Below are 55069 nucleotides of genomic sequence, written 5' to 3' on the forward strand. Positions count from 1 at the left end.
GTGAGGGAGGGAGGGAGGGAGGGAGGAGAGAAGGAGGGAAGGAAGGAGGGAGGGAGTGAGGGAGGGAGGGAGGGAGGGAGGAGAGAAGGAGGGAAGGAAGGAGGGAGGGAGGGAGGGAGGGAGGGAGGGAGGAAAGAAGGAGGGAGAGAGGGAGGGAGAGAGGAAGGAGGGAGGGAGGGAAGGAGGGAAGGAGGGAGGGAGTGAGGGAGGGAGGAGAGAAGGAGGGAAGGAAGGAGGGAGGGAGGAAAGAAGGAGGGAGGGAGGGAGAGAGGAAGGAGGGAGGGAAGGAAGGAAGGAGGGAGGGAGGGGAGGAGGAAGGAGGGAGGGAGGAAGGAAGGTAGGAAGGAGGGCGGGAGGAGAGAAAGGGAGAGAGGGAGGGAGGGAGGGGAGGAGCAGCCCACCTGCAGAGAGGCAGCCAGCCGGCAGGGTGGGAGCACGGGCTGCGCCGGGGCGGGGGTGACGCGGTGCGGCCCCTCATCCTTCTCCCTCCCGCGCCCCCTTCACACCCTGCACCTTCCTCGGGGAGGAGCGACGCACCGGCCGGGACGAGCCGAGCGCGGGTGACGCGGCGGGGCCCGGGGCAGGTGGCTCTGGCGGCAGGTGCCCCGAGCGGCCACACCGCGGCGACAGCTCCGCGGCCACCCAGGCCCGGGGGACCCGCGCCGCCCAGGTCACTCGGCCTTCGTCCCGGCGGCGCGGGGACACCTGCACAGCGAGGTCGGAGCGACCGCGGCCTGGAGGAGCGGCGGGGAGGAGCGCGCGGGCGCGGCTCGACTCAGGTGCGGGCGCCCCCCCCCCCCCCCCGGGGCCGCGGAGTCGGGTCTCTGCGCGGGGGCGCGGGGGCGCGGCGGCCGCTTCCAGGGGTGGGGGTGGGGGGTGGGGATGCTGAGTCACGGATCTGTCACCGCCGCTCACCTCTCCCCGGCCCTCCGGGGGCTAAAGCAAAAGCGAAAGCGAATGCGCCTCGCGGGGCGGCCGGTCCCGGGAGCGGCGCCCGCCACCGCGTCCGCGGCGCTCGGGCATCTGCGCGGGGCCGACGGGGCCGACGGGGCGGATGGCGCGGACGGGGCGGACGGGGCCGCCGCTCCGGGGCCGCCGGCTCCCCGCGCTCCCCGCGCTCCCCGCGCTGCTGCTGCTGCTGCTGCCGCTCCGGCCCGCGACGCCGGGTAGGGAGAGGCGGCGCCCCCCGGCGGGAGGGGAGGGCGGGAGGGCGCGGGCGCGGGGACACGTGCAGGCGGGCGCGGGAGGGCAGCGCCCTGAGCCGACCCGCCCCGCTCGCGGCCGCCCGGGGCCGGGCTCTGAACGCGCAGGCTTCCCACATCCCCGAGGCGGAGGTTAGCAGCGGGGTCTGCAGGGGGAGGGGGCGCAGGACGGGGTGGCCGCGTGTTGGGCAGCTGGCCCCCCGGAGCGACCTGCAAACAGCCCCGAGGTCTTCAGCGGCAGGAAACCCGGGAAGGGCGCGGGCGCGGGCGCGGTGGGGCGGCCTGCAGCGCGGGCACTCGGGCGAGGGGAAGAAATAGTCGGTGATGGCTTGGAGTACCCCACACGGACGTAGGGCGCGGAGGTGTAATCTCGGCAGGAAGAACCCAGTGAGTGACGCATAGGTTTTCATCCCGGGGAGCTGGAGAGGAGGGAGGAGAAAGAATAGATCCGGCTTTAACAGGGAGCCAGCCCTCTGAGGCTCTGCAGAAAGCTAGGAACCCTCTCCCCAGAAAAATGCATGAATGCACATGCATATAAGCCAGGGCCCCATGAAAGGCCATCCATAGAGTCTCCAAGAGTTAGTTTACTCAGTGATTTCTGTGTGTCTGTGTCTGTGTGTGTTAAGGCAAGACTCCCAATAATTTGCATTCAGTCCCGTGGATCTATCCACCTAATACCTAGCACTTGATCAGACCCATCCATCCACATCTGCCACCAGCTGGCTTGGTGTGAATCCTGCAGCCCTGCAGGGTTTCATGAAGTTTTATTTTCTCGAGACTATGGATTTTCTCCCACAACTGAGAAAACTCAGCAGAGGGTGAGTTCTAGTTCCTCCACATCTTCGTCAGCACTTGGGTAGAATCAGTCTTTTTTTTTTTCCCTGACTGCTGTTGGTGACCTGGTCACCATCTCATCTCCCTACAGTTCCTTTTTTTTTTTTTTTTTTTTTCCCTACGGTTCCTAGGGAGATCTCTCATCCTTTCATCTCCCTAGCCAGTGTGCAGAATAGCCAGGAGACTGGGGCAGTGCTCCCAGCACAGTGAGAAAGTGAGATGCAGCGTTAGTCAGGGCCCCACAAGTGCAGAGGGCACTGCAGGTAAGAGCTCCAAAGTTCATTGACATACCCTCATGTTTGACCTCACAATGGTACTGCTGCCTTTCTGCAGCTCCCGCTGTTTCTCGGTGTTTCTGGGGCAGGTTTGGTGACATAGAATAGATAATAAACTTCATACATTTAATTACATGATAAGTTTAGAGATAAATGTATACACTCAGGAACCATCGTGATCAAGAAGGTAAATATAAACATCACCACCAAATGTCTCCTCTTGTCTTCCATAACCTTTGCCTCCCACCCAACGCCCAACGCTTTCCCCCCCAGGCCACCACCACGGGCTTTTAGTCACTTTGACTTGTTGCCATTTCTAGAATGTTATATAAATGAAGCCATACAATATGTACTCTTTTATTGTCTGGCTACTTTTATGCACAGTTACTGTTCTGAGAATTCCCCCTTCATCTTCTAATTTGTGTCAATAGCTTGTTCTTTATTATTGCTGAGAAGTATTTCATTCCATGGGTACCATACTGTTGGTTTATCCACTCGGTTGTTACTAGACATCTGGGTTGTTTCTGGTTTGGGCTGTTACATCGAAAGCTGTTATGAACATTCACTAATCGGTTTTGTGTGGACACAGGCTTTCATGTCTTTTGGGTAGAGAAAATGGGAGCAGGATGGCTGAATCATATGACATGTATGTGTTTAATTTTTACATTCCCACCAGCAGGGGGTGAGTTCTAGTTTCTCCACATCTTTATCAGCACTTGGTAGGATCAGTCTTTTTTTTATCCTTGAAAAAAGTTTTCCACCTTTTTGAGATATAATTGACATATAAGCTTAAGATGTACAATATGTACAACATGAGGATTTGATATATGTACATCTTGTGACATGATTACCACATTCATCGCCTCACACATTTACCAAAGTGTGTGTGTGTGTGTGTGTGTGTGTGTGTGTGGTTGGTCAGTCTCTTCAGTTGTACCCATTCTAATAGGTGTGTAGTGGACTGTCATATTTTTTTCTCATAGTTTTTAACTTGCATTTCTCTAATAACCAATGATGTTGAGCATCTTTTCATGTGCTTATTTGCCATCAGTATTCTTTGGTAAAGTGCGTGGTTAAAACTTTTGCCCTTTAAAAATTGAGTTGTTGAATTATTATTGAGTTTGGAGAGTTCTTTATGTATTTTATATACAAGACCTTTATCAGATATAATTTGGAAACATTTTCTCAGAGTCTGTGGCTTGTCTTTTCATTCTCTTAACAGTGTCTGATGAACAGAAAGTTTTAATTTTGATGAAGTTCAGTTTATTTCTCTTAGGTATTATGTTTTCAGTGTCATCTTTAAGAAATCTTTGCCTAACTTAAGGTCGCAAAGGTTTTCTTGTAGAGTTTTCATAGCGCTAAGGCTTTACGTTTATGTCTGATTCATTTTGAGTTAATTTTTTATATAATGTAAAGTATGGATTGAAAGTTCCATATTTGCTTGGTTTCAGGTTTTTTTTGCGTAGGGATATCCAATTGTTCCATCACTATTTGTTGAAAAGATGATCTTAACCAAATTGCTCTTACACCTACTTTGAACATCAAATGTTCATAGAAGTGTTGGTTGCTGTAGCCAAAATATCATCAGTCTGATTATATTTCTCTACATTAGCAATAAGCAATTGGAAATTGAAATTTAAAAATATATACATCACTTGCAATAGCATCAAAAAGTATGAACCGCTTATGGATAAACTGACAAAAGATGAGAAAGACCGATGCACTCAAAACCACAAACCACTGCTGAGAGAAATTAAAGCAGACCTAAACAAATGGAGACACATACCTCACGGACTGGACAAATCAATTAGGTAACGATTCCAACCCCCAAGTCAAAATTTCAGTAGGCTTTCATGCAAAAATTTAAAAAATGATTCCAAAATTTGCTTGGAAATGCATTAAGACCTGGTATAGCCCAAACAACTTTGAAAAACAACGTTCTCTAAGTTGGAGAAATAACACTTCTGATTTTGAGACTTATCATAAGGTTACAGTACTCAAGACAATGTAGTATTAGGGTAAAGAGGAACAGAGGGCTAACAGAATAGTCTGTGCCTAATGTTTTTAAATGAGCTTGGAAGGGAAGTGGATACAAATTATCCAATTTGCTACCTGGTACTATGATCCTGATCAGAAATTATAGAGAGAAGCCCCTTCCTTATCACCAGTGGAACAAAGAATATATAGTCTCAGATATGTTCCTGCTAGTTTACAGTGCTAACAGACACAGAAAATTGCTGTTATTTGTTCTTAGTAAAAAGGCATTATTTGGAGGGGAAACCAATCATTTTAGGCAAGAAGTAATTTACTGCTTAAAGATCCTCACACCCTGAAAGGCTGCAGATGATTTTCCAAAAGCAGCTGGAGTGGATGAGGATTTGTTTGAAGATAAGTATACCTTACCAACTTGGATTTCGTTATACAGGGTGTTTAGTACAGTTGGGGTGGCTTTACAATTTTTGGGTCTTTAAACATTTTAAAAGCCATTTTTCAGAATTCTGGGGAGTTTTGCTCAAACTCTTCATTTTTTATTTCAGATCAGTTTTATCTAGTTATTATTGTTTTATGCTGCTACTTATAGCAACAAAAATAAAAACTTAAATGCACAAAATATGGCATTTATGGAAATCAACCTAAATGTTCAATAGTGGAGGACTGCATAAATAAATGCAGTTGCTTTCAAATAATATGCATCATATTACTCAGTTTTTACTAGAAGATCTAGAAGTAGCTATCATTCAGTAGGGAGATACTATGGTGTGTGTGTGTGTGTGTCTGTGTGTGTGTGTGTGTGTAGTTGTCAACCTTTTCTTATTTTTCTGTCATAATTGAAATTGCCTGTGTAAAAAGCAAATAAAACTATAAAAGAAGTAGCTCAAAAAAGATATAGAATTTGGGTTTTTTTTTTTCAGATTCATTTTTAACTAATTAGAGCTGATCTTGTTTGGCAATGTTTACATGATTTTATAAATTTTGCAAATTGGAATTTTTAGGACTATAGAGTCACCATATATAATATTTGTGCATACCATTTTACATTTTATAATATTTTATAAATACATTTTACAATATTTACAACTTGTTTAAAAGTTCCTTATTGCTAGAACTGTGTCATCTGGATAGTTAGGTTGTTTCAAAATGTCTGATGTTCTAAAAAGTAGGAACAACTGGATAAAAATAAACTAAATAGAGCAAAAAGGGCAAGGGAAAACTTCTCAGAGTCTAAAAAAATTGGTATAAATGCTTCTGGGGATATTCTTTATCAATCAAATCATTACTTTGACTAACTTCTTAATTTCTTTTGGGCTAAGTCACTTTTGCCAAATTGATTTTACCAAATAGTGTGTAACTGTGTAAATAAATGTATAAAATTCCCTAGTATATACGCTTGAATTAATATCCCTGTTACTTATTACACATGGTTGATGTTATTTGAATGTTTTTTACTAAGAAAGACTTGATTTTCTTCGGAGCAGTAGGGAGCCACTGAGGGTCTCTGGGCCAGAGGGACACTACTGGACCTGCATGGTGGAAAGATTACTCTTCTAAATAATGTGAAGAATAAACCGTAGTCAAGACGGTCTAGAGGCAGGAAGCTAAGTTAGAGACTTCTGCAACAGTTCCAGTAAATGGTGATGAAATCCTGAACCGAGACACTCTCATTAAGGAAGAGAGGAGGGGGCAGATTTCCTTTTGAGTCTTACAAGCATAGAGTGTATTTCATTCTTTCCCTTTTATTTGCTCTTCAGCCTATAGCTGAACTCAACTGTTCAAAGCCCTGATAAATCAATATTTAAGGACCCCACTATGATGAATTCATCTACCACATGAAAGGTGGATTAGGAATCTCAGTTAAGGAGCCTGAGACAGAAAGAACAGAATTTTGAGTTAAAGAAAATGATCTGGGTAGAGTGTGTACTTATAGTGAGTGGCAAAAGGAAGTGAACATGTTGACTTGGTTGGCATTTCAGCTAGAAAAATAATGAAAGAAAATGGATTAATGTGACTACAGAGGCTTTATACTTTTGATGCATCAGTGTCACAGTGAGCCGCTTGACAGGAGCAATGACATCTCATACTTCTTTGTGTCCTACTACTCTTTGCATGCTGTAGACATACATATAAATGGTAGAACAATAGGGAAAAAAAATTGGAATGGATTCTGACTCTCCTGAAACAATGAGAGGGGCATGCTAACACAATACCTTTTCAACTCTGGATATGAGACTAGGCCAAGAATACTTACCATATTAGACTGTAAGCCAACTTGTTAAAGAAGTATGATTTACAAGTTCTGCAACATAGAGAAAGGCGTGGCCCTAAACACAATTTGGGTGACTTCATTTATGATCACTGGGACTTGTATATGGGGTTTTGTTGGGGGTTTTTTTTGGGTACTTAAGAGTTTTTAAAATCCCAGAACCTTAAATTTATGACTATTTACATTATTTCATCCATTCCTCTCTGTATATTCATAAGCCACTAACCCCAGAAGGCACCTATCACATACCAGGCTTAGCATTGTGAGAGTACCAGAGAACTTTGAAATACATTTACCACCTCTGAGGAGCTTACAGTATTGTAGGCAAGACTTGCTTATGTGGAATGTCTAAGGAATAATATTATAAAAAAACATATAGGGAAATTATAACTGAAGTATCAAAAGATATAATTGGGGTCTCTAGAAAGAAAGGTTATTGATACAGTCAAATGTATTATCCCCAGTGTACTTATGAAAGAGTCTAGCTTTGTAGGGTAAATAACTGGCCATTGTGCGGCTAACAGGGCTGGTTTCAGCATATTGATATCCTTGTGCCTTCATATATCAATTAGTATCTTTCTTCGAGGCCTGTTCACAATCTACTAGTGGTCTAGTAGAATGGCAGAGTAGATAGTCTGAAAAATCTCCTGCTACAAAACACCCAGAAATGATGAATAATACAGAGCAAATACCTATTAAAATCCAGAGCTAATAAAATATGTATTCAACTATATAAAGCAAAAAAAATCTATGGTGGTGTTTATAATATATGTAGAAGCAAAATGTATGACAACAATAACACAAAGCCTGGGAGAAGAGAAATGGAAGGATATTGCTGACAGTTTTTACACTGTATCTGTGAAGCAGTAGAATGTCACTTGAAGGTGAACTGTGAAGTGTTAAAGACATACCATAAACCCTAAGGCAACCACCAAAATCATACGACAAATAATTACAGTTAGTAAGCCAACAAAGTGGATAAAATGAAATCATGAAATATACTCAGATTATCTCATGACATGATCATCTCCATAGAAAATCTATGGAATCCACAAAAATACTCTTAGAATAAGTGAGTATAGAAATGTTGCAGACTGGGATCCCTGGGTGGCGCAGCAGTTTAGCGCCTGCCTTTGGCCCAGGGCACGATCCTGGAGACCCGGGATCGAATCCCACGTCGGGCTCCCGGTGCATGGAGCCTGCTTCTCCCTCTGCCTGTGTCTCTGCCTGTGTCTCTGCCTCTCTCTCTCTCTCTCTCTCTGTGACTATCATAAATAAATAAAAATTAAAAAAAAAAGAAATGTTGCAGACTACACAATTAACTTATCAATATATAAAATACTAGCGACAAGCAATTAGAAATTGAAAAAAATGAAAAAAAGACCATTTGTGTTGACGTAAAAAATAAGAAATATTTAAGAACACAGTTGACAAAAAATGTACAAAATCAGTACCCAAAAACCTATAAAGCATTTCTGAGATAAAATACTTAAGATTTAAATAAACTGAGAGAGCTGCTATATTTATAGATATTGAGAAGATTCAATATTATTAAGAGGTCATTTCTTCGCCAACTTGATCTATAAATGTAATGCAATTCCAATCAAACTTTCAACAGGATTTCTTTTTTTTAAGATTTTATTTATTCATGAGAGACACAGAGAGAGAAAGGCAGAGACATAGGCAGAGGGAGAAGTAAGCTCCCTGTGGGGAGCCCAATGTGGGACTGGATGCCGGGACTCTGGGATCACAACCTGAGTGGAAGGCAGATGCTTCAACCACTGAGACCTCTTTTTTTCTTTTTCTTTTTTTTGGTTAGTAGAAAATGATATACTGGTTGGAAAACTCAGTAAGGGACCAAACTCAACTTAAAAATGATTAACAAAGTTGCAGAATTTACACTATCTGACTTCAAGATTTATTATAATGCTATAATAATCAAGACAGTGTGGTATTGGTGTCAAGATTAACAAATAGACAGATATATCGATGGAACAGGATAGCAAGTCCAGAAATAAACCCACTCATACTTGGTCCTGGCTCAGGATCCTAAACCAATACCACCAGAGGTCCACTACTGTGAGAAAAGGGCAAGGAAGCTTTTTTCTACACAAACCCTGTAAGGATCCAAGGGAGAAGTGACTACAAGATGTTAAGAAGCAATATAACTGAAAGCTCCAACCCCAAGAGCCAGACACACAGCCTGCCTAAGATTGAGGCAAGACTAGGACAACAGAAAACTTCTCTTGACCCCACCACCACCAGGCAAGTAAGCACCAAGTAACGTTCATAGCAGTTAACCACCAAAGGTGTGGTGGGCAAGAGTGTGGAGGTATCCTCTTGGGGTTTAGATACATAGAGAAGGATGAAAAATACGGGTGGATTAGGAACACAGAGAAACACTCTGGCCCTCCACCCTAAGCACACAAGAACAATAGAGGAATTTGAAGCCAGTGGTGTTCTGAAGGCAACAAAATCGAAACCCAATTCAACAACTGACTAGATGGACTCCATCCCCCTACATTGTCAGTTTAGCCAAAGAAGTTTTCCCATTTTCAGACATAAATACTATTTTACCTCAGTCCTACACAAATCGTCCAGCATTCAATCAAAAATTATATGACACACTAAAAAGCAACAACAATACAATCCCACTATCAAGGGACAAAGCATAAAAAACAAGATTCAGAGATGACCCAAAAATTGGAACTATGAGACTGGAAGTTAAAATAAATATCACTAACCTGTTAAAGGCTCTAGTGGAAAGGATGGATAGTATTTCTGAACAAATGAGTAATTTCAGCTGAGAGGTGGAAACCGTAACATAGTGTCAAATGGAAATGTTAGAAATTAAAACAAAACAAAACAGTAATCAAGATGAAGAAAGTTTTCAACAGACTTATCAGAACATTTGATGCAGCCAAGGAAAGAATCATAAACTTGAATAGGTCGGTAGAAATTACTCTAACAGAAACACAGAAAAAAAAAAAAAGTGAGACAAAGTATGCAAGAGCTATAGGACAACAGAAAATAGTTTAATACATGTGTAACCAGAATTCCAGAAACAAAGGAGAATGGGGCAGAAGAAATATTTGAAGAGGTAACAGTTTAGAATGTGCCCAAATTCATAAAAGATATTAAGTCATAGATCCAGGAAGCTCAGAGAACACCAAGCAGGATAAATGCCTCCCCCTCCCATCCAAAACACCCTCACATCTAAACACAGCATACTTAAACCACTGAAAAGCAATGATGAAGCAAAACTGTGATAAAGCAGATAAAGATACATTACTCAGAAGAATGAAGATAAGAATTAGGGCAGACTTATCAGAGATTATTCAAGCCATTAAAAATGGTTTTTAAAATGCTAAAATAAAATAAATAAAACCTGTCAAGCCAGAATTCTATAACCAAGATAACTAGTTATTAAAAAACTGAAAGCAAAATACTCTTCTCTGACAAACAAAAAGTGAAAGGATTCATCACCAGCAGACTCATACTTTAAGAAACACTTAAAAAAAAGTTCTTTAGGCAAAAGGAATATAATCCTAAACAGAAACTTGGATCTATAAAAAGAAAAGCTCCGGAAATGGTTAAAATGGAAGTAAATAAAATATATTTGTCCTTTTAAATCACTCTAAAAAATATCTGACTATCCAAAGCAAAAATGGCAAAGTATTGCATTTATAGAATATATAAAAGTAAAATGTACAACAGCAAAAAAAGGGGGAGGAGGGAGAAATTTTAGGTATGCATTGGTAGAGTTCTTTTTTTTTTAAGATTTTGTTTATTTATCATGAGAGACACAGAGAGAGGGGCAGAGACACAGGCAGAGGGAGAAGCAGGCTCTTCACAGGGAGCCCGATGCAGGACTTGATCCCAGGACCCTGGAATCACGCCCTGAGCCAAAGGCAGACTCTCAACTGCTGAGCCACCCAGGCATCCCTAGAGTTCTTAACTATATGTGAGGTGCTGTAGCTGTAATACTGTTTGAAGGTAGCCTTTGATAAAGTAAAGATATATATTGTTTACCTTAGTGAAACCACTAAAAATAATTTAGAGTGGTACATATAATAAGCCAATAGTGAAGATAAAGTGGGATAATAAATAAGTCAATCCAAAAGCAGGCAGAATAGTGGAAAAATGAACAATGATCAGATGGAACAAATAACTAGCAAAATGGTAGTCTTAAATCCAGCCACATTAATAATTACATTAAATACAAGTGATCTAACCATATCAATCAAAAAACAGAGAATCTTCAATTAAATTAAAAAAACAACACTCCACTATATGCTGCATATAAAATAGCCACTTTGAATATACAAGCAAAGACAGATTAGAAGAAAAAGAATGGAAAAAGATATACCATGCAAACAATAATCAGAAGAAATCCGGAATATTTTATTATAGCAAACAAAGTAAATATCAGAAGAAGGGATATTACCAGGACATTAATTCACCAAGGAATATTACCAGGAATATTAATTCACCAAGAAGACATAGAAATCCTAGTTGTGTTTGCACTTACACAATGGAGCTTCAAAATTCATAAAGCAAATCTAATAAAACTGAAAGAAGTAAAATACAAACCAAGATTATAGTTAGAGACTTTAACACTATTCTTTCAGTAATAAAAAACAAAACAAAACAAAAAACTGGGATGCCTGGGTGGCTCAGTAGTTGAGCATCTGCCTTTTCAGGGTGTGATCCCAGAGTCCCACATCAGGCTCCCCACAGGGAGCCTGCTTCTCCTTCTGCCTGTGTCTCTGCCTCTCTCTCTATGTGTCTCTCGTGAATAAATAAAAATCTAAAAAAAAAAACCTAATAGAAAAAAACAATAAGTATATAGAAGATCAAAACTTTAATCTAACTGGCATTTACAGAAGACTCCAGTCCAACAACCAGATAACACATTCCTTTCAAATATATCTGGAACACTCACCAAGAGAGACCATACTGTGGGCCATAAAGCAAACCTCAAAAAATTCCAAATCATTGAATTTACACAAAATATGTCCTGTAACCACAAAGGAATTAAATTAGAATGCCTTAACAGAAAAATATCTGGAAAATCCTCAAATGTGTCAAAATTCAACAAAACCTTTATAAATAATCTATGGGCCAAAGAAGAAATTATAAGGGAAAATAGAAAATATTTTAGTTGAATGATAATGAAAATACATTTAAATAAGCTATAATTTGTGGAACTCAGTTAAAAGAGATCTGAGAAAGAAATTAATCATACTAAGTGTTTATATTAGAAAAGAAGAAAAGTCTCAAATCAGTGATCTAAGCTTTCACCTGAAGAAACCAGACAACAATGAGCAAATAAACCTTAAGCAAAAGGAAGAAAATGGTAATTATAAAGAGCAGAATCAATGACATTGAAGCAGAAAACAATAAAGAATATATCAATTAAACTAAAGGCTGGTCATTTCAATAGATCAATAAAAGTGTAAGTCTCTAGCCACACTGATCAAGAAGAAAAGTCAATAAACATGAACTACCAACCCTGGGAATGAAAAGGAGCATCACTGCAGATCCTACAGATATCTGATGGCTCAGAAAGTCTTATTATAAATAACTTTATGGCTGGAAATATGACAACTTAGGTAAAATGGACAAATTCATTGAAACACAAATACAAAAGCCCATTTGGGAATAACCTGAGTTGTCTTATAGCTTAGAGAGTTAAAGTTGTAGTTTAAAACAACTCCAACAAAAACTTACAGACCCAGATGGCTTCACTGGCTAATTCAAAAAAAATAAAATAAAATAAAAATAAACATAAAAATAAATCAAAGGCATGCAAATTTGAGAGATGGCTAAATCCTCAACAGCAGTGGAATATGGAAGGTAGGTGATGATAACTACCTGACAATGCAGAATTCTATGCTGCATAAAATTGTCACTTAAGAAAGATAGTGAAATAAAGACTCAAACAAAAAGAAAATAATAACAGGTAATGGCATTAAAGCATCTCTAAGGTTCTTATATTGCTGGGGAGGAGGCTGTGGATATCAATTAATTTCTTCACATTATTAAGGATGCATGTTAAAGAGGTTAGTATAATCACTACATGGAGACAGGTCACTTAACATGGAACAGTAACAATTCTAAACTTGTATACCTATAAAGCATAGGCTCAAAATACACGAGGCAAAAATGGTCAGAACTATTTTAAAAATTAACAAATAGGGACTCTTCGGTTGCTCAGCAGTTGAGCCACCTGTGTGTGGCTCAGGGATCCTGAGGACCTGGGATCAAGTCTCACATTGGGACCCATGGGGAGCTTGCTTCTCTCTCTGCCTATGTCTCTGCCTCTCTCTGTGTGTGTCTCATGAATAAATAAATACAATCTTTAAAAAAATAAAAATAAAAATAAAAAATTAACAAATACACAATAATAATGGAGACTTTTAACATACCCCTCTAAATATTTGATGGATCAAATGTGACAATAAATCAGTGAGAATACAAAGGTTGTGAAAACAATTAACAAGCTTGATCAAATATGGAACAATTTGTCTAAGAACTGAATAATACAAATTCTTTTCAAATACTCAGAGAACATTTCTAAAAACTGGGGCCCCTGGGTGGCTCAGTGGTTGAACATCTGCCTTTGGTTCAGGTCATGATCCTGGGATCCTGGGATCAAGTCCCATATCAGGTTCCCCACAGGGAGCCTGCTTCTCCCCCTGCCTGTGTCTCTGCCTCTCTCTCTGTGTCTCTCATGAATGAATAAATTAAAATCTTAATTAAAAAAAACTGACTCTCTGTTACCAGGCTATAAAATCAGCCTTAATACATTTCAAATGATAGGTATTATATAGACTAACTTCTCTGACCACAAGGAATATAAGTCAGGAAAAAAATAACCAAAAAATTACCTAGGATAAAACAAAACAAAAGCACCAAACACCACTTTCTGGAAACTTAGAGCCCTAAGTACTTATGTTAGAAAATAAGGAAAGCCTCACATTATGAGCTAAGCATCCAACTACAGACCTTATAGAAAAGCAGAATAGGTCCAATAGGAGTAGAAGAACAAAACAATAAGGATAAAAACAGATATCAATAATATTGAAAACAGATGTACATTAGAGAGATGAACAAATCCAATAGTTGGTTCCTTGAAAAATCTACTAAAATGAACAAACCTCTAGCAGAATTAATCAAGAATAAAAGAGAACACATAAATAATCTTAGACATGTAAAAGAGTGCATAAATGAAACATTTAAAATACCTTCATGCTAGTAAATTTGAAAGTGTAGGTGACAAGTCCTTGTTTAAAAAACAACAACAACAATTTACTGAGATGTCTGAGTGGTGAAGCATCCAACTCTTGATTCTGGCTGGCTCAGGCCATGATCGAGCCCACACTGGGCACCACGCTGGGTGTGGAACCTGCTTAAGATTCTTTCTCTCCCTCTCCTTTTGCCCCTCCCCCTTCTAAAAAAAAGCAAACATAAAAACACAAGCCAAAAGAAAAAAAATGATTACCAAAACTAAGTCAAGAAGAAATAGAATAAACCTGAAAATTCCCTTTCAAAACAGGAACAAGACAAAGTTTCACACTATAATCCCTCCTTTTCAACTTTATACAAGAAATCCTAACTAATATAGTTAGACAAGAAAACAGACATACAGATTGGAAAAGAACTTTTCAAGCTCTTATTTTCAGATATATGATTGTTATGCTCTCACAATAATTTGCAGATAATTATTAAGGATTGAGCTAGATTGTTGAATTAAAATTCAATATTCAAGAATCAATATTCTTTCTGTGTACCTGCAAAAAGCATTTTGAAAATACACTTTTTAAAAAGATGACATTTACAAAGCACACCTCCCCACCCAAAATTAAGTACCTACTAATAAATCAACAAAAGATACATCACTCCTGGGGACCTAGGTGGCTTAGTAGGTTAAGTGGCTCAGGTCATGATCTCAGGGTCCTGGGATCAAGCTACATCAGGCTCCCTGCTCAGCCGGAAGTCTGCTTCTCCCTCTCCCTCTCTGTCTCTACTCTCTTTCTCAAACAAAAATCTTTTCAAAAAAATCTATATCACTCCCTTATATAGAAAATCATAAAACTTTCTGAAAGAAAACTAAATAAGTAGAGATAGACATTGTTTTTGGATAAAAAAGACTGAATATCTTAAAAGATGTCAATTCTCCCCAAATCTATTCTTCAATTTAATTTCAATAAAAATGCTAACAAGATTATTTGTGGAAATTGATAAAGTGATTCTAAAATTCATATCAAAAAGCCAAGAATAGCCAAGAAAATATATTAGAAGAACACAAGGAAGGAAGGTATTCTTGCTCTATAAAATATCAGGACTGGGATCCCTGGCTGGCACAGCAGTTTGGCGCCTGCCTTTGGCCCAGGGCGCGGTCCTGGATATCCGGGATCGAGTCCCACGTTGGGCTCCCGGTGCATGGAGCCTGCTTCTCCCTCTGCCTGTGTCTCTGCCTCTCTCTCTCTACACTGTGTGCCTATCCTAAATAAATAAAAGTTAAAAAAAAATTTTTTTTTAAAATATCAGGACTTACTATCTAAATTATGGTATGGAGATAGAAAAAAAAAATCAATGAAATAGAATAGCCTAACTAGAGACAAAATATAGATCGTTAATTTACGATAGAGCTGAAAAGATGAATATTTATAATAAATCAGTGAAATAAGTGGCTATCTTTGTTTTAGAAAATGAAATTGAGGGGCGCCTAGATGCACCAGTCAATTGAGCATCCAACTCTTGCTCTCAGCTCAGGTCTCGATCTCAGAGTTGTGAGTTCAAGTCCCGCACTGGGCTCCATGCTTGGCATGGAGCCTTCCAAAAAAGAGAGAGAGAGAGAGAGAGAGAGAAATTGAATTCTTATCTCACATCGTACACAAAAATCAATTGCATAATGACTTAAATTTGAAAGGCAAAAATATAAAACTCCTAGAGGAAAAACTAGGAGAATCTCTTTATAACTTAGAGTTAGGGAAAACCTCTTGAGAAAGACACCAAAATTCCAATCTTAAATGTAAAACACTGATAAATTTCACTACATTCAAATTAAAAAATTCTATTTATCCAAATGCACCAAAAAGAAAATAATGATAAGCCATTATCTGGGAGAAAGTATTTGTAACATCCAAATAACAAAAAGTTAGTATCAAAAATACACAAAAAATACAATAAAAAGCAAAAGACACCTAATAGAAAAACTGGCAAAAACATACAGGCATGCTATTGATTTAAAAACACACGGTTTAGGGGATCCCTGGGTGGCGCAGCGGTTTGGCGCCTGCCTTTGGCCCAGGGCGCGATCCTGGAGACCCGGGATCGAGTCCCACGTCGGACTCCTGGTGCGTGGAGCCTGCTTCTCCCTCTCCCTGTGTCTGTGCCTCTCTCTCTCTCTCTCTCTCTCTCTCTCTCTCTCTCTCCCCCTCTGTCTGCCTCTCATGCATAAATAAGTGAAATCTTAAAAAAAAATACACAGTTTATAAACACATGAAAAGCTGATCAACCTCACTGATAACAGGGAAACGCAAATTAAGTCCCATGAGCTACCAAATCATATATACCAGTTTGACAAAAATTAAGATGGACAAATGTTAGTGAGGTTGTGGAAAAATAACTCACCTATAGCTGGTTGAAGTGTAAATGGGTACAGTCACTTTGGAAAACAATTTGGTATTATCCAGCAAAATTGATATTGTGCATGTGCTATATCCCAGCAATGCCATTGCTAAGAAAATACCATACAGAAACTCTTTCTCATGTGCACCAAGAGACAGATATAAGAATAGTCTTAGTATTATTATTTGTAATAGCAAAGACACTGGAAACAATCCAAATGTTAAAACAGAAAAAAATGGATAAACTGTGGCATATTAATACAATACTTTACTACCAAAAGTGAACTCCAGCTATATGCATCAACATAAATAAAAACATAACACTGTGTCAAAGGCATAGTAGAGAAGAATATATGTCGTATGATTCAACTTATAAAAATTCAAAAACATAAAAAGTAGATACTATATTATTGGGAATGCACATTTATATAGTAAAACCATAAATGAAAGCAAAGAAATGATTATTACAAACATCAGCATAGTGTTCATTTCTTGGGGAGATAAAGGGGGAGGCATGCAGTTGGGTAAGGCACTCAAGTGGCCTTTAAGCTACTAGTAATATTCTTTCTTAAACTGATTGGACTATGAATGAGTCTTCATTTTATGATTAATCCTTAAGCTATATATAAGCATTTTATATACTTTTGTATGTGTGATTTTCACAGTAAGAGTATTTTAGGCACGTACAGAAGAGGAAGAGGATGCTGAGCAGAGGGTACTCTGAGACAGCCATCCCTCTCAAATACAAATTATGTAGCTGATTTTTGACTCACTGTGGTAAAACACTTGTCAACAATAAATGGATTTAATCAACTGCAAATTATCAACATTCAAACATCTATTCAAAAAAATAAATGGAGAAACTAAAGGTCAAATTATAGCCTGCTAAAGAGAAATGAGTGAACTAAAAGATAAGTCTGAAAATATTATTCAGAGTATAACAAGAGAAACAGATGGTAAATCAGAATTTAAAGATAGGAAGGACAGAGCTATCAAATGAATATTTGTATCCCTCCAAATTCATATGCTGAAGCCCTAATCCTGAATATGATGGTATTAGGAGGTAGGGCCTTTGGAAGGTAATTCAGTTTAGATGAGGTCATCAAGGTGAAGCCATGATAGGATTAGTATCCTTATAAGAATAAGAAAAGCCCAGAGCTCTCTCTTTCTTCACCATGTGACAATGGACAAGAAGGCAGTGGTCCGTAAACCATGAAGTGGGCTCCCGCTAGAACCCAACCATGCTAACACCTTATCTTGGACTTCCAATCTCTGGAACTATGAGAAATAAATGTTATCATCCAATCTATTTGTTATAGCGGCGTGAACTAAGAAAACTAGAATAAGGATCATGATTAGAGTTCCATAAGACGGTAATATGAATGATGATGAAGAGGACATAGGAGGTAACGGTTGAGTATTTTCCAGAAATGTCAAAGATATCAAAGACACCAAAGGTCAAATTTGGGAAACACCACCAAGCAAGCTAAACAAAAAGACACCCATACCAAGAACAATTGTGATGAATCTGCAGAGCACGCAAACAAAGAGAAGATCTTAAGTATCTGGAAAGGACAGACTGCTGACAAAGAAACAATAATTAGACACATGGTGGGCTTTTTAGTAGAACAAAACATTAAAAGCTAGAAGGATTCAAAGTGCTGGGGAGAAAAACCATCTGCATAGAATTGTATACCTGGGGAAACGTTTATTCATAACAGTAGGGTGAAACAGGATTCTGGGAAGATGGTAGAGGAGGAAATATCAGGAATCTATTTACTCTCCTGGACAATAGTTACACTGGCAGAATGTCTGATAGAACTATTTTGGAACTCTGGAATCTGTTGAAAGCTTGAAACTTGCAGGAAAAACCTGGAAGATAAAGTGTGGTCAGTTTCAGCACTTTCCAAAGGAACAGCTACCCAGCCCCCAGCCCCAGCCACAAGGCAGGCAGATGTGGATGCCTGGAGCAGCCTGCACACAGCTTGCAGGATCCAGGGTAGGGCAAAAAGGACCCTGTTCTATAAATATCAGGGATCCTTGCTGTGATTGCTGATTGGTGCTTCTGATCACAGATGTGCTGCCAAGGATGTGGGAAGCCATTGCTGCTGTACCTCTCTCTCTATTGTTGCAAGCCCCTCTCAAAGCAGTTGAAGTGACTCCAGGGGGTTTAGACAGCCAGCACCCTTCTCTTCCCCTGTTCTTTTTTCCCATTTCCTCCTTTTGTAAGCCAGATATTAAAGACTAGGACATTCATAAACAACTGCATATATAGGGAAAAACAGAAGGTGACCAGGTAAACTCAGAGAAAAGTTTAGAAAAGACCTGAGAAGACCGTAAGGTTATACCTCAGGCTGACCTCTGGCACAGTGATGGCCTGCAACAATCAAAAGAATGAATGAATGAATGAATAGATAGATAGATAGATAGATAGATAGATAGATAGATAGATAAATAAATGCAAGCAAATCCCGAGATATGGGCAAAACTGGCTTCCAGAGTTACCACATTATTAGATTCACATGTTCAGTTTTCAATTAAAAAAAATCAAAGATCATATAAAGAAACAGGAAGTTATGACCCAGTCAAAAGAAAAAAATAAATCAAGAGAAATTGTCTCTGAAAAAGACTATATGGTAGATATATTAGACAAAGACTTAAAATACCTGTCTTAAAGATGCCCAAAGAACTGAAGGAAGATGTAGCAAAAGTCAAAGAAAACAATGTATGAACAAAATGGGAATACCAATAAAGAGAGAGAAAACCTAAAAAGAAACCAAAAACAAATTTGGAGCTTAAAAGTACAATAACTCAAAGGACAACTTCACTAGAGAGATTCAAAGGCAGATTTGAACAGGTACAAGGAAGAATTAACAAATTTGAAGACAGGAATAACAGAAATGATCAAGTCTGAGAAACAGAAAGAAAAAAGACTGAAGAAAGGTAAACAGAGCCTAAGGGGCATATGAGACATCATCAAGAGACCAACGTTGTGTGAGTCTTAAGAAGTAAGAGAGAAAGGAGCCAAGAGAATATTTGATGAAATAATAGCTGAAAATTTCCCATACTTGATGAAAGACATGAATACAAACCTCCAAGAAACTCAATTAACTTCAAGTAAGATAAACTCAGTGACCTTCACAATAGAATCAAAGTTTCAAAAGCCGGAGTTAAAGAGAGAATCTTGAAAGCAGTGAGAGAGAACCAAATCATCATATACAAGGGATTCTCCAATAAGATTATCAGTATATTTCTCATCAAAAACTCTGGAGGCCAGAAGGCAGTGGGCCAATATATTCAGAATGCTAAAAGAATATAACTGCCTACCGAGAATCCCATATCCAGAAAAACTGTCCTTCAAAAGTCAGAGAGGAATGAAGACATTCTCAGATAAGCAAAAGCTGAGGGAGTTCACTACTACTGGACCTGACCTACCATATATGCTCAAAGAGTCCTACAGGGCAAAACAGAAGGACACTTGACCATAGTTTGAAGCATGGAGAAATAAAGATCTCAATACAGGTAAGTTACCTCAAAAAAGGTACTAAACAATGGTTTCTAACTGTACTTTTTGTTTTTTACATGACTTAAGAGACTAATATATTTCAAGAAAAAAATTAGTGTAAAAGGTAATATTAGTGTAACTTTGGTTTGTAACTCCAAATCTTGTTCTCTACATAATTTAAGAGACTAATGCATTTTGAGAATTATTAGCTTATGTTTTGGGGCACACAAGGTATAAAGAGGTAATTTTGTAAAAAAAAAAAAAAAAAAAAAAAAAAGAAAAGATGTAATTTTGTGACATCAGCAACAGTGCCAGAGCAGTTTTTATATGTCATTGAAGCTAAGTTGGTGTGAATTCAAATTAGAGTGTTGTAACTTTAGGATATTAAATGTAATCCCCATGGTAACCACAAATAAAATAGCTATAGAATATACACAAAATAAATTAAGAAATTTAAACATTTCATGACATCAAATTGACTAAACATAAAAAAATACAGAAATGCAGAAAGTGAGGGGCAAAAAAGCTATAAGGCATGTAGAAAGCAAAGAGCAAAATGACAGAACTAAGTCCCTCCTTATCAGTAATTCAAATGTAAATGGATTTAAACACTTTAATGGAGAAACATAGTGGTAAAACAACAACAAAAACATTTGATCTGATTATATGCTATCTACAAGAGACAAACTTAAGATCCTGAGACACAAATAGATTAAAAGTGAAAAGTTGGGGGCACCTGGGTGGCTCAGTTGGTTAAGCATCTGCCTTTGGCTTGGGTCATGATCCTAGGGTCCCCCATACGGGGCTCCCTACTCAGTGGAGAGCCTGCTTCTCCTTCTTCCTCTGCTGCTCCCCCTGCTTGTTCTCTCTGTGTCTCACTTGCTGATTAATAAATAAAATATTTTTTAAAAAGTGAAAAGATGTAAAAAGATATTCCATGCAAATAGTAAATAGTAACCGAAAGAGAACAGGGATGGCTACGCTCACTAGTATCAGACAAAATACACTTTAAATCAAAAAAGGTTAGAGACCAAAAAAGGATATTATATATTAATAAAAAGTTCAATATAGCAAGATAAAACAGTTATAGACATTTATTGTACCTAATAACCAAAATATACATTGGTTACATTTTGACCACCAAAATATACATTGTTCTCAATCCACATGGGACATTTTCCACGATGGACTATGGATAGGCCACAAAATAAGTCTCAATAGATTTAAAAAGACAGCTATCATACAAAGTATCTAATCTGATCACAGCAAGATCAAGTTAGAAATCAATAACAGAAAGAAAACTAGAGAATTCACGAAATTGTGGAAATTAGGCAACACATTTTTAAACAACCAAAAGATCAAAGAAGAGATCATAAGGGAAGTTAAAAAATATTTCAAGATGAATGAAAATGAAAAGACACATACCAAAACTTACAGAACACAGTAAAAGTGGAGCTAAGAAGGAACTTTATAGCTATCCATGCTTACATGAAAAAAGAAAGATCTAAAGTCAACAACCTAACTTTATACCTCAGGGAACTAGAAAAAGAACAAACTAAACCCAAAGTTAGCAAAAGGAAGGAAATAATAAAGATTAGAGCAGAGATAAATGAAGTAGAGAATAGAAAAACAGGAAAATCAATGAAACCAAAAGTCAATTCTTCAAAAAAGATCAACCAAATGACCAACTTTTAGCTAGATGAACTGAGAAAAAAAGAGAGATGACTTAAATGACTAAAATCAGAAATGAACATGGGGACATTACTACCAATTCTATAGAAATGAAAAGGATTATGAGAGACTACTATGGTAATTGTATACAAATAATTCAGACAACCTAGGTGATATGGACAAATCCCTAGCAACACAAAACCTACCTAGAAGGTAGAAAAACTTAAAGAGGAGGGAACATTTCCTAATCCAGTCTGTGAGGCCAGCATTACCCTGATCCCAAGGCCAGATACGGAAACAGTAAGAACAAAAAATTATAGACCAATATCCTTTATGAATATTGATGCAAAAATCCTTAACAAAATACTAGCAACCTGAATTCAGCAGCATATTAAAAGGATTCATATACCATCACCAAGTGGGATTTACTCCTGGAATGCAAAGATGATTCAACCTATGAAAATTGATCAGTATAACATACCCATTAACAGAATGAAAAAGGAAAAACACATGTGCATCTCAACTGACGTAGAAAAAGCATTTGACAAAATTCAACACTTTTTCATGATTAAAAAAAGAAAGCACTCAAAATACTAGGAATAGAAGGAAACTTCATCAACATAATAAAAACCATACAAAAAACCTCACAGTCAACATTATATTCAATGGTGAGAGACTGAAAACTTCTCCTCTAAGATCAGGAACAAGAAGGATGCCTACTTTCACCATGTCCACTCAACATAGTTCTGAAAGTTCTACCATAGCAGTTAGGCAAGAAAAAGAGATAAAAGGCACACAGATCAGAAAGGAAGAAATAAAATTACCTTTGTTTGCAGATGGTATTATCTTATATGTGAGAGACTTTAAAATTCCACACACAAAAAAAGTGAGAATACATGAATTCAGCAAAATAGCAAGATACAAAGTCAACATACAGAAATCACTTGCAATTCTATTCACTAACAGTGAACAATAAAATGCTTAGGAATACATTTAAGCAAGGAGCTGAAAGACCTGTACAATGAAAACTACCATGCATTGCTGAAAGAAGTGAAAGAAGACACAAATAAATGGGAAAAAAATCCCATGGTCATGGATTGAAAGATTTAATATTGTTAATGTGTCAATACTACCCAAAGTTATTTACAGAATGAATGCAATTCCTATCAAAATCCCAATGACATCTTTTGTAGAAATAGAAAAACCCATCCTAAAATTTATATGGAATTTCAAGGTACCCAAATTGCCAAAACAATCTTGAAAAAACAAAACTGGAGGACTCCTATACCCTGATTTCAAAACTTACTACAAAGCTGTAGTAATCACAACAGTATAGTATGTGCATTAAGACAGACACACAAATGAATGAAATAGTCTAGAAATAAACCACCACCTATAGGGCAAAATGATTTTTGACAAGGGGGCCAAGACCATTCAAAGAGGAAAGGACAGTCTTTTAACAAATGGTGCTGGGGAAACTGGACATGCAAAATAATGACATTGGAACTTTACTATAATACCATATATCAAAATTAACACAAAATGGACAAAAGACCTAAGTATAAGACCTAAAACAATAAAACTTTTAGAACAAAACATAGGACTAAAGCTTCATGACATTTGATTTGCAATGATGTCCTGGAAATGACACCAAAGGCACAGGAAACAAAAGAAAAAATAGACAAATTGGACTTCGTGAAAATTTTTAAATTTTGTGCATCACAAGACCCTGTCCAGAGAGTAAAGATCAAGCCACAGAATGGGAGAAAATATCTGCAAATCGTATATCTGATAAAGGATTAACATCCAGAATATATAGAGAACTCCTAAAACTCAACAGCAAAAATACAAACAAACAAAACAAAACAAAACAAAAAACAGCCCAATTCAAAAATGGGCAAGAAACTTGAATAGGTATTTCCCCAAGGAAGATATAAAAATGGCAGTTAAATCCATGAAAATATTCTAATCACTAGGGCGATGCAAATAAAAACTTCAATGAGGTACATCTCATACCCATTTTTTTTTAAAGATTTTATTTATTTATTCATGAGAGACACAGAGAGAGAGAGAGAGAGAGGCAGAGACACAGGCAGAGGGAGAAGCAGGCTCCATGCAGGAAGTCTGACATGGGACTCGATCCTGGGTCTCCAGGATCATGCCCTGGGCTGAAGGCGGCACTAAACCGCTGAGCCACCTGGGCTGCCCATCTCATACCCATTTAGATGAATACTGTCAGGAACAACAAAAACAAGAGGATGTAGTGAAAAGGAGGACTCGTGCACTGTTGGTGGGGATGCAAAATGGTGCAGCCACTGTGGAAGACAGTATGGCAGTTCTTCAAAAAGTTAAAAACAGAATTACTATATGATCTAGCAAGTCCACCTCCAGGAATACACCAGAAAGATTTGAAAGTAGGGTTTCAGGGAGGTATTTGTACATCCATGTTCATAGCAGATTTATTCATAAGAGCTAGAACATGTTATCAATCCAAGTGTCCATCAACAAATGAATGATGGATAATCAAAATGTGGCATATACATAACAGTGGAATATTATTCAGCCTTTAAAAGAAACTGTGTAATATTGTAGCATATGTGGATTGAACTAAGGACAATATGCTAAGGGAAAACAGGTATAAAAAGACAAATACAGTTTTGTGCAAGCTGTCTTTGCAATCCCCCCCAAAATGGACTGGTCTTGGAAGTAACTATGTATGGTGTTTGGGGGTGAGGTATGGGTTCTTAGAGTCTCCTTCCCTTCCAAAGTTTCAGAATAATGCATGGTAGGGGCCATCAGTCCTACAGAGGCTGATAGCGTGGCTCTGTGATCTCACAAGTTCCTCCAAGCCTAAGACAATTGTGCTGTCAGCATTAAAGAGCAAACCTGGCATAAGGAAGGAAAGGGGTAGGTAAGGAAAAAACCAGTTAAATACACTCCTACCAGTGACATCCAGTCTTTGCCTAGCCTTTCCCTCTGGGGACTTCTTGTCTTTCGTGTCCTCTGGCGTCACGGTTTTGTGTGTGAAAGGAGACTGTCCAGTTACCAATGATGTAATATTACTCGAGAGGTCCAAAGGTGATCATCCATCAGGGCTTCCTCGGAAGGAAGGAACATTTTATCATAGAGCAGAGTCTAGTATTTTTATGGGACTATGCATTCTGGTCTACTGTTAAATATTTCTAGAGTAGAGTGTTTTATGATCATTCCTCCCTGTTCCACCCCACCCTCCATTTCTAAGTATTTTCCCATCTATGTTAACATACAGCAGAGCACCGCAGATGCAGAGTTAAGATTTTGGTAGCGTGGAGCTAAACCCACAGAACTACCAAGCTAAACACACATACACATTCACATGCAGACACGTATATGCATGGTGGATGGGTACATTTTTTATATAGAGATTGGGGAATTGGGTTGGGTTAGAAACTATTAGAATAGAAATTCAGAAGAGCACATCATGAGGAACCCTGTAAAAGAAATCTTCACTGACGATATCAATAGCAGGGAAAGGTATGAACAAGCAGTTATTAACATCTTCAAGAGAAACTGAAAATCCACACAAGAAAGCAACTTGATGTGATGCTGAGAGATTCTGCATCTGTAAATGCCATATAGCATGGTTCCATATGGCATGGTGCAAGCTTCCAGTGGCATTACCGTCACCTGGAACTTGTTAGAAATGCAGATTCTCAGGCTCTGCCCCGGACCTATTGACTCAGGAGCTCTGGGAGGAGAGCCCATCACTCTGTTTTGTTGTTGTTTTTAAGATTTTAATCATCTATTTGAGAAAGAGAGAGAGAGTGAGTTAGAGTGAGCACACAAGTGGGGGCGGAGAACCAGAGGGAAAGAGAAGTAAACTCCCCGCTAAGCAGAGAGCCTGATGTGGGGCTCCATCCCAGGACCCTCGGATCATGACCTGGGCCAAAGGCAGAAACCCAACCATCTGAGCCACCCAGGCACCCCCCCACCCAACACACACTCTGTGTTTTAACAAGCCCTCCAGGTGGTTCTACTGCACACTCACATTTAGGAATCACTGACGGGCCCCATGATGAAGATGAAGGTAGTAAGGAGCAGAGCTGATGTAGCAGAATGAGGACTCAAATATGACAATGATGAACCTGCACACCAAAACAAAGCTGCAGTCAAAATACCGAATGTAGAAAGAGTGCAAACACTACTTTTAGACCCTGGAAATGGAAGAAGGAACTCTAAAAGGTGTGAATAGAGGGCAAGAAAAGAGGGAAAGACCGCAATCTGAAAGCCACGAGCAGGGAAATAATTAAAGAACATTTCCTAACTAATTATAATCTTGGCCTGAGTTGTCAAAGGCTCTTAGAGTTTCCTTCAAGAGCAGTCCTCAAAGAAAGGGACCCAAGCACCATTCAACGAGTGGTTTTTGTTTGGTTACTTACTTTGCTTATTTTTTAACTTATTTATTCTGATGCAACCTCAAATTTACAGTAAAACTGCAAAAACAGAAAAGAGACCTCTGAATACCCTTTACCCAGATTCACCAACTGTTTACATTTTGCCCCATTGCTTTTCACCCCCCATCTCTAACTACATAAATTTATTACACATGTGCATTTTCCTCTAAAGCATTTGAAACTAAGCTGGAGACATTATGCCCCTTTATGACTAAATACTCAGGATTATTTCCCAAGAATACGTTTTCTTACGTGCCTTCCTAAAACACAACACTCTCACATGATTATAGAACAATTATCAAAAATTTACACTTGACACAATACTATTATCTAATATGCAGGCCATACTCAAATTTTGTCAGTTGTCCCAATAATGCCCTTGTTCACCATTTTCTCCCTAATTCTGGATCTAATCCAGGAACACATGGTGCCTTTTGTGTTGCCATGTCTCTTTTAGCCTCTTTCAGTCTGGAATATTTCCTCTCTGCCTGTCTTTCTTCCTTCCTTCCTTCCTTCCTTCCTTCCTTCCTTCCTTCCTTCCTTCCTTTCTTTCTTTCTTTCTTTCTCTCTCTCTCTCTCTTCCTTCTTTCCTTCTTTCCCTTTTTTCTTTCTTCTTTCTTTCTTTGAGAGAGACAGAGAGAGAGGGAGGGCACACATGAGCTGGCATGCCCACAGTGGGGGAGGGGAAGGGCAGAAAGTGAGAGAGATTCCAAGCAGATTCCACACCCAGCGTGGAGCCCCATTTGGGGCTCAATCCCACAACCCTGAGATTATGACTCAAGACAAAACCAAGAATCAGACACTTGGGGCACCTAGGTGTCTCACCTTGGTGAGAGGTGAGCACCTCAGGTCATGACCTCAGCGTCCTGAGATCAAGCCCCGCGTCAGGCTCTGTGTTCAGGAGGAGGCTGCTTGTCCCTCCCCCTCTGCTCCTCTCCCCACTTGCTCAATCTCTCTCTATCCCCCCCCGCATAAATAAATAAAATCTTTAAAAAAAAAAAAGAGTTGAACACAACCAACTGAGCCACTCAGGTGCTCCCCTTATCTTTCTTGACCTCAAATACAGGCTATTTTTCAGAATGTCCCTCATTTTATGTTCATCTAGTGTTTCCTCATGATCAGATTCAGATTATGGATCCGGGAGAGAAATACCACAGGTGTGATGTTATCTCCTTCTCAGTGAATTGTGTCAGGCAGCACAAGATTGGTGACTGTGTCACAGGTTAACTGGGCACCATCAGGAAAGGGGATTCAGGGAATGTGTGTCCAGCTTAGCTGAACTGACCCAGTGCAATCCACCACCTATATGAATATCCTGTCCCTGATCAAACTGCAATCTGCTCATCCTAGCATCCATTGTTTCTTCTCTTACTCCATTCTTCTTTTTTTTAATAATAAATTTATTTTTTATTGGTGTTCAATTTGCCAACATACAGAATAACACCCAGTGCTCACCCCGTCAGGTGCCCCCCTCAGTGCCCACCACCCAGTAACCCCCACCCCTGCCCTCCTCCCTTTCCACCACCCCTAGTTCGTTTATTACTCCATTATTCTTTCTAAATTAGTTCGTTTTATACTGTAAGGAGGGCTCTCTCTCTCTTTTCCCCTGTTATTTATTTATTTATTTATTTATTTATTTATTTATATTAGCACAGACTTAGGGAGTTTTGTTTTATTTTGTTCCTTTAATACTCAAAAGGTCCTGGATGTGGCTAGTGAGAGCCAGTTCAGCATTTGAACAATATATTTTTGACATTGTTGCCATCTTTCCTTGAGTATTTCTTTACTTTCTGGTACAACAATATTCCAGGCTTATCTTTTGATCTTTTAAAAGATCAAAATGTGGGGTGCCTGGGTGGCTTAGTTGGTTAATCTTCTGACTTTTGATTTCAGATCAGGTCATGACCTCAGGGCCATGAGATTGAGCCCCATGTTGGTCTCCATACTCGGCATGAGGCCTGCTTAAATTCTCTCTCTCCATCTCTTTGTGCCCCTCCCCATGTGCTCTCTCTCTCTCTCTCTCTCTCTCTCAATAAATAAAATATTTTTAAGATAAGTAAAACAGCATGTTGATCTTTTATTGAGATCAAGTATCAGCCTTTTCTCCAAGTAGCCATTGTTTCTTCTAGTGGAGACCAAGATCTGGGCACCAAGTATGCTCACTGTTAATATGTCAGTGCTTCTAGGCATCATAAAAGGACAGTGCTAAATCATGCACACACAAACACACCTGCACATACACACTGCCATGTACAGACATATGTACACATGCAGGTGAACACACACAATGATTACATACAACATCTCCGACCCCAATTCTCTTCTAACATCATGGGTACATTCCAGTCATCCTTTCCCTTGTTCCATAGTTACAACTTCTTCCTCCAATGGTGAGAAACCTGGACTGCATCTGTCTTTCTCATTGATGACAACTGGTTCCTATAGACTATCAAGGAGAAAAGAAGCGTTGACAGTGATTCTAGATCTTGGCCCTCAGATTTAACAGCAGAGATGGGCTTCAGAAGAGAATCTATAGGGACCATAAGACCGTCACTGTTTACTCAGTGTCTGTCCCAGCTTGCTTTTCCTTCTAAAACAGTGGTTCTCAACCGTGCATATAACTTGCTTCCTGTGACCTCTTCCCTTCTTGATGTGTCACATTCACTGCTGCTAAAGTGAATATGACAAGGACAACAATGTTTGGCAATAGGGGTGTTGAGCTGAGAGGGGCACTATCTGCTATGAATCTAAGGTAAGGGGAATAAGTCAAGCTACCACAAAGAAGATTACATATTTATTGAACTCTGTAAGAACTCTGAGTTCTCATATACTCAATAAACTGTCCCACACACACAGCCACCAGCTCCAAAGGACAACTGGATGAGTCACATGTTAGCACTGATGCCCTCCTACTGTAGCTGTGAGTCTTTATAACTCTTGCTGATATGGTCACCACTGCCTTGGCTTTTTAAAGTCATCTTGAGGGACAGGTCACAAATGTTTTATTTCAAAGTGTGTCAGAAATGCTGAAAGTTGAAAACCACCATTCTAAGTGGAGGAGAATATATCAACACTTAGAAGATGCAGAATGGTTTTTGCGGACAAAAATCCCGAATCTGGGAAAAATGCAGAAAACAACACAGACTGAAAAAAGTTGAGAGAGGGAAGATCAGTAGATCCAGAACATTATTTGAAATTAAAATGGAACTTGAGGGCTACCTGGTGAATAAAAATATCTTGGCAGGGATACGGGCAAACAGGATATATCCCAAAGACAAGATGGGGGGGGGGGGGGAGAGAGAGAGAGAGGAGATGGTAAAGGAAGTCAATCTAAGCAGATAGATTTCTTCTCTCTTCTATTAACTTTATTTATAGAAATAGTAAGGAAATAATAGAGGACTAGTAAGTTAAAGTGAAGACTATCTTATGACCTTACTCAAAAGGAAAGGGGAATGTTTGCATCCGTTCTAGCAGCCATGTGAAGGAAGAGAGAACATTGAGATCATCATGCTGATAGTCTGATATTGGTGATAAACAGCACAGATGTATATTATACAAAAATCTAAGATTAGATGTTGATGGGATTTTAAAAGAAAGTCAGTGGTTAGATTAAGAACGAAAGTCAAATAATCCATTTCCTTTCTTGAGACTAGGAAGACCAAAGTAAGGCCTGGGCTTTCCTGACCCATGGGGCTGTCATAGCCCAGGTGGACTCAGGCATGAGACATGCTGGAACCCCAGCCAGGAGAGCCCACATGGGAGGCCTTTGTGAAGTAGTGGAGGAGAATCTGACAGCTGACCCACCAACGGGCTGGTCTATCTGCAGGCTGCCAGGTACTTAGAGAAGGTTGTTCTGACCACATTCTGAATTTGGAGGTGGAATCCTCCTATTCTAATACCTACAGAGGCCCACCTGGCCAGTGGGAAGTGGCATAAGGGATCCAGGCGATAAGTGTCCTGGTGATTCTGGCAGTTGTTCTTGGACATCCAAACCTAAGCCAGCAACTAGGTAGTGTAGCAATCCAGGGATTGCTCTCTGGAGGAAAAGATGAGCAAGACCTGGGCAGAGGGGTCAGGGCCCTAGTCCCAAAAGCTAGGGTTTCTAGGCAGAAACAAGCCAACCTACAGGAAGTAGGTAGGAAGGAAGGAGAAAGTGCCATTTGGGGGCCCATGGCTAGTCAAAGCTGACTCCAGATCCTGCCCAACCAAAAGAAGGCTCAGATTGCTGGAAAGCAGACACAGATACTATTTGGGTAAATCAAACAAGAGGGGCTTATTTGAAGGATGCAGAAGGAAACCAAGCCTTCTTAGAACATCCAGGTTAAGATCAGAGACATTACATTTTTCCAGGATGGATGGGGATTCTTGTTCCAGAAGCCAGAATCCTCACTATAATATGCAGAGCTGCAGAAGACAGTTGCATCTTCCAGAATCTGTCCCCCTCGGACCTAGCACCAAAGTCTAATCTGGGTAGGTGACTGAGCTCACCTCATCCACTTGGGAATTGGGCTGTTTACCGTCCTTTCAGACTCAGCTAGCTAACTTGTCAGACTTTCAGACTAGAGCTGTCTGTTCCTGGTACATTCCAAAACCCAGACATGAGGACAGAGAACTTCCCTAGGTGTCATGCCCACAAGCCATCAGACTGGTTGTAGGGCTTATCCTGAGGATCTACTGAGCACCTATCTGTAGAAATGCCACAAAAATGAAACACCCACACTTGGCATCATTTATCCCTCTCTTGCCCTAGGCTCAACCAAGATTTCTGAGTTCCTGCAGCGGGGTACTTTAAAATCTCCCCTCCCCTACCTACCTTTCTATTATGATATATTTCATATACTTAAAACAGTGAATGAGTATAGGGCACAACTAATATTCTGCTAGGCCTGTCATCAGTGTGGCCAGTGGTAACCACCCCCACTCCTACCCCACCCCTGTCCCAATTACTGCCAGCAGCTGTCCTGATTGGTCAGAATATCTGAGTGGCACTGCTTGTTAATTTTAATTTTCACCCTGGCATATATTAATAGATGAAAAGGAAAAGGGAATAATAAACATCCATGTAGAGAGCAGCTAAAGACACAGGGCATTGCAAAAACTTTCAAAAGCATTTTTAGCAGGTAAAACATTTGCAGGACTAAAAATTCAAAAAGTATGAAAAGGCAAAAAACAAAACAAAACAAACAAACAAACAAACAAAGTATAAAAAGGCATTCAGGAAAAAAATCTCTGTCTCTCCCTGTGCGTTTCTCAGCTGCTTCGTCTCCAGGGTTAATAGTCCCTCAAATACTTTCAGAGGTTTTATGTCCAGACAAAAAGTTGTGTATAGGTACCATTTCTTCCTTTTGCACTGATGGTGGCACGTAACGCACAGAGTTCTGTTCCTCTCCTTCCTAACCAACAGTGTGTCTTGGAGACCTTTCCACTTCAGTCCATCTGTTGTAAACAGCTGAGTAGTACTTCTTTGTGGGGTAGCTGTATTGTAATTTACTAAAATTAGTCTCCTGCTGACCACATACAAGGTCATTTGTAGATACTGGCTATTACGATCAATAGCTTTGTACCTGCTCACTTCATAAGTATACTAGTATATCTGTAAGATAAATTCTTAGAAGTGACATTGCTGGGGTAAAGGGCAGGTGCATAATAAGCATCATTCTCTGAACAACTATTTCTTGAACACTGTCTCTTGCCAGATGTTGTACTAGGCTCAGAGAATATGGTGCTGGGCAAGACAGATGTGGCTCCCACTCTCTGCTGCTCAAAGTGCAAATGATGAGATATACAGCTATTACACCGTCTTGTTGTCTTCACTACAACCATGAATGTGGCTGGCTGTATAAGGAGAGAACACAGAACTATGGGACCTGGCTGATTGGATGGGGAGGAGAAATGGGGGCAGCTTTCCTGAGAAAGTCATGTTCAAGTTAGGAAGGATGGCAGGAGATGAGCTGGGGGAGAACAGTGCCATGGGGGGACAGAAGGTCAGTGCAGCCAAGGGGAAGAGTAGCTAGGGAGGTGGTGTGGGAGGCAGGTCCAGCAGACCCTTGAAGACCTCCTGAGGATTTTAGCTTTTATTCTAAGAGCAGCAGGCAACCAGGAAAGAGTGAAGTCATCCAACGTGCATTTCTGAAGATGACTGGCTATATTACAGAAATGGATTTAAGGCTTTCAGGGAGAACAGGCAGGGAGACCAATCCAAAGGCTATTGCTGCTTTCAGGCAATAGAGTGCAGAGGCCCAGCTGGATGGGGCCAAAGAGATACAGTGAGACACTGATAGGAAGTGAAGGGGAGGGAATGGGGCTTCCATGGGTGACTCCCCAAGCCCTAGCCATGCTGGAAGGCAAGCACTAAAGACAAGGCTCCCTGGAAGACTTCTAAATGATAAGAGCCCTTACTGAATGTTTCACATGTTTAGAATGTGGGGTGTATCCTAAAGGGCCCCTAGGAAAGCCAGACGCTGGCTACAGAGGTGCTGAGTGCTGCCCAAGTTGCCCTGGAGAACACCTCTGAACAACCTGAAATGTGTTCACTTCTCCTCTCTTATCTACACCCTTGCAGGCATCACATGCCCTCCTCCCACATCTGTCAAACACGCAGATATCCAGGTCAAGAGTTACAGCGTGAGCTCCAAGGAACGGTACACTTGTAACTCTGGCTTCAAGCGGAAAGCCGGGACATCCAGCCTGACTGAGTGTGTGCTCAACAAGACCACCAACACTGCCCACTGGACAATCCCCAGTCTCAAGTGCATCAGTAAGTAGTCATCCTTGCAAGTCTCTCCATCCCCCATACCAAAGCTGTTCAGAGAGTGGAACTATAGTGTGGGAAGCTGAGTGAGCCCATCTCTGGGGGACAAGGCATCTGTGTTGACGTCTGAGGCTAAATAAACCAATGGGCCTCTAAACAACACCCCTGAGAGTTGGAAATACATAGGCTTTAGGGTCACATAATACGGGGTTCTTTGAGTGAGGGCTCAGGACTACCATCTTGGAAGTCTTTGTTCCTCATCTAGAAAATGAACCCAACATCAACATTGTGGGTCAAAAATGTTAAGTGAAACCTAGTCAATATTGACTCCAGCCATACCTCATCTTGTTGCGTTTTGCTTTAGTGCACTTTACAGATAACTGTGTTTTTTACAAATTAAAGGTTTGTGAAAATCCTGCCTCAAAAAGGTCTATTGACACCATTTTTCCAGCAGTATTTGCTCACTTTGTATCTCTGTGTCACAATTTGCTCACTTTGTATCTCTGTGTCACATTTTAGTAATTGTCTTTTTTTTTTTTTTTTTTTTTTGATAGTCACACAGAGAGAGAGAGAGGCAGAGACACAGGTAGAGGGAGAAGCAGGCTCCATGCACCAGGAGCCCAACGTGGGATTCGATCCCGGGTCTCCAGGATCGTGCCCTGGGCCAAAGGCAGGCGCCAAACCGCTGCGCCACCCAGGGATCCCACATTTTAGTAATTCTCATAGCATTTCAAACTTTCTCATATCTGTTATGGTAACCTGGGATCAGTGATCTTTGATGTTACTATTGTCATTCTTTTGGAGCACCGCAAACCACACCCACATAAGATGGTTAACTTAATTGATGTTGTATATGTATCCTGACTCCTCCATGGACTGGCCATTCCCACCTCTCTCTCTCTCCTCAGACCTCCCTATCATTTGAGACAGAACAATACTGGAATTAGGCTAATTAATTGCCCTATGATGGCTTCTAAATGTTCATGTGAAAGAAAGAAACATGTCTTTCTCTTTAAATCAAAACTAGGAATGATTAGGTTAGTGAAAAAAAGCACATCAAGTCAAGATAGACCAAAAAAAATAGGCCCTCGTGTGCCAAGTTGTGAATGTAAAAGAAACATCCTTGGAGAAAACTAAAGGAGCTACTCCAGAGAACACACAAGTGGTAAGTAAGCAAAAGAGACTTATTGCTGATAAGGAGAAAGTTTTAAGGGTCTGAATAGAAGAGCAAACCAGCCATAACATTCCCGTAAGCCAAAGACTCACCCCTGAGCCAAAGCCCCACCCTGATTCTCTTCAATTCCCTGAAGGCTGAGAGAGGTGAGGATGCTGCAGAAGAAATGCTTGAAGCCAGCAGAGGTTGCTTTCTGAGCTTCAAGGAAAGACGCCGTCTCCATAATAGGAGAGTGCAAAGGGAAGCAGCCAGGCGTCCAGAAGATCTAGCTAAGGTGGTTAATGAACGTGGCCACACTAAACAACAGGTTCTCAACATAGACAAACAGCCTTAGAGGGGAAGAGGAGGCCATCTAGGACTTTCATAGCCAGAGAGGGGAAGTCAGTGCATAGCTTCAAAGCTTTGAAGCTTCGAAGACAGGCTGACTTTTAGGAGCTAAGGCAGCTGGAACTTTAGGTTGAAGCCAATGCTCACTGACCATTCCAAAACTCCCAGGAACCTTAAGATTTATGCTAAATCTACTGTGCCTGTGCTCTATAAATGGAACAACAAAGCCTGGATGACAGCATATCTGCTTACAGCATGGTTGGCTGAATATTTTAAGCCCACTGTTGAGACCTACTGCTCAGGAAATGTCCTTTCAAAATATGATTGCTCATTGACAAAGCACCTGGTTAGCCAAGAACTCTGGTCAAGATGAACAGTGAAATTAATATTGTTTTCATGCCTGCTAAAAAATATATCCATTCTGCGGTCCCCGGATCAAGGAGTCATTTCAACTTTCAAGCCTTATTATTTAAGAAATACATTCCATTTGGCTATAGCTGCCATAAATAGTGATTCCTCTGATGGATCTGAGCAAAGTAAATTAAAACCCTTCTGGAGAGGATTCATCATCCTAGATGCCATTAAGAACATTCATGATTGGGGGATCCCTGGGTGGCGCAGCGGTTTGGCGCCTGCCTTTGGCCCAGGGCGCGATCCTGGAGACCCGGGATCGAATCCCACGTCGGGCTCCTGGTGCATGGAGCCTGCTTCTCCCTCTGCCTGTGTCTCTGCCTCTCTCTCTCTCTCTCTCTGTGACTATCATAAATAAATAAAAATTTATTAAAAAAAAAAAAAAAAAAAAAAAAAAAAAAAAAAAAAAAAAGAACATTCATGATTGGGGAACCCGGGTAGTTCAGTCGGTTAAGGGGCTGCCTTCGGATCAGGTCAGGATCCTAGGGTCCTGGGATGGAGCCCTGAGTTGGGCTCCCCACTCAGCAGGAACCCTGCTTCTCCCTCTCTTCCCAGCTCATGCTCTCTCTGTCGGTATCTCTGTCTCTCTCTCAAATAAATAAATAAAATCTTAAAAAAAAGAAAAAAGAGCATTCATAATATGGGAAGAGGCCCAAATATACACATTCACAGAGTTTTGGAGAAGTTGATTCCATCACTCATGGATGACTTTGAGGGGCTCAAGACTTCAGTGGAGGAAGTCACTGCAGATGAGGTGGAAAGAGATAGGGCGGAAAGAGATGAGGTGGAAACCAGATTAAAAGTGGTGCCTAAAGATAGTACGGAATTGATACAATGTCATGATCAAACTCGAACAGATGAGGAGTTGCTTCTTATGGATGAGCAAAGAAAATGGTTTCTTGAGATGGAATCTACTTCTGGTGAAGATGACAAGGAAGGATATAGGATATTACATAAACTCAGTCGATAAAGCGGTGGCAGGGTTTGAGAGGACTGACCCCAATTCTGTAAGAAGTTGTTCCGTGGGTAGAATGCTGCTATCAAACAGCACCACCTGCTACAGAGAAGTTGTTCATGAAAGGAAGAGTCCGTCGCCATGGCAAACTTCACCGGTGTCTTATTTTTTGGGACTGCTATAGCCACCCCACCTTCAACAACCACCACCCTGATCAGTCAGCAGCCATCACCATGGAAGCAAGACCCCCACCCCCACCACCAGCAAAGATTATGACCTACCGATTAGCAATTTTTAGCAGTATTTTTAATTAAGGTATGCATACTGATTTTTTTAAGACATAATGCCATTGCCCATTTCATGGACTACAGTATAGTGCAAACAGAACTTTTCTATGCACCGAGAAACAAACAAACAAAAATATTCACTTGACTTGCTTTATTGCCACATTTACTTTATTGTGGTGGTCTGCAACTGAACTCCTAGTATCTCTGAGGTATGCCTGTACTATTAATATCAATGATTTACGCTTACGGTAGCAAGATTTCAACTACAAAGGGTGTGTGCTCACAGCAGCCTTGCTGCCCAGAAAGCTTCCCCAATCTCTCCCTGGAAGACAGCCTGTAGGGAAATTATTACTGTTCTCTGTTGCTACCCACCCAGGAGAATGGGGGCTACCCAAGGAGCAGAGACTACCTTAGCCTGGTCCCTCATGTCCTGTGTCCAGCCAGCACTCCTGAGCCCACATGAGGGATGGTTGTCAGAATCTATTTTTTTCTCTTTAACCGTCCACAACTGGATAACTATGTCAGAAGCCAACAATCTTGGAGTGGAAGTCCAAAGTGCTATTTCCAGGAATACTAAGCCACTTACTCTAGAAAAATAACCGTTAACTCATGGTTTACTGCATATTTGGTACATGTCCAACTGTAAGCTAGATACTTTCTTGTATACGTGGAAATTCTCAATTCCTCTCCAGGGGAGTGGACAAAAGGGGTGGTTCTAGAGCAAACCCACTCTGCTGTAAGATTCCTTGAAGAGCCAGACTTACTCATTGGATTTGTGCACCTGTCCCCTCCCCGCTGCATGACGTCATGCAGACGTCAGAGGTAGGGCAAAGAGGAAGCCTTCTATTTGTTGCAAAGGAATCGCTCAGCTGGGGAACATAGTGGCACATGGCATCAAATGCCATTGAAGTGATGAACTACCTGGGTGAAGACAGGTATGAGCAATAACACTGTGGCAAAGACACAGAGGGTTCATCCAGGGGCAAACATAAGGGCTTTCCAGCACAGACAAAGTGACTATTTCTTCAAAGTGCCAATTCCTTTGGGTGAATGGATCCAAGATGGAGATGAGTTGCAGGCTCTGAACTGGTTAGTGGGGAGGTGGGGGGGGGGGTAGAGGAAAAACGGGGGATAGACCTGGAATCGTAGACTTTTAGAACCTAAAGACTGGAGGATTTTTAGGTTTCATGTAGCCCAAGGATTCCTCACCTTCTACACCTAACAACTCCCTCCATTACTTTTCCTAACCTCCTGTGCTTGGGAATGTGCTTTATTTTTCTTTCTTATAAAACAACTGAATCTACTGAGTAGTATTTACTTTCCCATGCAAAAGACGGTATTATAAAACTGAGTTGATCTCAGTGGTATCATTCTAACCAAAAATAAAAAGACATTTGATACATGTCCAGTCTTTCTGAAAGGCAAGAAAAATAGTTTGCAGTCTGTTTGTATTTGCATGGGAATTGAAGATTGGGAAACATTGTTGGTTGTTTCTTTCTGGTGCTTCTGACTTAGCCCAGGAAGCCAGATATCTCCATTTTAAATTTATATATTTATTTTTTATTTATGTGCAGTCATGAAGCACTCCAGCTTCCACCCTCAGGCTCATAAATGCCATGTGGTTATCCTCTCTCCAGGAGACCCCTCCCTGACTCACCTAAGGCCATCCTCCTCAGACGTGCCGGCAGGGGTGACCCCAGAGCCAGAGAGCACCTCCCTTTCTGGAAAAGGTAGGGATGCTGAAAACTTTTTAAGGACTTCCATTCCCTGCTATGACTCTGGTCTCTATGAATCCCTCAGAATTCAGAAATTCTCGGACCACAGCTGGAGTTCCACTGCCAATTTAAACGACCAAACACACTTCTTATTAAAGTTAAAATTAAATTTTAGATTAGCTTAATTTTCTCTTTTAAGTCAAAGTTGCTTGATATCTAGGTTTCATTGGCACATAACTAATAATGATTCAAAATCTACTTTTTAAAAAGATTTATTTAAAAAAAGATTTTATTTATTTCTTTATTGCTTTATTTGAGAAAGAGACAGCAAGCATGAATGGTGGGGAGGCAGAGGGAGAGAGGGAGAAGCAGACTCTGTGCTAAGCAGGGGGCCCAATACGGGGCTCGATCCCAGGACTCTGGGATCATGACCTGAGCCGAAGGCAGATGCGTAACTGGGTGAGCCACTCAGGTGCCCCCCAAATCTAATCTTAATATGCCAGATCAGACTTAGCTGTAGACGCACTTCCAAATCAAAATTGGGGAGGATCCACCGTTTTGCATGCCTTGCACATTAGCCCGCCAAAACCTCATGGGTGCCAGTAGAAAACATTACATTCCTACTTCAGAGGCCAAGGATTTTCTTATGTACATGGCCCAGCAGGCAGCAGGAGCATTGGCATATTTGTGTCAATTCCTTCATCTCCATGTCACATAGGGGCAATGAATGGGGGTTGGCCTCCAAGATGCCTGTACGTGCAGAAGGCTGCTTCCTAACAGAAGAAGCCTGAGTTCAAGAAACTGGAGTCTTTTTCTTTTTAAGATTAATTGATTTTAGAGAGACAGAGAGAGAGAGTATGAGTTTGAATTTGGGTGGGGTAGAGAGAGAGAGAGAGTCTCAAGCAGACTCCATGCTGAGTGCAGAGCCTGATGATGGGCTCAATCCCAGAACCCTGAGCTCATGATCTGAGCTGAAATCAAGAGTCACTGAGGCACACCAAGAAACTGGAGTCTCTTACAACCAGCTGACCATGTCTGCCTTTTTGCTCCAGAGGGAGGCACTGTCTCCACCTTCCAAAGCTACATGAACATCTTTGAAAAGACATTCCCAAGAGAGGGACTTGTCAGTGCCTCTGCTGACATGGGGTGCAGACACACGAGGGACCTGTGCAGAATTGTTCCCCAACGATCCCAACGATGATCGCTCTGGTACGGAAGCATTGCACAATTCCAAGGTCTTAGCTGATCTTCTATCCCAATTTCCTTAGCACTGTCCTGATGTTAAGTAAATTGAAAGTAAATTGAAATTGTGAAGGAAATTTGAAATCTTAGATGCTAATATCTTGGCACAATGTGCCCTACATCCTAGGAGAGCCTTACTTTACACTTAAAGCCTGATTTTTTTGTGTCCCTTTATCCAATGTGGCTTTCCCCTGCCCCTGACTGCTCCTTCCTGCCCAGGCACAGTCATCCTGCCGTTGTTGGCCGCACTGCTGAGGCACACCTTCCCTGGAGCACAGCTTCCTAACTGTGGCTGTGTACTGGGATTGCCCCGGAACTCTAGCCATTGGGGGAGCAGTCTGGGAATTAGGGCTGGGAATTAGGATGGTGATTCTTAGGAAGCCAAAGCTGAGAACAAATGCTGAAGGGGGGATGCAGAGGCCAGAATGAGGTTTCATCCTAGTTAGTGAGGTAGTTAGTTGACTACAAACAGGAAGATATGGCTGAGTGCTGGCTGCATTTCAGTTTGGGAAATTCCCAAACCCCTTTAACCAACCCAAGGTGCATCTGGTTCACCAACGGATGAGAATAATCAAACGGTCCCTCCCAGCCTTGCGTTTGTGCATCAAACACCTGGTGAGATGAAACTGTGCGGCCAAAATCTCAGACGTGGGAGTGTAATCTCTGACGCGGGGTGACATGGCCATGTGCACTTGGGTGGGGATGTTCTGGGGGAGCTCTATCTGTGCAGTCCCCGGAGTGCTGGCAGCCCAGGGGGCGTGAGGAACGTGTGACCTAGGGGATTAAGGGGCAGGAGGACGTCTCCCAGCCTAGCCGGCTGGGAGAGCACAGGCGAGCAGCCCCACACAGCACAGCCAGACAGCCAAAGGTGCTGGGGTCACAGAGGCACTTTGCTTACTCCTTTGTTCCAGGCTTCCTAGGTACGGTACCAATCACAATGGAAGACCCATCCTTCATGGAAAGAGAATAGTGAAGTTGTTTCACCATGCTTCCCAGTTTGGGGGCAGCCATCTGCCAGGGAGGGTGAGGACCTGGACACAAGGCAGGCTACCCTCCTCTAGATCAGAGCAAAACCAGGACCCTCTCTTCGATCCAGTCAGCCTGAATCTCAGGCTTCCCCTTATTTCCAAAGTGGCATGCATACATGGAAAAAATAAACTAAAATCACAACCCAGATGTCTTGGGCAAATATAGTTATGCTCAGTTTTTGAGAGCACACTCTCACAGCATCTTGTGTGCCTTCTCTAGTAAACCAGCCCAGGTCTGCTCAAATCCATGGGATCTTCAACTTACAGGCACCATAATAGCTGTAGATCCCCTAGCATTCTCAAAAGTCCCATGGCCATTCCAGATGGATGAATAGTTAAGGGATTTTCCCAAAGAGCCATAGAGGAATGTGCTGAGGGGGAGGGCTGGCCCAGCGTGGACTCACCAGAGCAAGTGTTAAGTCCACTCTCTTCTGGAGCTTAGCAGAGACACTATTCTAAATATTTGCTTTCCATATCTTGCACTTTCCTGCAGAGCCAACTTTCACTTCCAAGTCAGACACCAAAGTGGCCACAAAGCCAACTATTGTGCCAGGCTCCAGGCCGATGCCGTCAAAGCCTCCTGCTACAGGAACCACAGGGCTGATCAGTAATGAACCCTCCTCCCAAGCCCCATCTCAGACAACAGCAAAGGCCTTGGAACACACTCCCTCTGCCTCCCAGGAGACGCCAGGTTAGCACTGGCTTCGCATACTTTAGGAGAGGTCAGCCGCCCTTGTGCTGCTTCTGAGGTGCAGGTGGAGACCTCAAGGGAGCTGACTGCATAGCATCATACCATCCGATCCAAAGTCCAGACAACTCAGTAACCCTCAGTCTCCTGCTCTGCTCTCTAACCTCTGTGCTCTGCCCTGGTTCAGTCCAGATGGAAAAGAAAGTCCATCTCCTGGATGTGACAAGGCTCACCGTATTGACCTGCATGGCAGAGGCTTTGCCAGTCTGAATAATATCTGCCTCCTCCTGATATGGGAGGACAGTGGAAGCCTTCTGCAGTCTGGATTCACACTCTGTGGGATGGAAAAGCTCTGGGTAAATCTATATCTTCCGTCAAGGCATATCTGATTCTCTGTGGGGTGTTTTTCTCGACCACAACACCACTGACTGTATTTCCCACGCTGTGTCTTTGATCCCCATAACTTATTTACTCCATCACCGGAAACCTGGACCTCCCACTCCCCTTCCCCTATTTTGCCCATCCCTCACACTCATCCCCTCTGGCAGCCATCAGTTTGTTCTCTGGATTCATGGGTCTGTTTCTGCTTTTGTCTGTTTGTTCATTTGTTCTGTTTCTTAAATACTACATCTAAGTGAAATCATATGGTGTTTGTCTTTCTCTGTTTGACTTATTTCACTCATTTTCTATATCCATCCATTGTTATCTCAAATGGAAAGGTTTCATTCTTTTTTATGGCTAATATTGTGTATATGTATATATACACACTATATATATATGCAATATATGTACAATATACATTGTGTATATATAATATATAAATATATATAATATATAAACATATATTATATATAAATATATATAAATATTAAATGTATTACATACAATTATATATAATATATACACAATATTATAGTGTGTGTATATATATAGTGTGTGTATATATAGTGTGTATATATATACACACTATATATATATATACACACACACTATAATATTGTGTATATATATTATATATAATAGTATATAATACATATTTAATATATATTAAATATATAATAAATATATTATTATATATAAATATATAATAAATATATAAATATATATGTGTGTGTATATATATAGTGTGTGTGTGTATACACACACACACACACACACACACACACACCACATCTTCTTTATCCATTCGTTTATTGATGGACACTTGGGCTGCTTCCATATCTTGCCTACTGCAAATAATGCTGCAATAAACACAGATGTGCATATATTCTTTTCCAATTAGTGTTTTTGTTTTCTTTGGGTAAATGCCCAGCAGTAGAATTACTGGATCATAGAGATATTTCCATTTTTAACTTTTTGAGGAACCTCCATACTGTTTTCCAGAGTGGCTGCACCAGTTTGCTTCCCACCAGCAGTGCATGAGGGTTCCCTTTACTACACATCCCCCCTAACACTTGTTATTTCTTGTTTTTTTTTGATTCTAGCCATTCTCACAGGTGTAAGGTAATATCTCATTGTGGTTTTACATTTGCACTTCCCTGATGATAAGGGATGTTGAGAATCCTTTTATGTGTCTGTTGGCCATCAGTATGTCTTCTTTGGAGAAATGTCTATTCAGGTCCTCTGCCCATTTTTAATTGGATTATTCGCATGTGTGTGCTTGTGTTTGTATGTGTGTGTTTGTGCGGAGTTGTAAAGGTTCTTTATACATTTTGGATATTAACCCCTTATCAGAGATGTCACTTGCAAATCTCTCCTCCCCTTTAGTAGGTTGCCTTTTTGTTTTGTTGATGGTTTCCTTAGCTATGCAAACAGGGCATATTTGATTCTTAAGCATGGCCTAGCATCTAAATAAACTATCCTTATTCTTTGCTAAAGGGAGGTTGGTTTTGCCAGCCATGAATCTCTCAAAGCTTTAAGATGGGACCCAAACTGTCCAAAACTCCTCCTGCTTAATGAGAAATAAGTGCCCTTAGGACTCCAGGAATAACTGAGCTGCAATCTCTTCTCTGCAGGTACATATTCATACAATTCCGGAGCTGTGACTGGTAAGTCTTTTCTTTTTGTCTTGTCCTAACAGTGTTTATGCCCGTAAGACTTCTGTCTCAGGGCATGGGATAGTTCTGGCTTATGCTGTGCTGCCCCAGTACGGCCCCTAGCAGCATCCCCCTTTCACTCTCAAAAGTGATTCAGCTTAGATAATAAGTTATAGGATCACCCTACTTATGGATTCTAACAGAACTATTTATCTCAATATTGGTAGCTCCTTACTGTTAGGCTACTGATGTGGGAACCAGAGAGCTGACGCATCACAAAAGAGCCTCCTTCCCCTAAGTAGGGCTAGCCTTGCATCCAGGACTTACCAGAAACCCACACGTGCGTACTGCTGTTATTATTACAATGATGTTGTTATTCTGCCATAAACCGCATTCATCTTTCACAGGGTGTTAGCATGATGCATCTTACATGAGGACTGCTCAAATTTCTCAGTATAAAAGGTTTCTGTTTTATGGAAGACACACATAACTTTAAGGCTAGGAGAGAAAGTGAATGACCCAGTGAGTGTGAAGAGGAGAGTGGAAAAGCGATTGCACGATTTACAGAAAAAGAGGAAGGATGGGGAGGAAAGTGGAAGAAAAGAGACAGAAGGCAGAGAAATGCAATCCTAAGAAAGAATCAGACTTTTGTCTGACAAGTTTTCATTAAGCCAAAAAAAAAAAAAAAAACCACTATAATTTTGTACAGACAAAAGTTATTTCAATTTTCTATGTATTAGTTTTCCTACTGGAGAATAACTCATATTTTTGTGGCTATATTTTATCTGCACCAAGTATCATCTAGGAGCACCTGGATTGCTGTCGGTTAGGCATCCAACTGTTGATGTCAGCTCAGGTTGTGATCTCAGGGTCATGAAATTGAGCCCCGCATCATCCCGCATCACCCTGCATCACCTCGCATCACCCACGTTCGGCCTGCACTCAGTGGGGAATCTGCTTCTCTCCCTCGCCCTCTGCTCCTCCCTCTGCTCCCACTCACTCTTCCTCTGTCTCTTTAAAATAAATAAATCAATTAATTAATTAATTCAAAAAATCTTTTTTAAAAACAGTGTCATCTAGAGAAAAAAAAAATAGCAAAACAAGTGAGGGGTACCTGGGTGGCTCAATCAGTTAAGCATCTGACTCTTTCAGCTCAGGTCATGATCTCAGGGTAATGGGATCCAGCCCCAAGTTAGGCTCTGTACTGAACCTGGAGCCTGCTGGAGAGTCTCTCCCTCTCCCTCCGCATGGCATGGCACCCCCTTCCCTGCTCACGCTCTCTCTTTAAAAAAAAAAAAAAAGGCCATTCAAGTGGCTTCGGTCATTTCAGCAGTCAGTTGATCAGAGTAGTTTTTAAAATGATTAAAATGTATATGCAAAGGCAAGACATTTTAAAAAGCCCCCCTGGAGAATATTTTCATGGAAAAACGATGGGATTTCATGACAAGGATGCTGAAACAAAAATATGTTTATCACTTTAGAGGCAACCAGTAAGTAAAGTAGCCAAACTAACTTTTCTCTTTATGTCACATGCTACATTAACCTTTCTAAAAAGCTTTTTTATTCATTTTTTTTGAATTGGTAATATTTGTACAGGGTTTAAAAATGACAAATTACAAAAAGATATAGAGCAAAAAGCCCCATCTCACATTGAAAATCCCCTTGCAGGAAGAATGCAACTCCTGCTACCAGATTTATGTATATCTACAGCCTTTCAGAGTCAACCTATAAATAGCTTCACGGAGGAAACCTGATGCTAGATCAGTATTTTATTCTATTTTACACCTTGCTGATTTTCACCTAGTGGTAGATCTCAGGAATCCTCCATATCAATATATAAAAAACCACTTCCTTCTTTAAAACAGCTATGAAATATCCTAGCAAATGGATTTGTCACAATTTATGTAGCCAACCCCCTATTTGGACATGTGACTGTTTACATTCCTTGGCTATGTTACAAACAGTAATTAATTGGAAAACCTTCTAACCTTTGCTATATGCAAGTATATCTGTAGGATAAATCCTACACATAAAATTTGGGGGGGGGGCATCTTTTCGGGTTTTTTAAAGACTTTATTTACCTATTCATGAGAGACACAGAGAGCGAGAGGCAGAGACACAGACAGGGGGAGAAGCAGGGTCCCCTCAGGGAGCCCAATGCAGGATTCGATCCTAGGACTCTGGGATCATGGCCTGAGCCAAAGGCAGACGCCCACCACTGAGCCACCCAGGTGCCCTTGGGGGGTATGTTTCCCATGTAGATTTTCAAACAACTACTTTATTATGGGATATCATCTTATATTTTTTCCAGTTCATGACTTTCATTAGATTGAAATATCAGAAACTTTCTCCCACATTCTGAAGTATAATGTAATAAGCACTAACACCTGCAATAGGCAAAGATAGCTCTGTGCAAGAAATTGTGGAAATACAGAGATTAAAAAAACAAAAGCAAAAGCTTTAAATATTTCCGGCTTCAAAATAAACATGTTAGCACTAACAAGACAGATCAAGTAATTGTCAGCATAGAAATAAAAATAAGTTCTATTTCATTCAATGTTATTTAAGTTCTATCAGCTAAGAAGGTGTAAACTGACATTAAAATCATGCTAATTTTCTAAAAACACTTATTGATGATGCCTGCCAGGTATGTAGTACATAATCCAAGCCACCTGAGACCCAAGAGGATGCCCCTGTCAGGTACAAATGGCAGAGACACCTGCTGGCTCCTTGGGCATTGGTAGATGTTGTCATTTCTGTGTGAATAAGCAACCAGTTGACTATGTTTGTAAGCAAATATAAATGCTTCACCATAGTAGTCGTTCAGGAAATGCTGATTAACTTAATATTTTCATCAGCCCATTGATAATTACCAATATCATAATTTTTAAAATAAGTAACATAAATGACTATCACAGCTTTTTAAAGTGTTTTTTTTCTTTTTAGTTCAACAGAAAATGGTAAATGGTAGATGCTCAATAAATAGTAAATGGGTGAGCAAATGATATATGAACTTGAGGACTTTAGGAAGTATGGTTCATCATTTCATTGTCTTAAATATCTACAGGCTCATTTGGCAGCCTTTTTTAAAAGATATTATTTATTTATTTGAGAGAGAGAGAGCACAAGCTGGGGGGAGGTGAAGAGAGAGAGGGAGAGAATCTCAAGCAGACTCCCCTCTGAGCACAGAGCCCCATACAGGGCTCAGTCTCACAAGCCTGAGATCACGACCTGAGCTGAAACCAAGAGTCAGATGCTTAACCGACTGAGCCATGAGGTGCCCCTGGGAAGCCCTTTTAATCAATAATTTCAATTATTCCAATATCCAATATCTGATCTTTGATTAGGCTATTCTCAAGAACTTCCTGATTATAACTGAAAAGGCCAGAATGTCATCTATGACAGTGTTTGCACTCCCATGTTTATTTAATACACTAGGAGGGAAGAGTTAATTTTTCAAACTGTGTTATGCATCTCATCTTTCATATCTGAAATAAATATGCTGCTGCTGCTATACTCAGCCTTTAATAGGAGCTAGCTCTATATTATATCATTCATCCATTTATTCAATATAAATTGAGTTCTAACTCTACACCAGATTGGTCCTAAGTTGCAACAAAATGCAGATTTCTTGTTGAGAAGTAAATGGCACATCACAAGTACCTCAATTTATGGACTGTAACTGGTTTAATTCAACCAATTAAGTATTTATTGAGTGCCTACTCTAAACCCAACACCTACTACGTGCTTAGTACAGTAAGAGACAGAAAAGAAACACTGCCCAGGAACAATGGATGGATATTCTTACTTTAAAACTTCCTTCATCAGTTGCAGGGACATCGGCACTCAGAAACAGCACTCCCTGGATGACCTAGTTTGCAAGTACTGCTAAGGAATGGTGACCTCCCATGTTCTCAGAGGACCTTTTCATCATCCACACTGAAAAGTGGCCACTGGCTGCCTTGGCCACCTTCTTCACTTTAGCCCCAACATGTTTTGTGGGGTTTAAGTCAAGGTGTGGAGCTACTGGCCTTTCTCAGCCTCCTGAGCAATAATCCACTTTTTCTCCCTCCTCCCCCAGACTCTAGTCCTCCTCTGTTCTCCTCCGGCTCGCCAAACCTCACTCTCTTGCTTTTTCTCCAACCCATGCATCTTGTAGGAAACACAAAAGGCAACTGATATGTTTACCTATCATATTAGTGATTTTGGTTTCTATTTCTTTACTCAATTTGCCTGGAGATAACTGAGGAAGAGGTCAAGGGCATGAGTTTGACACTGGATTCTAAGTGCTCGGTCACATCACTGGATCAAAAGCCCTCCTCTCCCTGGAGTTGGGAGTCAACAGGCTTATCATACGGAAGAAGCAGGAAGAGGCATTGTGAAAGTAGAACTACAGTTGACATCAACTGGCCTTTTCCAATAAATCCCTCCATGGACAGTAAATGCATGCCTAGCTGATTAGTCAATGTGAAGAAATAGTTTACCCCAGCGTACACCATCTCTGCTTAGAAAGTATTTCTGGTATTCAATCATAATGATGATTAATGTTAAGTCTGAAAACTCAAAACATTTTCCACTAATTTGCTATGCTTCCTGTTATTTCCTGTGGGACTTTTCTATTCTTATTTATATTTACTGAAGCACAAGTAGATTTGCTTTCACAACTTCATTGTTTCTTCTGATGACAGCACCATTTCAGAAATATCAGGGGAAAAGTGAAGTTTTTATAAAAGAAAATAAAGATTATCCACAATCCCCGCCCCCCCCCCCCATTACTTAAGACTTTGGTATCTATTCTTCAAGGCTGTCCTATGGATATAGGCACACACATGGCTTATGAGACACTATTTTTTGGTTCATTTTTACCCCAGACAGTTTTTTTCCACTTAAGATATTGGGGACAGGGACATCCTTCCATGTTAATAGATTCATTTCATAATTTTCACAAGTTGAATGATATTCCCACGCATGGGTGGACTACAGTTTATTTAGTTAATTTTCTATTAATAAGAGATTGAGGTTAACACTCAAAAAATTGCTTTAAATAATACTTTAGTGAATACTCCTGAATCTATTTGCCCACTTTCTTAAATCAATTCCTAGAAGTGGGACTAGAGAGTCAATGGGTATGGTCTTCTCTAAAGCTTTTGTTATATGTTGCCACTTGTCCTTGAGAAAACCTGAACCATTTTACTCCTACCTGGTGGAGAATCTGAGTGTTTCCCCACATCCTTGTCTTTCTGTTTTCCAACAGAGTTGTATTTTGAAAGGCCAAGGTGGGAGATTTATCCTGTACACAAGGCCGTATGCTGGTTGTACAGACATAGGTCCAGAAAGCTTAACATCTAGATGTGACTCACAGTCCCCAGTCAGACCCCTGGCTTCACACCCCAGATGTTCAGGGCTGAGATCTTTCATGTAGGGCAGGTGGGTGTTTTTTGCAGGGCAATTTCACAATATTAAGGCAAATTGGCCAACTCTGCCTGGGGCTTATTACTGATGCAAGTGTTTTTATTTTTTTTAAGATTTCATTTATTTGAGAAAAAGAGAAAGCAAGAGACAGAACATGAGTGGAGGGGGAGGGGCCAATGGAGAAGGAGGAGCAGGCTCCTTGATGAGCAGGGAACCCCACACGGGACTCAATCCGACCCCAAAACCCTGAGATCATGACCTGAGCTGAAGGCAGATGCTTCACCGACTGAACCACCCTGGCACCCTAATGCAAGTGTTCTTAAAATAGGTTTACCGGGCCCTCGGGCTAAGCCCTCTTGCTTCCACATGGAGATCCCTCTCTTTCTATCCTGTCTAATAAATCTCAAATGCCCTAGGACTGCTGACCTCCTACCTGCAAGTGCTGCCATCACTCCAGGCTGTTCCTTTCAATTCAGCCCAAACAGGATGGTTCCCTTCTCCTAAGCCATCACCTGACTCTCCTCCTATCTGTAACACCTCTCTTACAGCGCCTCCTCTTTCTCCTCACCACTCTTTCTCCACCATAAAAAGTTGTCAATAAAAAAACAACGATCGGGTCACATGGGTGGCTCAGTTGGTTAAGCATCCGACTCTTTTTTTAAGATTTTATTTATTTGAGAGAAAGACAGAGAGAGCACGCACACAGGAGGTGGGGGTAGAGGGAGAGGAAGGGGATCTCCAGCTGACTCCCCACTGAGCCAGAAGCCCAACACGGAGTCCATCCCACCACCCTGAGATCATGACATGAGTCAAATGAACTGGTGGTATTGGTGGGGAAACACTGTACTTTTTGCCCCAAAGGAGAGTAGATCGGACTGCATGGACCTCAAGAAATGTTAATAACAGTAAGCTCACTGGGAAGGCATCTGGATCTCTCTGCAGGAATGTAAATTGGGAAGAACTCTCAGGTTCTTAGAAATGCTACCACGACTTTCCTCATGACAGCTTAGTTCTGTTCTCTTGCAGCGGCGATCTTCACACCTGTCACTGTGCTCTGTGTAGTGTGTGTGGTATTTCTTCTGGTATGTTACAAAAAAATGAGGTGAGTAGCGCCAAGAGACTCCGAGATTCTTACTGGCTGAGATTCTTGCTTCCCTCTGAGAAAAGAGCTGCATCACAATGATTGTGGGCCTTCCCACCTTCCTGGCTATTGAGGCAGGCTCTCATGCTCACCCACAGGCCCATCTTGGCCAAAAGGAGAGCCAGCCTTGGGCGGCCCTTCGCAGGACACCAGTCAGTTGCACAGCAGCCAGGACCTAACTGGTAACAAAGGTTTACCAGAAGGAAAGAAAAGAATGAACAGTTTTCTTTCCTTTTCAGAAGCAAAGAATGTATCCGGTAACCAATCTGATAGATATGCAATTGCTACAATATGAGCATGAATATATTTTCTTGAATGCACTCATGAAATATAGGCACACTTTATTTATGTGCTTATTCATGTCAGCCTGACTTTTGTATTTCTAATAACTGAAATTCTGTATTTCAGCATTTGTGACAAAAGCTTGCTGAAATTTCAGTTTTTATTATTATTCTAATCTTGAGGCATTTTTATCATTAAAACCTCAAATGGCAAATCCACCTTCATTTCACACATCTATCAGTTAGAAACCAGTAACCAGCATTCCATATTGATATGGCTGTTCTGGATCCTTCCTCAACATTATACAATGAACAGTGGAAATCAGATTTGTTGAAACTAAACTTTTAGTTGCTAGTAATAAAGAATTCTTTTCTAAATATATCAGTATCCGAGTTATACCACCCTTTAAGCCTCACTTTGGCAAAATGAATGTTCCGTGAAATGCTACTGTGAGGCCAAAATGAAAAAGTCATCTAAAAATTCACATTAGGGATGACTGAGTGGCTCAGCAATTGAGCGTCTGCCTTTGGCTCAGGGTGTGATCCTGGAGTCCCGGGATCAAGTCCCACATCAGGCTCCCTGTTGAGGAGCCTGCTTCTCCCTCTGCCTGTATCTCTGCCTCTCTCTCTCTCTCCGTGTCTCTCAGAATAAATAAATAAAATCTTTTAAAAATAAAAATTAAAAATTAAATAAAAATTAAAAATTAAATAAAAATTTACATCAATCTTTGAAAGCTATTAATGCCATCCCAACCAAAAGAAATGCCATAAACCTGAGAGATCATTTAGAAATGAAGGTTAATGTATTATTACTCAAAAAACTGTCAAAACAGTTGAATGCTGTTTTGAATGCTGAAATGTTGGCAAAATCAAAAATGACTTTTAAAAGGATTTTCAAAGTGTTTACAACTAAGTTTCTACACGAAATGTTGTATTTGGAGTTACATTCTTAAGAGATTATAATGATTGTACTCATTGGCTTAAAAAATGTACACACTCTTTTTTAAGAATAACACATTAAAAATAGGATCTAATAAGAATTTGTAAATTTGGTATATATAGCCAATAAACTTGCTGGTAAGATGAAAATATCAATATTCACTGACTATAGTAAAGAAATATTGATAAATTGGGGCGCCTGGGTGGCTCTGTGGTCGAGCATCTGCTTTTGGCTCAGGTTATGATCCCGGGGCCCTGGGATCAAGTCCCACATTGGGCTCCCTGCAGGGATCCTGCTTCTCCCTCTGCCTATGTCTCTGCCTCTCCCTCTGTGTCTCTCATAAATAAATAAATAAAATCTTTAAAAAAGAAACATTGATAAATTATATCTTTAAGAATTGGTAAGCCTGAAAAGCATTACTACTTGGTACATTCTGTGAAGCAATTCTTTGCTGTATACTTATTTTTTTTACAAATGGGTTATTAGGTAGATTTGTCATTCAACAAATTGGCTTTCAGCAGATTATCTTCAGTACATTGGCCTAGAGCCCTGATTTACAGTTTAGCACTCACTCCAAGGAGCTCAAAGTGCTTATGTACAGGATAATTGAAGTGGGGATGATATACAATATCCTATTAGTTTCAGGTGTGCATTATATGAATTCAGCATTTTTATGCATTATGAGATGATCCCCATAAGTCTAATTACTATCTGACAATCAAATGAAGTTACTACAATATGATTGACTGTATTCCCTGTGCCGTACATCACATCCCTGTGACTTATTTATCTTGCAACTAGAAGACTGTACCTCTTAATCCCCTTCCCCTATCTCACCTGCCCCTCAGCCCCTACCCTCTAGCAACCATGTTTGTTCTCTGTATATACAAGTCTGTTTTATTTTTGTTTTTTATATTCCGCAAATGAGTGAAATTGTATAGTATTTGTCTTTCTCTGTCTTATTTCACTTAGCATAATACCCTCTGAGTCCATTCACGCTGTCACAAAAGACAAGATCTCCATTATTTTGGTGGAGAAATACTCCATTGTGTATAGACACACCACATCCTTTTTATCCATTCATCTGTAGATGGACACTTAGTTGCTTCCATATCTTGGTGGGTGTAGATAACACCACAGTGGACATGGGGTGCAGATATCACTTTGAATTGGTGGTTTGTTTTCTTTGGATTCAAAGTGTTACTTTGAAATGTCCTAAAGACTTGCCTCTCCTCAAGAGGTAGATGCTATAATCCGTGGAGGAAACTGCTGACCCAGACACTGCTGACCCAGGCCCTAAAAACATAAGTCCTTCAATGACGGGGAAACATGTGGAATTAACATGTTCTGCTTCTCCCCACTCTTCATTACTCAGGAATCGATTCATATATGTTTCTTGAAACACGTACCAAGTACCAAGAACTGTCTGAAAAGGTTGATGAAGGTGACATCATTTTTGCCAAGATGATCACATGTGGCTTAGCTGGGCTCCTGGGTACTCTCTCCCTTTTGTTCCTGCCCTTGGAACTACTGCTTCTTAGCAGAGGATTAGAGAAGATGGGGTAAGCTGCTCCAGCAGTAGCACTGGGGAATCTTAGGAGGCTGAGGGGGTTAAAACACCAAAGTCAGATTGAAATGCCAGGTTGAATGGATGTAAGCTAGGTTTACTCCATCTGAGTGTTCATTGGGAATGACCTGTTCACTCAGGGAGACCCTCTCCTCCTTTCAAAACCTGTGAATGATCTGCTTTACAGGCAAACTTCGCAGACACCCCAGGTTGAAATGGAAAGCATGGAAGAGGTGCCAATGACGAGGGGAGCCAATGGCAAAGAAGACACTGCAGAAAACTACCCGCACAACCTAGAAGACTCCAGGGGGGACCTGAGGGCAGCAGAGGCTGAAGCGAAGGCGCCAACCCTGCCATAGCCAGAGAGGACCTGAAAACAACTCAAGGTGGTGGGTGCCAGGAAAGAGCCAGTCAGGAAGACAAATGCCTTGGCTTCATTTTATCGACGGCGCCCACTCAAGACACCTCCTGTATTTATAGGCTCTTCAGTCTCATGTTGGATGGTTGGGACCTGTCCTGCTCGGCCCTGCCTGGCCTCCGGTATAGGGCTGGCGTCCCCCGAATCCCAGCAGTTGAAGCCTTCCTGAGAGTGGTCGAAGGCCTCGGCCTTCCTTTCATGTCACTGTGACATTTATTCAGGATAGCTTAGCAGCTTGACTATTCCACCCCTCATCCTGACCTGCAGTTTACAGAGGAGGCTATAAGACAATCATGAGGCTCTAAGATAATTATGAGTCTCCTCCTGGCTTAGGAGATGTCTACAAGGATGACAACAGCGTTGCAGTTCCAAAACACTCGCTGTCCCTCTAGTTAGGTGTTCTGCATGCACTGAAAGGGAGCAAAGAGGTATTATGCTCCATTAATCCACTTGATTTAAGTATTCAGAAAGAAGGAAACTGAACTCAGTGATATTTTCCATATATATGCACTTCTATTTATACTCCTTGTCTATTATAGCTACATATTTTATATAACGTTATTTTGAAATTGTGTCTTATATAAACAAAATGTCTATTTTCAATACAAAAAAAAAAATGCACTGAAAGAATCGCTGAGGAGATGTAATGGGCCTCAAATAAAGAAGAGGAGAAAGAACGGGAATGCAGAATCCCAAATGGTTGAGCTTGGCTTTTCTTTCTAAAAGGAGGAGGGGGGTGGGGAAACTTGCCTAAAGCTGGATCAGATCACAGTTTTAGAGAATCTCTAATAAGATTTCCATGTGAGAAGCAAAAAGTGGCAGGTTATGACCCAAGTGGGCCTGGCCCATACACTGTCTTGTTCCCTACATTGTTCTCTTTTTCTATTTTTTTTGTTCTCTTTTTTTAATAACACTTATTTATAAATTCAGGGGCCTAATCCGACTCTCTCATTTTATAGATGAGAAATATGAGGTCTATAGAAGTTGACTTGCCCAAGGTCACATGGCTTGATTAATGCCAGGTTGGGCAACATTTAGGAAGGGTCATGGGGCAGGAGAGGACCAGTCCCAACCAGAAACCAGCCATTGACTGCCTCACACATGGCCAGGTGCAGTCAGGCAGCCATCACAAGCATCTGGAAAGTGGGGCACGGGCTCAGCAACCATCCACATGCCACCAGCAGCTGCCAAAGGGCCTTTCCTTACTAACTTCTTCATGTCATCGATTTAGATGGTTTCATCAAGAGCGAAGGAACGGTGGGAATTTCCAATGGCTGGTGTTGCGATTTTAGAGCTGTGCCATTTTCATTCCCTATAATTCTCTTTCCCAACAAGAGGAAACTCATTGCTCACACATGAGCGGAGACATTGTATTCTCTGGCCTTAAGTACTTGATTTTCCTGAACCTATCTGAGTATTTAAATGTTTTGCTTCTCTCCTCAGCTGTTTACCCTACATTTCTAGAGCTTACCATTAACTGGATCCATTTTGTTCTTTTAAGCAGTTTGAAAGAGTCTGATCCTTGTTATTTCAAAAACCAATTTGACAGAAGACACAACTTGGCACCAAAAAAACTGGTAGCTGTTCAGTAGAACCAGAATTCTGAAAGGTTTCTAATGAGTGTAAAAAGGCCATTAGGCTACTTTATAGATTTGCAGTTCCATTTTACTGTCACCTTTGGAAAACTAACATGATGAACTCTGGGGCCCCATTTCGGAGCTGTAGAATCACCTGGCTCAGGTCCACCACAGAGTAAGTATGTGATGCATTGGGCAGGCACCAACCACATTCAAGCTGAGGAAATTACATGATCAAAGTTAGGTCTAGTTAAAGTAGATCTAGACAGGGAAGCCAGCAGGGTGGACTGATGTCTGGAAGGACCAAGACCGGCGGGTTCGGGGTGGATAAATGAATCAAGTACTTTTTTAATAGAAGTAAAGAGGTAAAAGTAATTCTCTTACTAGGTATACAGTCCTTAGCGACGCGTCTAAGTAACCTGTATGATGCCAAGTCACGCCACAGCCCCAGGATTCACCCACTGAGCAGTGATGAACATCTTGAAATTAAGAACTATTTTCACCTTTGAATTTTCAGGGACTGATGCAGTGCCCTGAAGGTGATTAAGGGACTCTAAATAAATAAAAGATTCTTAACCAAAGTACAGCACATTTTTCTGACGTAGGATAGCCTGTTCTCAGGCCTGGCCATAAAGAAGGTGATGTTTGGGGGCCACTCAGCCACTTGTCTTTCTGCATCTGGTTTCCCCATCCTGCCTTGACAGTTCCAAGCATTGCCTCGAGTTCTATCCTCATTTTACACAAAAATAGTACCTGACTGATTCCCAGACGGCTTGGCTTGAGAGGACACATGGGACCTGGAAGTGAAGGAGGAGTATGAGGAGAGCAAAGGCAACCTACAGTGGAAGGGCAGATGTGAGCTCTACGGGAAACTAAGTATTACATAGGGGTGTGAGGCACACTTCTTCCACTGCATCAGGGCCCCTTCCGAGTCCCTCCTGCCTCCCCCCCTACCAGCAGGTTGCATGCCACTGTTCTCAGGACTCACCACTTTCCCCTAGCCTACCCAAAAGTCCTGATTCCTTCAACCTGCTACTTGCTCTAGTTATCCGTTGACGGAAAACCAACCATGGAAAACAGCAGCTTTAAACTACCACTGTTTATTATCTTTGGGGGCCAACAGGCTCAGCCAGGTGGCTGTGCTTTATGTGGCATCAACTAGATGCACTCACTCAGTGGCACTGAGTGTGGCTGGGCTGAGCCAGAAGGTCTAAGAAGGCTTCGTGGGCTCATCGGGTGCTTTAGCACTCCTCTGAGCTAGCTTGGGCTTCCTGGCAGCATGGCGGCCTTGGGGCAGACA

The 55069-nt window shown here is 41.0% G+C and overlaps 1 protein-coding gene across 1 annotated transcript; it reads left to right on the plus strand.

Annotated features, from left to right (window-relative positions):
• The first annotated feature begins 1054 nt into the window (after positions 1-1054).
• IL15RA (interleukin 15 receptor subunit alpha) lies at positions 1055-52889 on the plus strand. Its single transcript, XM_038529571.1, has 7 exons — positions 1055-1166; positions 32382-32576; positions 37299-37454; positions 40203-40400; positions 42413-42445; positions 48872-48947; positions 51962-52889. The coding sequence occupies exons 1-7, from the start codon at positions 1055-1057 to the stop codon at positions 52131-52133; spliced, it is 942 nt and encodes a 313-aa protein (XP_038385499.1). The 3' UTR covers positions 52134-52889.
• Positions 52890-55069: the final 2180 nt, after the last annotated feature.

Source organism: Canis lupus, chromosome 2 (genome assembly GCF_011100685.1).
Source record: "Canis lupus familiaris isolate Mischka breed German Shepherd chromosome 2, alternate assembly UU_Cfam_GSD_1.0, whole genome shotgun sequence".
NCBI lineage: Eukaryota > Metazoa > Chordata > Mammalia > Carnivora > Canidae > Canis > Canis lupus.

Bases quoted from the DNA above. Each gene is read 5' to 3' on its own strand.
- IL15RA (XM_038529571.1), top strand. From the start codon at position 1,055: ATGGCGCGGACGGGGCGGACGGGGCCGCCGCTCCGGGGCCGCCGGCTC. The intron at 32,577-37,298 runs GTAAGTAGTCAT...ATTTATGTGCAG, and splicing joins CCCCAGTCTCAAGTGCATCA to TCATGAAGCACTCCAGCTTC. The intron at 42,446-48,871 runs GTAAGTCTTTTC...GTTCTCTTGCAG, and splicing joins CAATTCCGGAGCTGTGACTG to CGGCGATCTTCACACCTGTC.